At 35.6% G+C, this 72,089-nt stretch overlaps 2 protein-coding genes across 3 annotated transcripts in view; one reads left to right on the top strand and one right to left on the bottom strand.

Annotated features, from left to right (window-relative positions):
- Window positions 1–14,854, bottom strand: part of RECQL4 (ATP-dependent DNA helicase Q4) — a 17,004-nt gene extending 2,150 nt beyond the window's left edge. The window contains exons 1-8 of the mRNA XM_051207953.1: window positions 14,724–14,854; window positions 12,582–13,901; window positions 12,384–12,535; window positions 7,792–7,994; window positions 2,967–3,295; window positions 2,317–2,523; window positions 1,349–1,711; window positions 1–197 (exon numbers count right to left, since the gene is read on the bottom strand). The exon at window positions 1–197 is cut by the window's left edge and continues 484 nt beyond it. Of these exons, the coding sequence (XP_051068677.1) occupies window positions 1–197; window positions 1,349–1,711; window positions 2,317–2,523; window positions 2,967–3,295; window positions 7,792–7,994; window positions 12,384–12,535; window positions 12,582–13,817 (2,687 nt within the window). The 5' untranslated portion in view covers window positions 13,818–13,901; window positions 14,724–14,854. The remainder of the gene's footprint in view (window positions 198–1,348; window positions 1,712–2,316; window positions 2,524–2,966; window positions 3,296–7,791; window positions 7,995–12,383; window positions 12,536–12,581; window positions 13,902–14,723) is intronic.
- A 9,419-nt stretch (window positions 14,855–24,273) lies between these two features.
- On the top strand, window positions 24,274–71,764 carry MS3_00004794 (uncharacterized protein; the record flags this gene model as incomplete). 2 transcript variants are annotated; one of them, XM_051212762.1, is made up of 6 exons in its annotated part: window positions 24,274–28,951; window positions 36,523–37,485; window positions 44,412–44,907; window positions 54,299–54,792; window positions 59,165–59,896; window positions 63,264–71,764. In XM_051212762.1, exons 3-6 carry the CDS (start codon window positions 44,847–44,849, stop codon window positions 63,528–63,530), a joined length of 1,554 nt encoding a protein of 517 aa, XP_051068675.1. In that variant the 5' UTR covers window positions 24,274–28,951; window positions 36,523–37,485; window positions 44,412–44,846. The 2 variants fall into 2 exon arrangements, with proteins under 2 accessions (XP_051068675.1, XP_051068676.1); XM_051212763.1 differs by lacking the exon at window positions 24,274–28,951 and adding an exon at window positions 34,511–36,305 and having other exon boundaries at window positions 63,264–63,530.
- Window positions 71,765–72,089: the final 325 nt, after the last annotated feature.

Raw genomic sequence — 72,089 nt, 5'->3', positions numbered from 1 at the left:
ACCACATTTGGCTTCCAACCCCAACGATTAAACAGTTGTGGTAAATTTAATTTCAACTGCCTAGGATATTCGTCTCTGGTTTGTGAATCCTTCGTTTGTTCACTTTTCCATAAACTAAGAGCACCTGAAACAGCTAAACAACGTTGGGAAGCATAAGCCATCTCATATTGACCTCCATAGCAGTGAACAGTAGCCATCTGAAAAGTAAGATATAAGCAATTATAACAACCTAATTAACAAAACGTGTAGAATATTCAACTAAGAATACAGATAAGCAGTAATTGCTGAAGGTGACACAATAATGAAGTATTAACAAACTTAGTATTAAGTGCATGAAGCTTAACTGAATGACTGTGGCTTTCAGTTTTGTTTGAGCAATGAAAATATTTACAGAACAATTACTATTTTGACCCACTAAGAGAACAGTTGAGAAGTATACGAAAGCATCGAGAAATATGGATTAGTGAGTTATGTCGAAAACATTGCTATCATGTTGCATGATGAGGTCCATAATCAATAATTAAAAGAAAAAAGAAGTGAGTAAATACCTTTAAATTGAAAGGATTCTCGAAGCTGTATAACCATGACTATATGCGACATTTTTACAAGCATCTTTAGTGTGTAGTTGACAATAATTTGTCGAACATTGGATAAGAGAACGAAATTCGAATTTTTTTAAACAATGAACACATAACGGCAACAATCAGATTTATTTATTTTATTTTATTTCAACACATAGATATTAGTACAAAGAGGCACCAACTACATATGCGCCACACAAATCTCATTTGATATGTGTGAGGGCTGTGATACTGCCCGGGTGCCCAAACCGAAGCAGGTGGTTTTCTTAGGGGGCCACACCCCGAGCCTTCGACCTGAGGGTCTGATCCACAAGGCAGTGGAGCATCGTAAGGAGATGCAGTCCCATGGAAGCCGGTGACCAACAATTGGTTCGTACACCATTTGTTCCCTCAGGATACTGGGGCCCATGTGCACCACTGATTTGGTTTGGGATCCGGTTAAAGCACCGGACATTCACTTTTCGTCCTCTCATTTTGTAAACAACACCCCTACTACGAGAAGGTAGTGAGTAGAACTTCCCTGGCAGAGGCTGTATACGCGTGGCCGTGTGAGAGTATTTCGAGAGGGAGTGCGGGTCCACCCCACTCTCGGCCATACCAGGGCATTTGGGGGCAACAATCAGATTCATGTAGAGTTTCCATTTACTGAATCTACATATATAATATGAACTTACAAATGGTATCCGAGTTATAGTCTTTACTTAGATTTGAATATTCACTGATTATTTATTGTAGATAAAAGTATAAGAATAAAAATATACACTTACAGCATAACCAGAATGCAGTAACGAGATTATTGGATTGTTGGATTCTAATTCTATGTAGGCTAATATCGTAGCTAAGCTTTCAGGTTTTATATCGATTTGTTCACTGATGACTTGTAGATCGATTGCATGTACATGACCTTGACATGACATTGGATTTTCTTTGTGATTTTCAATAAACCGACATGTACAATGAAAATCTTTAAATATTAATCCAAGTAAACGTTTCAATAATACAGCATCAATATGATTAGCAAAAATATGTCGTCTTATATGATTCGCTTCATGTGGATCATTCATTAAAGAGGAGGGTAGAAATGCATGACAATATGAGGCCTGTTGTTTACGTCCTACACGACCTATTTCCTGGAAATACAAAGAGCATAAGAATATATAACTAATGGATTAAATTTTTTAAAAAACAACGGATTAAGCGATATCCTATGAGTACTAAGTTTATTGTTGAAGTACAGGATACAACTAATGGCTCGAAAATGAAATAAACAGAAAATCAAAAGTTGATAGCTGACAACCATCTTTACATCACTAAGCACAACAACAGTAAATGGATCAAAATAATCGTATTTTTGCCTGAATCAAAGTCTGCTTATAGTTCAACTGCTTGCAACCAAAAATGAGCAGGAATTGTATAAGCGGTTCTATGTTGTAATATTTAATAGTCTTCTATGTATAGTTCTGAAACCCAGTCATTGATCATAAGATATTAGTAAACTACAGGCTTGTGACAATGAATACTGATGACTCCTTGTTTCATGTGATGACAATGCTGTTTTGACAGTATTGTTGTTGTAGCAATTCGAACAAGCATATCTAAATTCCACACAATTGGGTATCTGCATTTATGCGTTCTCATGCTCATTGTCATAAGAAGCTTATGATACTTTGTAGTTTCTAAAATATTCAACAGTAAACAAGAAAAAGGTTTATGTTAAATTAAGTTTCTGGCTTACTTGCACATAATTTTCAAATGATTTCGTAAGTGAAAAATGAATTACAGCTTGTAAATCAGGTTTATTCAATCCCATCCCAAAGGCACATGTGGCAATTAGAACGCGTATTTTACCACTCATAAATTTCTTTTGTATACGGGATCTTTCACTTGTCGTTTGACCAGCATGATATGCAGCTGTTGTCCAACTCATACGCCTACGGCCAACCTGAAACAAAAGGAATAAACAAAATGATTCCAAATTAATTTCTTAGCACTTCGTGTATTCAAATGCTCTATAAAACTAGTTATAAAAATGAGTAGGGTTAACATAAACATACATGGGTGATAAGTCAAATAATTGGTGTCTTTCAATCATGTATTTCATAAGACAATAATAATCTTGGATGTATAACTTTGGGCCCCACTATGTAACTAGTTTGCTGCACATATTTTTTACGCCTGATAAAAAAGGTTGTCACAAATGAGCTACACGAAATAAGTATTTGGAGATGGCTATCGACCTTTCAGAGACCCATTAGATAGATCATTCATTTCCAGCTTAATTCCTTTGTTCTTTAATAATAAATATGCTAAGTAGTCATGACAAGGAATAAAAGGCGACAGTCAGTAGTATGCATAGTATATGGTAGAAAAGCGAGAGTAAATCACCTGATCCACTTTATCCTGCAAAGCTGTACGAATGTATGATGCTAAATGCTCTGTTTCTTCTCTAGTTGCACAATATATTAATATCCCTCCAGTTAGTTGATTAAATGGTCTCCTTGTTAGTAACTTCAAAAGTGCTTCATCCTTTTTTTCATCCATTGATGCTGATATTGTCAAGTGTGACGGCAGAGGAGTTAACACTGGTTGAACATAACCAGGTTGATGCAAAGTTGTTTCGTTAATTGTATCACCAACAAACCTTGTTGGATTATGAATTCGCAAATTATTACAAATATTCGTGATAACATCTGGGGTACAAGTTGCAGAAAGACCTGGAATAAACAAAAAAACACAAGTAAACTAGATAACTCACATTTATCGAAGAAACACTGTAACTGAGATGTGATTATTTGACAAGCACTTGGTAGCTCGACTCAAATCAAAACACTAACGAAATTTCAGTGAATTAAGGCAACCAAAGTTTTTTATAATATTGTCTAAAAGAAATTCGCCAAACTTTAGCAATTTTTTAGGAGTCACATTTTATGTATGTGAAGTGAATTAAAACTGCCGTGCTACTTAACAGTTGGGAATGTTGTTGCCGAAATCCTTGATATACAAAAAGGTACCATAAAAAACCGAGTTACTGACATCATAACCATGATAAGTGAAGTTTTAAGTCGAAATGATACAAGGAATCAAACACAGGGAAACATGTTAAAACTGGAGGAAAGGACAACAAGTGTTGCCAGTAAACAGGATCTATCATAAAAAGAATTAAACTCGATACTATATCGTTTGCTATGAAAAATTTCTCGACAGCTGAAAATTCACCTTTCCTACATATTAAACTGAAGACTGTTAATTGTAAAATTCAACTATGACCGACACGTTTACTGAGAGATTAGAACGACATCATCACACTAACATGTATCTGTAACTGATATTTAACTAAATTACAGTCAGACTAGCTAAAAAGTTTGTGATATGCTCAAGATCGATTGGCGAACCAAAGTGTTTATTGGGACCGGAGTAATATAGTTTTTTAATACCTTTAATTTTATTTCACGAACCATTTGTATGCGATAGTTCATGAAAACTAAGTGTACATTCTGATAACATTAGTAAACCTCCGCTAATTAATCGCTTTTAGTCGATCAAAGTTGTCAGTGAACACGGTACCTGTTGGCCTCCAGTACATACGGTGCTTATTCGTCTGTCGAAATGAAGATCCAAGCCATGACTTACGGCCAGAACAAAGCATGATCCACTACTTATGAGTATTTTGCATAATCTGCTCCATATTATAACAGATAACACTGTACACACAGCTGGTAGATTAATTTCCTATCTTTGTCACATTTATCATGATAGACCTTCAGAATGATATGACAGTGTTGTATTTCCAACTAATGACAACTGATTCGACTTTGCGTATATAGTCGTTTCTCGAAAATTGGAAACAGAACTTGTCACGTTAATTAATTTAGTGGTAAGATATTTTTGAATTCAATAAATGCCCATTTGACGTACTTAAGAGATTGATTTAAACTTCAGTATTTGAAATAGTGGTAATGAGGGGAACTCAAAACATTACACATTATTTTCATTGGGATTTCTTTGAAGATAAGACACTAACTATCAACCATTATCATTATTTCTTCCACGATTTCGGTGAACGTGTAAAGAAGATCAACTACCCTACTTACCTAAGTTTACTTGCGATATGTCCGGTTACCCATTTAGGTGTTTTTGTGCCAGTAATAACATGTACATACGAGAGTAATGAAATAAAATTCTTCAGTTTTATTCTCGCAATATTCCATTAACTGTGAATGGTATAACGGTATTTTGAAGTACTGTACTCCGTGATAATTGCAAAATGCAGTAAACTAACAAAATTAATTGGTCCTCACTATCTCAAATAAAAAACTTAGGCGCATCAAATATATGAAAAGCAGAAAAATATACGCCGTTGAAGGATGTCAGGTAGTCTTCCGTATAAGTAAACAACTATGCGGAAGTACTGACCAACGATTGGTTCAAAATGTACACGTTATTAGGGACTACTTGTTACTAACTGTGACTAAATCTAAACTTCCTGAGTTGTTCTTCATCTTTAATACACAAACGTTATCTAGGCTTAAATCATACTACCGTATTTTCAGAACTATATGCACATACATTAAAACAGATGATCTCTACACAACTCGTATGAAATTGAAAGAACAGAAAATTGAGAGGATGACAAAATATTTATCAAAAACAAATAGCTACCATCAGTGCTTGAAGTCACTAAATTCTGGTCTAAGCCATGTTGGTAAATGAAGACTACTTGGTTCGGGTCCGCGTGACTATCGTAACCAATAGTTGGAGACTCTAGGTCACATGACTCAGAATCGATCACAATGACGTCGATGTATACACTCTTTGACTTCTCTTAAACCAAGAGATTAAAATCGCTTTGTTTCTTTCTCTATACCAACTAATTCTTCCTGCCTGTACTATGTCCTTATAGGCAATCTTTCTTTTGTATATTACCACCACTGAATTAACTACTTCTATGAATCCGGTGTTCATCTTGTTGTGTTAATGAGGTATGGCAACTTGGACCGATGCATATATGTGCCTGGTCCTACGTTGTGGCGGACTGACTGAACATAAATGAACAAGGACTCAAGTTAAAAAAGAACTGGGAGAACTTTAGACAAGATAGGTCGTTTCTTTTGACATTCGTTAACAGATTCCATAATAAACTTATATGATTCGGTGTATATTTCTGTTTAACGTTAATAACGTCTTAACTGTATTAAACAACACTTGCAATGATGCAAAGGAATTTACCCTTTTTCTTTCTTCATATCCTGAATTCCGCAATCACCTTATTCTTTTTATTCGGCAGACTCATTCATATTCTTCAATTCGTCTTCTATATTTCTAATCTCTTTTGTTATTCCTAATGCTACAAATACTTCACTATTGTTGATAATTTCATTTGTGAGCCGATATCCCATAAAAACTTGGACTGATTCACATTTGTATAACGTCCTACATTGCTGGTGACTGAAGCACTAACTTTCAGATTAATGTGAAATCAAGAACCAAGTGTCATTCCTATTAAGGAGTGTCGATTGAACATAGGCTCTGGCAATCAATATGCTAGGTGAATGTTAATTGATGGATTTAAGGTTTATAACGCATGCAAATTGTAATTTACTCAGTTTGCTGAGTGAAATGTGGTCTCTATTCGTAAAGTGAAAAGAATTTGAAGTAAAACGTTCCGTGTTTTGTGGCATTTTAGTACAGAAAATTTCTATCGGATTATGTCATAGACATTATGTCTGGGTTTCGTGAAATTGGGTCCATGATCATTTTAATATTAGTAACATGAATGTGGGGTCGTTATCATAGTTTGGCTATCTGAACTGATGACTTTCGTGGAATTTGCAAAATGTTTAGCGACAAATGCTATATTGCTTTGTAAGGTAAACATTACAAAATCGATTTTACGGAGCGAAATGCGTCATCATGTAAGGATTAATGATTCCACAAAGGAAAAAACAACTCCCAACATACGGAATGACTAGAATCCAGACAATTAATAAAGAAACGGCAATTATCTACACCTAAAAGTTTTGATTACAATTTGATCTATTTGAGAACACACTTGAGATGCAGATGAAGTATATCAGGTAACACAGCGGCGAATATTTAAGAATTTATTCCTGGTCTTAAATTATTACCATTTAAAATGAACCTGCGGAAAACAATCTCCATTATAAGACCTCCAATTCAGAAGTGAGGACTGACTGCCTATACTTTTCTTTGTGCCAATATATCTAGTCTGTACCCCAATTAGCAATACGATGTCGACCACGCTCGTCCAAAAGTGACAGTAGAAATCATTGATGAACTGAACTACAACGGCAATCCATTAAGCCGGAGGACATATAGAGACATCATTGCTCTTGTGAATACCTTAAAATTTTAGTGAACCTTCAAATACATAAACGATTTTCAAAGCGAATTTAGTCAAAAATTGACACTTTGACTTGAAGCGAAACGTCAAAACCAGTGACTGTATAGAGTGTTGGAGATTTCCTGCACAATATACTGTAGAAATCGAGACCATAGAACTTGCAGGACCTCATTAGAATATCGGATACTCGTCCATGATATATAATAGGCCTAAATGTTTGAACTCCTCATGCATACACAGATTACCATCGAATATATATGTTTACGGTGGATAATCAGTCGATTCAACTTAGAAACGCTATTGACACTTCAGATAGCCTATATTAAATATGCATCCATAGTATTTTTTCAAGAATTATACCCAGGTACAGAGCCACACACTCGCTGACGAACCGGTAGTATTGGTTATATACTCAAAAGAACGGTACATTTCTGTTGAAGTATTATTTCCAGCTTTATGATCTTCCCTCTTCTGTTTCTCTCGCTTTTATTTGCATGGCACACAGGTAAGTGACAACAATGTAAAAAGCAGTTTTATGCTCCTGAACAAAATTTTCCAGATAATAAGTGCAGTTTTCCCAGGATTACTATTTGTTAAGAATTTTATCAGCTATATTCTACTAAGTAATCATTATAAGTGAAAGTATTATTCCAGAAATGAACCGAAATTATGTTTAGACTTTCAATAAAAAATATGCAGAATTGTTATTCCTATGTGTACTGTATGTGTAAGGGAGACTCAATTTATTGTTGTCACACTGAAAATCAGGATCGGATACAGTCTGTTTAAATGTACGATAGATTAAAAAGTCAGTTTACAGACTAACAAGATATATATACGTATACATACCCAAAAAACAATTAACTCCCATATATTTCCGAAGTAGATTACATACGCGAAGATAAGAAGGTCGAAAATGATTGGACCAATCGGCTAGACAATGTGCTTCGTCGATACAAACAAAACTTATCGGAGGAAGGCGTCCGGACTGAAGCATCCAATCAGAGTCCACTATTGCTTCAGGTGAAAGCATAAGAAAAGAATATTTCCCCCTATCAAAGAATAGGTATAAAGTACTTGACAACCGCGAAAAATTCATATATTCGTCCAAATCAACAAGTAACTAGGGGGTCCAATGAAGGAAATAAATATTATTACGCAAAACAAATTGCCGAGATTTTCATTCTTTACATTTAAAAGTCCCTTAGATGATTGTTTGTATTAACGAAACTACTGTGTGAATTAATTTCTTTGAATGATGGCTTGAATATCTCGGTAACCTGCGACTCTAAGGTTAAACTAACGACGTCAAAGCTATGGAAAGCACATGTCACTTTCATCAAGTACCATAATATGCAGGTATGTTCTCTTTATTGAAGAGAATGTTACTTGATGTATCAAGAACATTCGGCATAGACATTTCGATTTGAGAAGAATAAATTCGTGGGATAAAAAAAGTATGAGATAATTTTACAACGTAAGATCTAAAGGAAGATGCACAATTGCCAAATAAGACTGGCATCTAGGTATTTCAAGTCAACAAGTGAGTCTCCTGATAATATGTCAATTCTTAAAAAGTCAGATAACTACAGCGTCATACTCAAGTTAGACATATACTTGTTTCCTGTAAGCATGTTTCGGAGGCAGTATACATCGATGGTACGAGGTTCTGAAGCCCTAGGGAAGTAAATCTGTTGTTTGATTTGCCGTACATTTTGAGCAATCTAAGCTCCAATAAGTAGTTTAGAACATAGTTTCAGGTTAAAAATAACATTTCGTGAACTGTTGTCACATGGTTATAAATTCATAAAAGGGTCAATAGTGGAGATAGAAGGAATAATTTTTTCTTACCTGCCTTTCATTGAGAGAAGGAGGCATCGCTGCAAATGTCAGTTGTCTAGAGGAAACACCTTACTGACGTCACACCTCCGTGCAGTCAGTCACCATCTAGAACATGCATGTATATATATTGATTCAAGTTCCCACACCCCATTAGCACAGGAAAATGAAGTTTTCAGGCCAAATCCACGAATAGTAGAGGTAGTAATAGTATTAATTATAGTAGGAAAGATCGGCACTGAAGACACAACTCAAAAAAATAAATTAGTGAAAGGACAAATAGAAGTTATGAAGAATTTAGTCTTAGAGTTTGATGGAAGACGAAGAATGGATACACCTGAGCCATTACAAACGATTTTGAGCCATGTCATTCAAATACCCTATTCAAAACCCAGACATTGCCTACTTCGTGGTCCTAAATCACACGAGCAATGATTGTAAGACAACTAGGATCGAATTGCAGTAACTTAAAAATATCCTCTACTCTTAATGGCCATGTTTCACATCCATAAAGTAGAATGGAGCGGACAGCTGCGTAGTAAACTGGCTGTTTAGTTGGAATACGGATATCGCACTTATGCCACAAGTGATGCAGGTTGGCAAAAGCCGACTGAGGCTTCTGAATCCGTGCTGAAACTTCGTCAGACACCGGAGCATCAGTACTGATGAAACCCTAAGATAAGTGAGGCGGTCGATACGCCCAACAACTTCAATCCTTATCACTAATCCGGGCGGAAATGCAAGTCAATCCTAAAGTTACATTTTACATTTGAAAGGAGTGATCCGCATCCCAAACATGCCCGCATTGTTGCTTAAGGTGGTCAGAAGACTGAGTTTTGTCAGCATCTTCATCACATAGAACTATATCATCTGCATATATCCAATTCAAACGAGTGAATCTCCTGGTAGAAGATCAACTTCCGAAAAATCAGACGATGAAAGTGTTATGTCTAAGAGCATGTCTATGACAAAGTTAAATACAAATGGAGAAAGTGAACAACCCTGAAGAACACCACCTGAAGTCTTCGAGTAGAGATTGTACAGGTTTAATGTACTTCTTTGGGATGCCTTTCAATGACAGACACTGCCACAGAAACTCACGATCATTATAGTCGAACGCTACCTTAAGGTCAAGAATTACAACTTTAATCGGCCGTCAGATGTGTGTTTCGGGATTTGCCGAATGGTGAATGTTTGGTTTATACATATACGTTGAGGTCAGAAATCAGCCTGGTCTTCCTTAGTTTGCTCTTCACGAGTTCTAGTTAGATGTCGAAACATTGAGGCTAATATTTTAGACACTATATTAATTAAGCTTATTGCTCTATGATTATTACAAGAGAACCTTTGTCCTTTCTTATGGACTGGAATGATCAGCAATCGAGTTCACGCAGATGGAATTACGTCCAGTTCCCAGATTTAGGATAAGATCTCAGTAAATATAACTGTTAAAACTGGCCCACCACACTGAAGAATTTCAGGGATTAGTCCATCAGGCCCTGGCGCTCCCTCGCTTTAGATTAATTATAGCCCTTTCAACCTCACTAAGAGCTGAAGGACATACATCAGTTTGATTGGAGATAGGGGGTAACTGAAGTGTAGGTGAAGGCCAGTTGAGCTGTTCCCTAAAGTGTTTTGTCTATTGGTTCAATCTCCTAGATTAAGAGTGAATAATATAGTTTCACTAACAGCCTCATTTTTAATACTCGTTTCCTAAATAATTCTGAACAGTTGATTACTGTTACCTATCACCGCTGCCTTTTTCATCTAAGGATTTTTTTTCTATGTGGCTTTCCTACGTTCAGTAAGATGCAGACAAATACGTGCTGGAACTAGAGCATGATCTGAGTATAAACATGCGCTACAGAATGAGCGGCAGTCTTCAATCGAACTCCTCCAACGATGGCTAATAGCAATGCGATCTATTTGAGTCCATTGATGAGTTGGTTGTGGAGGTCGCCACGCCAGATAACGTTTTGCCCTGTACTTAAAGTTGGAGTATGCTAGAAATGGACGGTTATCTGAGCATAGTAGCAACAGACGATCGCCATTGTCCGTTCGCTGAGCCCTAACACCGTAAGATCCGCTCAAGTCGCTTTTCGGTTTGGTTTGGTTTACTTACCTGAGTATTAAAATCACATGCCACTATTACTACACCAGAGCGTTCAGTTTTTCGAAGAAGGCTGAATAGCCTCCTATAAAATTCATCTTTAACTTAGTTCGAGCTGCAATGATTGGGAGCGTTGGCAGAGACAATAAAAAGGCAATAGCTTGTGTCCCTGTATTTTCGGCTTCCAACTGCCCCGTTTAGTTGAACAGCATAAAAGCGACTGCCTATTGGGATCCAGTCTAACAAAACCTCTTCTGCTTTAGAACTTAATGCTATGCCTACATCAGAGAGGCCATGCGAGGTAGCAACGGGGTCTCCAGATACTCGGAGGGTGAATCATCCCGATTTTCTATATTGATAAGGTGAAGTCAAATGAAGGACCGTATATGGATCCTGTATGTGTGTTTCAAAGACGCGGCACACATCAGCGGCGTGAGATTCTAGAGTCTTGGTTAAAGAACCCTGTTTTTTTATCTGATACAAGATTTCAACATTAAAATCTCTAACGTGTAGTTTAGAGCATGGTTTCATGAGACCAGGAATAACATTCTGTGAACTCAAATCGTTATCACTGGTATTAGCATTGATGACACGTCTTGGTAAAGATAAACGAGGGTTAGTCATGGGGATAGAATTGTTTAGAGGTGAAGAAGGGATTCGATCGTCAACAAGATGACCTCGGGTGCTGGTAGAGATATGAGGGCGAATGTCATCGCCCAGTTGCCCACACCGTGAAAGGATATTTCTTCTTGAGGGACCTGAAAAATAAGTTGGATTATCGGTGGTCTTCGCGACCTAGGAGCGTGACCGTAGAGCCTAAGGAACTGCTTGAGGCCAGTCACACACGGCATTTCTATGGGAAGCTTATATGTCGGGTTTGCACTTCCTAAGGCCGTACCGCCGTCGACGGAAATCTGTGGGATAAGGTGGGGAATGACATTTTTACTGTTGGTCATTTCTAACCCCTTCCCTTCGTTGTGATAGTGCAGCATCTCTGAATATGTTAGTTATCTGAGGGAAAGAAATCACTCCTGTCACACTCCTGTTCAGTTGGCAGAACGACTCAGCCCTCAGATCTTAGAATTCAGCTTTTAGTTTTACCGTTTTTCAATCGACCTGCCTGGTATGGGAGTACCTAAAGGATTGAGTTTCAGTTAACATAGCTAGCTGAGCCATCACGATAAATAAACCCAAACACCACATCAAGGTGGTCGCTACGGCCGGAATAGTTAACCATGAAACTTATTTTTACATTTAATAAAGAAACTTAATACCAAACTGCAGTACGAAAAAATATGTTTCCAGTATTCGAACAGGAATATTGCAATAATATGAAAGACCGCACTTGATGATAATTGTGTAGCTAATTATTTTATTCAGCATAATTCATTAGGAACTTTCAAAATGAAAATGAACTAAACAACAAAATGTAACATATAGTGAAGCAGCATCCTAAATGCTTATATCTTTATGAGAAACCTATAATACTCACCTATGAGCTTCTTCTAATATTTCTTTTTTGCGATCGACAGACTGACTTGAGTTCAGGAAAGTGCCATGTAATCCCGATATAGGTTGTATGACCTGGTCTTCCATCAACGAAATAAGGGGTGAGATGACCAAGGCGACTGTTTTATAAACTTGCTCGATGATAATAATGTAAAGTGATTAAAATGATAATTTAGCTTACCTGGTGTATTACTGCAGGTATTTGGTAGCAAAGTGACTTCCCAAAAGCAGTTGGCATTACAGCCAATGTTGAAATGCCCAGTAGTGTACGCAAAATAACTAACTCTTGACCGGGACGGAATGACTCAAAACCCAACTCCTGTAGACAGCATTGCACACGACGAGACAGTTTATCAATAGGAGATTGTTTCGAAGGATTACTTATAAAATCGATCGGCAAAACATCATTAATATGAGCTGGAAAGTATCGATTATCCAGTTCAACAAGACTGGGTATTTTACACGTGTTATCACACTGTTGCCAATCGAGTAAATTGTTTTCGATGGAGGGTTGGGGTTTCATGATGGTGTGTGGACACTTATTAGCCCAGTGGCCTGTAACCCCGCAAATAAAGCAGGGGTTTGTCTTATGATTACCGTTTTTGAGCTTCTTTCTGAGCTTGTTGAAATAAACTTTTCTCCTTAACGTCTGTTGTCTTGACGATCCTTTACGACAAAACTGTTTCTTCTTCAAGTTAAGTTTGATATAATTATGTACAGGTAAACAACTCCGACTGGACCTCACACGATTCGACACACACATATCTAATGTCTCTTCTACAGGACGTTTAGTTATAATATGTCCCGCATCGACCTCACGCATGTCATCTACACATTGAACGTCAGGATTTTCGAGACTGTTGATTTTATTCGTATTTGTAGAATCATAGTTTATTACAGAAGGATTTGGCATTATGTCTGGTGTGTTTACTTCATTGGTTAGAGAACGACCAAGTAAAGAGCCACACTTAGTGAGTTTTGGCTTTATTATGTTAGATTGAATACTAGTAGAACCAGTAACAGAGTGGCAAAATGATTCTTCTTTAAATGTATTACATTGTAAACGACTATTTTGACAGGACGCCCTTAAACTAGGGACTCTTAATGAATCAAGAGGAAAATTATCTACATCTTTCAAGATGTGGTCACTTTTCGACCGTACAAGTAGACATTCCTCTCTTATATGAAAGGCCTGATTACTTTGCAACTTATTAGTATCGTTTTTTTTCCCGCTTGTCGTTGAAGTAACCTTCGGTGGATTCTTTGTGCTGAACGTCTCTTTGTGCGACAGATGTCCACTAAGATTTTGTTTCAGTTTTTTGGAGACGTGCGATTGTAAGGGGGGAGCACATTCGGAAGTAGGTTTTTCAATCTTGGGACGTAAATCCCATGGATTAGCACAACACTCCTTTTCCATTTTACTTTGAATTGATGAGGTTGAAAGTATCAAAAATGACTTGAATGAGATTGGGTACTAGATATGGGTGAAAAGTGAAGCACCCTAGAAAAAAACAAATAGGAGTTAACGATATTCTTCCCGAACAATCTTGCTAAGAAGCATTCTGAAACCACAAAAAACAAAGGAGGTATACAAAATGCCGAAAAGTTTGTCTGTCAAGTATATATAGAAGCAACAAATTCCCGTGAATGCTGCGTCCACAAGTATCCTAATTAAAAACAACTGTTACCTTTAAACAATAGGTAGAGTTAACTCATTACATAGAAATGGAGATGATGAGGCGAGGTAGTGATAAGTTAGTGATGTCTATTAACGGTAATAGTAAGGTTATGGAATACGCATTAAGCACGGCCAGTTCACAAGAGCGAGATGATAGTCCATGAGTGAACACGTGCTTTGACAAGTCTCCTCTCGAAGCTACGCACTGAAGAGACTGCGGACACTCTTGCTGCCAGCCTATTACAAATGAAGGCGACTCATTAAGGCATAAAGTTAGGTAGCGCCTGGACTTTCGTTCTTTTACGCCCACTTGTTATGGGGTTGCTCAAGGAGAGTGACTGATCTTCCGATATGGCGTTCGAGTCGAGGTTACATGGTATGCCATATATCCCTACAGATTACCTGAAATTTTCTCAGACCTCAGCGTATATAAACACAAAAGATATTCTTTCAGGAGAATTAACCACGATTCAGATTTACGCAGTAAGGACAGAAGCCCTACGGCCTATGTTATTCCTCTTCTAGTATGCTTCTATGATATAGCTAAACGCGCGTTTAGCTAGCTCTGGCTCAAAACACTAACACCTACGACCAAGTTCTAACCCTTAAACTACTAAAGCCTAACTCACAACCCCATATACTGACCTTAGTGGCTCATTCCATAGGAAAACCAAGTGCTTTCGAAATACGAATTATAATGAAAATCATGAGCAACAGCAACAAGCTATCCTTAACAGCGTTCTAAACTCGCGCATCTGCCAGCCTAATTATGATTTGTCGCTCAAGGCCGTCAGTCCGACCAACAAATGGTATATCGTGAGTGTTTGTCAAATCTCCTCTTGACATTATTCACTGGGGGAGTAACTGCTGCTTTGAGGGTTTACAACGAAAGTCGGAAGAATCAGTAGTCCCGAAATAGTTCTTTATAAGAGTTCTAACATTGACGTCCCTCAACTCGCGAGTGCTTTGTGTATCTTGGACAGTGAAATGCGTCTTCGCGACTTTCACTATGAAAAGTGAGTGTCGTTACGTGTTAAAAGCTTACATGGTGTCTGTGGATATAAAATAGACCAGTATCGTTCGGTCCCAACTGTTACTCAGATTCTCCGTTCTATAAGAAGATTGGACACGCAGAACTTTTCGTTCCTAAAACTACTTAAGGCTTCGTGGTGGACATTGTTTTCGTCCATCCATTCCCTTGTTCAATCATTAACCAGTTTCTTCAATAGTATTGAGAGTAATGTGACTGATCTACAGCAAGCTGCTACTTTCCTATCTCTTGCTTTGAGGATTTCAGAGACAGTAGACTGTTTCTAATACGTTGCTGTGACTCTAGCGAGTGCCTGAACTGTTCGCATACTGATGAACTGATTGCTTTCGTGCACTGTTCCAGAATTTCAGGGAGAATTTTGTCATATCCTGATGATTTTGATGAGCTCAGGCACTTTAGTTTTGCAAGTGCTTACCTGGGAGTTGGATGGAAATTCCTTAGAGCACCAATTCTCACCACAGTTGGGGAGTGTTCCTATTTTGTGTGATTCTGATTGAAGTGATTGGTGAGGTTGAGAGTTAAGATTTCAGCCATCTCTAGGTTGGTAAGATCTATGTAGTTTGTGCTACTTATATTGACATTAGTAGTTGTTGATGTTAGTCGTGAACAGAATATCTGACAACAGAGAGACAGGATCATCGAGCAGTAAAGAATGGAAACAGAATTTAATTTGCATGCAAACGCAAGAACAATGAATTCTGAGTCACTACGTGTCAAGTGATGGACCAATTACGTATATTCCATTTGGTTGTTAGATTTTACTAACAAGTCCTTTAATTTTCTGACAATTTCAATTTTCCCCGCCCGTCTTCTTGTTCACTACACCCTCATCGTTAGGCACTACGAGGGAACCAACCCCTCGGTTTGACAGGCCATCTCAGACATGAATTTGAATATTATGACTACCTGATCACTTCTCCTTAGAGATAGAAGGAAAGTCATTTGACCGACATCATCTCCATGTTACGCTGTGTGTCAGCAGTAAGGTTTCAATTGTAGTCTGCCGTCAAACTATCACTTGGGACGTTGGTTGATTGCAATGAGAAAATAATGAAGTGATCGTTTGTGTAATAATTGAACGACGATTGTTTGAAGAACTCACTTAATAAATAAAATAATTAGTAAAGCAGACAGTTTGATAGGATCAGAGAGTGTGAATATAAGGAAGACAGAAATGTTTGTAAGAGAGGTAGATGTAATTATGTGATATGGATTAACGATGACAATTAGTAAGTTTAGAGACGTGCACCAGACAAAGCCAAACTAATCAGAGAATGGTAATCCATGACTAACTAATTGTCAAGTCTCTTCTTGTTAGCAATGTTCTGGTGGGATGTTTGTGTTGAAGCGAATTTGCGAACTTAGTATGTTGTGTGTAATTACTAGATAACCTCTTATCTTCTTATAGCTGAGTGTGAATAATCGCAAATCTTCGAGTCCAATTTGTCTTCGTATAGAGTGAACAGATAGACTTGCATTGCCTCAATCTCAAATTGATTTAAGCTAGCTTGGTTACTAGTGAGAGATCGCGCTTTGAGTAGACAGTCGAGAGAGGAGACTCATGCGGAGTGTAAGTGCTTTGTATCGACTGGAGTAAGCAGGTTGTTTGAATCGATTGGGGAAGACTGTTCACGACATGGAGTTTTCATGGTTTATGCTTTAATCTGCGTGCTGTAAAATAATTATTAGGCTCATTTAGTCTTCTATATGCCTCTATATATTTGTGTCCTCATATGTGTGTACCATTGAGCTAATTCTACTTAGAAATTTAATAGAAAATAGGATGATCAATGAACCTAATATGGTAGAGCATTTGAAATTTTCTGTTTGTGTTAGACTCTCCTTTACACCCATATCAAGCGTCCTGAGCCTCACTTAAGCCAGGATCTTCACTTTTCTTGTGTTCGCTCGGCTTGAGATGCGTTGATTACGTCAGATTTCCGAATAGTATCCCTTCCTGTTTCGTAGTGGTCATCCACTTTTAGTCCTAACACTCGTGGTTGTTGAGTGTTTTTTGGGGTTGCTATTTCTCTGCTGTAGACTGGAGTTTCGCCGTTCTACGTCAATGTTCGCAATGCTGTTCCATCACTACTTATCTTATTCTGACTGATAATCAACTAGTGTTGAAGTTAGTTCGTTCAGTTTAATGCGATTATATAATGATTATCAAGTAGAATATAAGTTTTAACGAAGGGGAATAAAACTCCCAACCCATGTTTATGATAGTGGTTTGAACCGTAGTCGGCGTTAGGATAAATTCGACAGTGAGGTTTCCATTTTGCAGGAGATTCGCTCGACTGCTTATATTGATGGTTTGCGCGCATGATTATGTCTCTAAACCTACAATTAGACTGACAAGGTTTTGAGATATTTACTGAATGAACAACTGGTAGAGAAATACACTGATGAAAAAAACGAGAAAACAACACCATCTAATGATAATTACACGACAATTTGTTGACCGGTTTTGCTAATAGTTTCGTCAGTTTTATTAATCACGTCACGTGATTTTCAAGTCATGAAAATGCTTTATAATGACATCCAGAATCCATTATGAATAACTAACTGTAGTGTTGACTGAGGATTAGCATGTGGGATACATTAAGTTTACATGGTTGCGTTGCGGATAAGATCACCCGGGAAATAAGTAGTGTTGTTTTAGGTGATTGTGAAATAGCAGAAGTTTATAGCGTTAACGAATCCGGGCTGTCTGATTATATTACAATTCACGATCCAGAAATATTCGTTCACTTAGTTTTAATTTTAATAGCAGACTCTGGAATTAATTTTGAATGCTTGTTTGACTAACTACGTGGTAGTTTGTTCTTTATGCCAGTGCAGCATGACAGTACATACGTTTGGTGACTTTATTATTTAGACTATGTTCGTCTTTTTAGGCAACTAATATGACAGACCACTTCAAAAACCCAAATCCGTATAGGAATAGCGACTATTATGGGTTTAGCGAAAAATGTTGAAGGCAGTTCAAATAACTGAAAAATTTATATGGCAGAGATGATACAATACAATGCATAAATAAGCTAGGTTAACATGTAGGTTGATGAGGGATGGAATACTTAAGAAAGAACCCAGCCAAAATAAAAAGTGTTTTAGGATTTGAGACGACTCATGGAAATTCAGTTAGGAATATGACGAGTTACAAACTTTTTATTAGAAGCTGCTATATTTATCCTAGCGATATTTTTAAATATGTGGCAAAGATAATTAGAACTAGGTGTCAAATAGTTTTCGAACGTAAAATGCTCCGCTTGTTGGCAATATACTTTTCCATAGTAGTATATTGTCGTATAAAGTTATTAAACGTGTGCCGAAAACATTTTGGTAGTGGCTTGTATGAAATATATATGGCTAGTCTAAGCAAATATATACATGTTAAGTACCAAAATAGGAAATCATTCAGAAGTATAGTAAACCTCACCTGAATTACTTTCAGAAATTAGATCACCCAACAGATTTGGCGTATATAAGACCAGTTGTGACAGTGGTGATCCAAGAGCAATCTGATTGAACACGCAGTATTCCAACAAGCTCCTTGGTGTGCGTGATGCTATTAAATTTGTCACTTGTTTGATCTAATAAGAATCCAAAAGTCTAGATGAATACTTGGCTTCCAATGTATTAACAATTTAAAATGAGATTATGATTGCAGAATATTTGTAGCTTAAACTCTCCGTAAGTTTCTAAAGTATTGTTTTCGTTGTTCGGCAACTCAAAAAATAGAAATTAGGCAAGCAGTGATCGAAAGAAAAGATATTACGGAATAGCTCACAGTTTGAAATAGAGTGGGATATTAAGTGGAAAAACAAGGTAAAGAATTAGATCTCGACAACAATTTATTCCGTGTTTATATTGCAAGCTAATGTGCACTTACGTCAATTGAAGGCCATGGTTGCTAGTGCTCGATGTTTTGAGGATTTTATTTCACTGAAACATGTAATTGCTACCAGCTAATACTTAATATAACTGATCAGCTATTAGTACTGATTAAGCCAGCAAGCTGGGTACTAATCAATATTAAATTCCGATAATACACGTAGGCATTATTGAAAGGACTAATAGAATAACAGCTTAACATATGTAAAAAGTCGATTGGCCAAGTTGAAGTGAGAATGAGGACATATAAAAAGGCCGTGTTTCTTTAATCGGGATTACCGACGTAGAATTATTGTCTAGGGTTGTTACTGGTACTGCTATAATAATTGACCTAATCTTTAAATTGTAGATTTGTTATGATGTGACCATCTAATCTATAAGACCCTACACGGACTTCACATCATTGTCTACAATAACTTATCGTATCGTGACAATTGATACTTATTACTTCTGAAGAACACATTTAGGATAAAGATAGAATAGTATATTTAATGTAAATAAAGACGGATTATACAGAATGATCACGTCTGCGAGGTTGAGCCATGCCATCCGATTGAATTCAATCTATTCTTTCCGCCCTTATCATTGTTGACCTTCTCTTCGTGTTAATTGAATATGCATTTTACCAGTTATCTCGTGTTCAGCTTTAAAGATTGTGTGGTTTGGGTCAATGCCACCACATGTTAACGTCAATGATATATCAATGTCTGTACATGAACGAAATCCAAACCTTAAGCTCCAACCAGTGATAACAAGGGACGATATCTTCAGTATGAGTCTTTCCCCACAGCGCAAATATGCATTTGTGTAGGTTTTGTTTATTACCTCATTTTTCATGGTATCCGGTCGTCCCTAGTGTTTATATATAGTGAGGCCGTGATGTCGTATCTGGTGTTGCACAAGCTGCCCTTTTCTTTATGGTAGAAATAATATTCGCCCACTTACGAAAGCAAAATATTATTATTTTTAATGAATTCAGTTGATCCGTCCCCATGAAAGCTATACAATTTAAACAAGCTAAAGCATATAGGACAACATTTACGTGTTTTTCATGACTTACTGGAAATGAAGTTGCGCCGTACATCTTGGTTTTCTTCACGAATGGAACTAATAACTGACATTTGAGTACGTACACTAAGTATAAACCTTGAAGGAATTAGATTTTCCACAGTTATGAGGATCAGTTTGGCTGAAAATGATAATTTCCTTAATAGTTCGAAGTTTTTTAGTACGACTTCTGCTGGTAATAATCCTTTTGTGTATTGGGGTGATTTTCCTACTGGAACAGACACTGAACATACGAGTAAACAGTTCCAGACTAGCAGGACTGATACTACCATCTACTAAAATACAGTGGTATCCAAGGAAAAATTCTGGGGGACAAACACCCAGACAGGTATTGGTCAATTACTTCGGAATTATACTAGCTCGCATGCAAACTACATAAAATGTTCAGTGTTGACTCATAGAAGGGTAGATGAATTTGTGTATGATAAACCTTCTCATGATATAATTTGAAATATGCTGTGCCTATGGATAGAACCGATCAGCTCACAACACACTCGGTAGAATGCAAACGATGGTTCGAAAGCAAAAGATACCCCTATCATACATGGGACCGTACCTTACTTATCCCCCTCCCCAAAGGCTTGTGAAATCTTACCTCCAGTGATAAGTAACAGAAATAATTTATGCTATATTGAAAAATGTGGTCATTAATTTGGTTTGGTAGCGTACTTTAAAGGTTTCTTATAGCTTTAGGTTCATTGAATAATTCATTTCTTCATGCCATTATGGGATTCCTTGAAACTAATTTTCGTGGATTTTACGCCAGAGTGACTACATTACCTTCAACATATTTTCCATCCCCATAACGGATTTGCGACATGGGTGTGTAGTGACTCATATTTATCACGAGAACACGACTGGTTTAATAAAAACAATTATTATTATGACCAACTGTACCAGTGTTTGTTTTAATGTGCTTTTGTTTGACTGTGCCAATGACAGCTATTTTGTGCTTCCATTCTTTTACTTACACTTTTGATTGTGACTTCGCGCGAATTCGGTTACGTTCTGTAACCAAGCTTGTATCCTGGCACGATCTCGGTATCCTTTCGATGCCACGAGATCGCCAGCGAATATATCTCGATTTGGTCCATTAACTGCCTTCTGATATTTGGCTTCCCGGGGATCTTATGGATTTCTTTGGTTACGTTCGACCTTCGTCTTCTGATCTACTTGGCACGTGTTTCTTTGTAGCGGTGTTCATAGTCAACCGCGACTCGACGCCATGCTACAGGTGTATCCATATCCACTGTAGTACCTGGGCAGTTCTAAGGTTTCATTTTGGCTCACACCTGCCCGTGATCCTGGCACTTATGCGAGCAGTGTATAAAAAGTACACCATCAGGACCAACAAAAGGCAACGCAATACCCCATTCAAAACAACATTGGCAGTCCCCACTAGTAAAGGCGAAATTATACGCAATATTATGGTAGTTACTACTCGAGATCATACACCAATGAAATTACCTACTGTTGCATATACCCCAGTTAGTGTTAACAGTAAGGAGTAATATGTACGTGTTCTTAAGGAAAATGGTAACAGCATAGCTTCCAGTGTTAAAAATCGAAAACGAAGAAGTCAGGCAAAACTCTAATTTTGTTTCATGTTCCAGTATCAGGAGGTAGATTCCCGGAACGTGAGGGCAGTCTCTGATACAGAGTAGTGGGACAAGTACTGTGCAGTGCTTGGAATGAGAGCCATTCCCGTACAACTGTGCCTTCAGTATAGGGGCCAACATGCACAAGAAGGTAAACCCTCTCCAGTAAGCCTAGTCTTAAATTCAGCTCATGTTACGGAAGAAATCTTATCGGTGTCTGAGAAACTATAGGGCAATAAGATTTCTCGAATCCGAGTTTGACACTGAGTAGGCCATGGGCCTTAAGAGATGTCGCATGGAATGGTGGGTTGCAGTCAGGACTAAGCTATTGAACACGACACGCAGCACTGGGGTTGGTAATGACTTACTACAAGCCTTCACATCACCATAGCAGTTGGCGTGTTCCGGTTTCTTCAACCGCTGAACCTCACGACCGTTGAGTCTCCACACCTGATGGATGCGAACTTTTGAAATCCAGAGGACTTAACGGATGCTCTCCAGAGATGGTACGGCACGGTGAATGACCTCTTTAGCCTCATTAGTTGTTGTATGGACCTAACTAGATCGGCAAGACAATGGTAGAATATAACAGATTGAATATAAATTGATGTCTGCTGGCCTAGATCAGGAACATACGACACAGTTCCCATAGGATTGACAAACTTGCTTTAAATAAAAATATTTTCAGAACTCTGAAAACAGATGTCGACATGAATGATCCTAAGGCGATGAGACAAACCGTGGACTACCGCTATAGTAACGTAAAGTTACTTAGGGGTAAATTATTAAAGAACAAGGACATGAACTTCCGGTTGAATCTCTATCGGATGTTGGCTAAAAGAAAACTCACAAACCGATGTGTTGGTCCCCTCGAAGTGCCTAACGGTGAAGATCTTACCAACACAGAAATGGCTGAAATCTTAACTCTCAACCTCACCAATCACTTCAATCAGAATCACACAAAGTGGGACACTCCCCAACTCTGATGAGAGTTGGTGCTCTAAGGAATTTCCATCCAACTCCCAGGTAAGCACTTGCAAAACTAAAGTGCCTGAGCTCATCAAAATCATCAGGATATGACAAAATTCTCCCTGAAATTCTGGAACAGTGCACGAAAGCAATCAGTTCATCAGTATGCGAACAGTTCAGGCACTCGCTAGAGTCACAGCAACGTCCATATAATCACTAACCTCAAACCGTGTTGAAACAAAAGAGAATCGAGTGCAAGGAACTCAAACAATTTGTAGAAACTCGTTCTAATGTTAATGGTTATATTGGTTATTGCATATTAAAAGCTTCTTACTTTGTGTTTGGGCGTCGATTATTATTATCATCATAAATTTGCCATTATAATGAAAGCTCAAAAAAAGCGAAAATGACACGGTATGTTACTGACATGTCCGTGGATGGTGCTGACAGTCCTCACTTCAGCTTTACCACGGTCCAAGATTAAAGTTTTTGCACGAAACGCAACTTACATAATGTCACTAAGGTTATCTGATATCCATCTCAAGCTGTCGGTTAACTATTTTCAGAATAACCACGACAACAACTATCAGTAAATGCTGGCAGGAACAGAGAATATCTACTGGAATAGTCATGAAGTAGCTGTTTTCCCTTTCCTTATTTGTATTTCGCTTAAAATTAACAGATACAAGTTCAGGATATTTTTTATGCAGTTCCATCTCCCATTGAATCAAAATAGGTATCTGTCAGCATAGTAAATACATCGCTTCAAGTGAAACCGGCTTGCAAATATTTACTTCCACAGTTACTTTTAGTGAGCCTAGACTTCAGGTTGTTTGAGTTATCGTATGTGATTTTTTGTGGAATGTGTCCTTATCATATTCTTCAATCTATAATTTTGCTACAGTGTTAGATCTAAGTCCTCCTCTGAAGACAATTTTCTAAATAATGGATCAAACAGTGAGGCTCACAGAACACTCATGGATGTGAATCATTCTCAGCGACCTTTTCACATACTCTCCATTATGTAAGTCAACTCGAATTCTTGATTGACAACCACGATACTTGAGCCCACTTGGTTACATAGAAGTTAACATTCCTGCGGCTTTGTAACAAAGCGAATACTGACTTTCTACGGATGCCGAAAGTACATCTATTGGCAGCAAACGTACACATGTACTGTGATCTTCTCTACTTCGTAGATGATTGTGGCGAGTACATCTAATCCGTGCTTACTAAATTTAAGGTACACTTACTCAGTGAAACTCGGTAAAGGTATGTTCAAATTCTTCACAACGGTAGAACCTTTAATAAAGCAGCCTCTGTTAATAAAGAACACCCAACTCAGTAGAGATTGAATTCAAAGTACATGATGCACAAATAATATTGACCATGAGTAGAAAACACCAAAACCAACTGAAGAATTTTATCTGACTGTAAAATATATAACAATACATGATAATGGTTGTGATTCATCAATAGGAATGTGTTTTCCAAAATATCCAGCACGTTCGGATTCACATATATTAGAAAAGCAAGACAGACCAGTAACAAGCAAACCACCTCTAGCTATTCAAATACACGGTCTCCTCTTTCACCTCAGTCACTCAAGGTCGTACCAACATAAGAGGTAATTTTAACGAGGTAGTGGTTCGTTTATTTGATTTACATAATCACTGCCCAAAAACTTAGGTATATTTCAAACAGTTAAAATTTATGTTTATATGAACGTACATCTGTGTTATTAGACTTTTCCAGAATTAGCAACTGTCGGTGTTGTTCGACAATCGTTTAAATAGTTATATATAATCACAGTATTGAACTCTAGATGTCTAGATCTGGTTTCGTCGATGTAAACGTAGGGTTGTCCACCATTCTTTTAGTGCCGAATTCGCTAACGATAAATATTCGTGCTGTCAAATATGATCGGTTTTAAAAATGGAGCGATTTGTGGATTACTTGTAATCGTGGTTTTAATTTACTGACCATAAGGTTTTAAAAGTAATTGAAAGCTACCACCTCATGATCACAGCTAAATTCACAACAGTAAATACTAAATACTCACTGGTCTTATGGTCGATTTGTTAAGCTTTTGTGAAGCTGGATAAGCTAATCATTTTCTGATGACGTAGAACTTGACTTAAGTGTGCTTCTACTCAAATAGTTATATCACATTGATAAAGCTGGGTGTAGTTATTAGGGCGAATATAAAATTAGTCGGAGTGGTATCACAATTGATGGTATGAGAAAAAGCCGTGGGAAAGACGGCTAGAAAAGAAAGCAGGAATTAATGTTATTACACAGATTTTAGATAGGGATAAGTAAATGGCGTAATTGCGATTTTGCAACCGATTTTATCATGTGAGTAGATACCACTTTCAGATTCTACACACGATTTCAGTTCGCACAATATAGTAGTCAAGAGGCAAGTTTACACTTCATATATAAAAAAATATGTATGATAGGTGAAGGGTGGAACTAGAGATACAAAATACATCTCTAACATTATCTTTGAGAAGGTGGACGAGTGATATACATTCGACTACGTCATCTTTCACTAGCGACAGCAGTTGGTTTATTTTGCCATCTTATTAACCGTGGGTAAACTATTTAGTGAGGAGACACTGATAGTGTTTAACAATGACTAGTTTTAGGCTCCAATGTTACACTCGGCGTCAGTATTTCTGTAACGTTCTAAACCGATTCAGACCATTCACACAATGTGTCCTTGGTCGTTCATCAGTGGAATGTCAGTTGAAATCGTATGATATCTTGGATTTTGACACTCCTCTTATTTTGAACAATGGTTTTATTGACAATGTATTTTTTCCATTATATGAGCACCTTTTGTTTTAAAACTGTATCGACTATCACGTTCCAACTGCTTGCCAGTATACACCCAAAACGTTGAATGATATAAACGTCGCGAGTCCATTAACATCAAATGTGTTAGATTCGATTTGTAATTGAGTTTCATTCATCTGGAAATTCTCATTTTTTAATTATTGTTTCAAAGTAACCCGTTGTCTAGAGATAAAGAGTGGACTCAGGTGTCTGGACTACTAACTATGAATTACCTAACTGTAACTGTAGAATGATTGTAATCATGTAATACCTTGGATTATAACCTTCGCCGTGCTTCTAGTTATGATTTGGTCAATCGTATTTTTTTGTTGCTTACGATCACCCGATAGAATATTCTCAGGAAGTTTAGAAACCCAACTCAAACTACTTGCCTCTGGACATTTGTTTTCCATGAGTCGTATGCATTTAAAGTTCCTTATTATAACTTAAAGTACCATCACATTTTATTAGCGGTTTCTAAGATATGTAGCTGTTGATTGTAAGAATAGAACAGCTAGTCTTTCCATACTACCGGATTTAAGTTGTTCCGTCTTTAGCTTTGGTTAACTGTCTATCTTGTTGATATCTATTTGTGTATGAGACAACTGATCTCTGGTCGTTTTGAATAGACATTATATGAAAGCGAGCTAAAACAATGGATAGTTGTTTGGGGGATGCTGTCATACTGTGTTACTAAGTTTGTTTGCATTTCAGCAACTGAAGAAGTTACTTTAAATATTTCATTGGAAAGCCGATTTTATTATTTGACTATTGACGAAATAAAATCATACCTCCAGTGCAACTGCTTCCACTTCACTGGTGTTATCCTTTACATTGATCTTATGAATAAGATTAAAAATAAAACAGACTAAGGATACAGATTACTACAACTTAGTAACATATCGGTTCATTAGTCTGGTGGTTTTTATTACTTCAATTAGATGAACTCACTGACATGAAACCTAAACCTAACACAAATATGTAGACATCCCTGGTGACCCAATAGAATTACAGACAGATAATAAAGTGGATATTTTCCGATATATGTGCAAATTTTGACGCGCTTGCATCCGATCTTTCATGAAATTCTAAACTGTTCCTTACTCATCATATACTTTCGGTCATCGTTTTAACACCTTTACAACTTTTTCAATGATTTTTCCGTTGATGAAAAATAAGACAAAGTGAATCAGTTAATTATATAGGAGTTTATTTATAATATTTTTCTTTTCGAACTAGTTAATAATTTTGTTTACTACCTGCATAGTAAAATTAATTTCCAGTACCCTCAAACAAATAATTCGCATGGGTTGCGGGACCTTAATGTGGAAAGTACATGTCTATGGACATCATTCGGTGCTAATAAAGTGAAACCTGCCCTGCAAACTAGGCAGTTCGCTGTAACTATGTTATACTCCTAAGCTAATCAAAATAAAAATAAAACTTTTTTCATCCATAATTCGAAAGGCAGTGGAGTAGTACCATTCACCTTATGAATAGCTCCGATCTATAATTAGTAAGAAAATGTTTCTTATCATCGTATAGTATTACGCAGTTTAAAGACGAATTTACATGAAAAACTCCTCATACAGAATCAGTAAGAAACGCAGTTTGTTATAGGTTCGTTCTTTGTTAATTTATGTGGTGTAATCTCTTAACTAAATCATCTCTACTGACTGAATTGTTGGTAGTTTCATGCTATTAAAATCTCCAAAATAGGTCGAGCTTCACTTAAGTAGCTCTCGTAATGTTGTTTCGTCGAAGTTGAGGGAAGTTTGCAAAACATTGTTGTGAAAACTATCAGGGATTGTTTATAAATGTATTTTTGACTTAATGAGTAGTCAGTCAGTCACAACTTAGAACCTGGTACGTACTTAATGAATTGGGTGTGGCGCGCTATTATACCAATATTTGTGTTCAAATAAATAAATAATAACTTAATGAATTTCTCAACTTTATACTGTTCTGTTAAACAAATGGGGTTTTGTAGCGAAAATAATCGACTTCAAGATGATGAAGATCAATTACAAACATTGTCAAACCATTAATCACGTTGAAGTCCCGCTGCTTTTAACAACAGATTCTTGACGATCTGTGTGCGTTAGCTTATGAGTTAAACATCCAACTTCGGAAATATAGTACGGATTTACCGGTATTCCCGTAAAACTATTTGTTTTCACTTCATTATCTGGGATTTGTTGTTTTCTGATTCATGAATATATGAATATAACACACCATAAATTACTTCCGTTGTGTAAAACTTAAATAAAACAATAATAGCATTTATAATTTAGCTCGAATCATAATGCATGCTTTGCATTTCGAAATATATGCTACTAGTTTTATTTAAGTAGCTAAATTCCTAAGTAGTTACGTTAATCTAGGTAACATGAACAGTGAAATGAATTTCGAGAACTCATTCACTTAAGAAATAAGCAATGCTAGTTTATTTCATTTACCATATACTCGATACTTATTATTTCTTATTGTCATTGCTACTACATAATTGCGATCGCTTTTGCTGTTCTTGTTATTACCGTCTCGTGCGAATATGCTACGGCAACTTCGACCAACGCACGTCCATGTGAAGCCCTACGTGAATGACGACTGACTGACTTACTGGCTGTTTCCATTTGCCTTAGGAGTTGATGTTTTTTGTTAATTTTTAGATCTTTCAGTATCAATAGTGTAAATAAAACTTTTTTACTAACAACAATTACACGATTCAAAGTTAACCGAGGGATATTTCTATATGGTGATAAATACAGCATACGAAAAAAAGTCAATTTTGATTTCGCATTATCGACTTCAAATGATTTTCACTCAGTCAGCTTCAATGGATCGTCATGAATCCTACCAACTAACTTTCGTTGTAATTCAGATGTATTTAATTGTTCGACTCTCAGTGTACTGATTTGTAATGACTATCTCACTATCATTTTGTATCCAACGACAACCAGTCAGGGAATAAAACTTTAATTAATAACCACAAAATCGACATACTACTGAATTAGCTTGGATGCAAATTGAGTCTTTGTTTTCGTCCAATAAATCTTAACAATGTTAGTCTTTTGGGTAAGCCATTGGGCTAGGAGCAAGCAGAACTGCTGTGTATGATATAGCGGTTGTTGTTAGAGTTACCGCTGCATATTCCACTCCTTAAAAGTTTACTTAGTGCATGAAAACAGCTAGAAAGAAATACTGAAATCAGACCCTAGATACTAGGCAAATTAGACAAGATTATAACTAAGTTTAAGTTCCTTATGCTTTGAATTCAGGGTTATTAATTTGATTAGTGTATTGACTGGCTTCAGTTCTCTCTAATCTTCTATGTTGTCTAATTTTCCATATTCATTCAAGTTCACCACATATGCTGATAAAAAACTTTCTTCCTCTGGTTTTCCGAGGACTGATCTCTCATCGGAGAACGTTCATATATTTACAGCATAAAGGTAAAATTTGCTTAATGAGCGCTATAAGTAACAACTGCTAGTTTTTCAAGTTTTGGTTCCGAAACTAGGTACAAAGTATTTCCTCAGTAATAGCCTGGTTGTTTCCCATTCTATCAATAGAGCGTGACATAATTAGGCAGGTTGCCTATTGTTGATTGCGACAGTTTGGTGGCTGACAATGTTTTTATATACATACAAATAGCCTATTTCTTATTAGTTCTGAAAATTAAAAACCTAGTGACTGTACTCTTTTTTATCTTATATTTTAGTTAATAAGTGTTTCGAAATTCAGTCTGTATGGATCCATTCAATGTCTTTCTTTAAGTTCTAAGTAGCATTATCCTGTTCTTTTTACTAGCTTCTGGATTTTACTTCTCTTAGTTTTTAAAATTCGTTACACCGTTAGTGTTATAATTTGGATTTTTGTCCCACTTTTCTTTTTGAATTAGTCTTTCTATACGACTATGAAGTACGACAGCTCGCGACGATATGCATGTATGTTAGAGCATCGTTTATCTATTACTAACAAAATTAATTGATCGATACAGTATATTGGCAAAATATGTATTACGTTGAGAAATATAGGGTTGGGAAAAAATGAAACATAAAATAAACAAAAATACACGTAGAGTAATTATCTCACGAAGTTAGGAAATAGACTATCCCGTTTATCATAAAAGCAGAATAAAACTAATGTTTGCTAGTGTGGGGAAGTATGTGGTATTGAAACCTATGTAACGAAATCAGAAATCAATGATAAATTCTCTAAAGGCTGTGTTTCGAGATGGAAATTCTTATTGACTCATGATATCCATTACGCTCAAACCCACGTTCCCAGACCTCAACACTACTTGTAGGATGTTTCCTCCGAAAATGGTCAAGGACGACTAAACATACAGTGTCTTCAAATATCCTTAGCTAAGGTAGTCAAATTCTCATGAGCGTGGAGTAGAGCTGCTTTCATTCAAAACTCTAGACATCTTTACTGATCGCTAATTAATGTGCCATCAATATCGCAGGTTACTTCATGGGCACATCATTTTGCTAGCTGTGGATCTGAGAAGTTACTACTTTTTCCTCGTAATTAATGTATTCACGTCCTAAAGTTCCTGCGAAATTTTCCACATTGAGACGGTAGAAAAATCGTCCTTAAAATCCACAGGAATATAAATAACTAGTATGCAGAGGTTCTAAGATGTCAGCTGGAACTTACTGTTAATAAGCGAGGCGTTTCTTGAAACGCCAAGCGTATTTGTTCTCCATTCTCGTAGCATATTTTGAGTGCAAATGATGCTCACCTCTACATTCTGGTAGAGTTCCAGCTAGTCTTAAATGTTACTCGATTCGGTATTTTCATGTAATGTCGGATGTAACCGATTCTTGTATATCAGTTGGTTCTAAAGGATCAATTCTATAATTGTTCGAAAGTGGTTAGAGCTCAATCAACTGCTTCGGAACGATTGACGTTGATTTCGATGGCGAACCATCTCCTACATCAACTGGCTATGTGGACTGACGTAGGAATAGGTTTTAATATAGCTAGCGGCGGCCAAATCAGAACCTGGTTTCAGCCTATGGAGTCACTGACTGTCGAACTGAGCCATGTTGGTAGGCTCCGGTCGGAGACGTTTCCCAACTCGGCATTTGTTTCGGCCACGGAGACACACGTATTGTTTGCATTCCTTTAGATTCTGGGTCTCGAAATTACCAACATATACACCAGGTTCTACTTTACGTATGACCGACTAACAACATTTCATGCTAATGGTCTTATCTATTATAGAGTGAAGCAGTTAGATATATTCCTATATTACCGGTGACCAATTCGTGTCCTTAACTCCACTCATACTTTCAGGATCTTGTAATACGTATGCACCAAGGACTCAATATTAAGTCTTTCAGTTCACTGTAAAGTAATGGACTGATAGTTAGACAATCCGTCAAAACTATGAGCCATTTCGGGAGTATCACTAACCCTGATAGGCTGCTTAGGGCGCCTTTCTTCACTTATCGGCGCGAACTGGTCTTCATCAACGTCTTAACTAGTGTTATAGAGTAAAATATTGAAATGCGTTGACCAATCCACTTACCTTGAACGTCTTATCAACCTTGATGGTTTGATATCTCAGTTTGTATTCAAAAAGGTTGGTTGGTTTTTGCTACATTTATCACTTGTGAGGTTATTTTATAAAATCATAGACTTGCTTTAAGGTGTGGTAGTAGTTGCGGACTTCTAACCACAACGATCAGTAGGTAGAAATGTCGAGTGGCATGGTTCGAGACCAGTCTTAGTGGCTCAAATGTGGAGGGCCTCCTTTCGAAGTTATGTCTGGGAGAAGTATTCGAACCATGTTCAACTCTATGTAACCATCTAGGACAGTGCATTGGTGCATACAAAAGCAGGCATCCGGAGTCTTAATGTGAGTGATAAAGTGGTTGTCAAGTTACACCCTGGGAAAAGTTGGTGGGAACCTAGTTATTAAAAAGAGAATGGGGAATGTTTTGTAAAAAGTGCGTGGGACTTTCGGAACGTCAGTCGGACACACCAATCAAATCCATAGAGGGAAAAGGACAATTAACACGGTAGATAAGCAAGGGAGTCTTCCACTGGAGATGATCACAGGTACTCCAATGACAGGAACTTTTAAAGACAATGGAGAACGATAGGATGAAAGTTTGGAGTCGGAGGACACTATGAAAGACAAAACGCTGTCGCAAACCACTTGGCAATTTACTCGTACACCTCAGCAGCAAATATTGTTCCTGGGAGGTGTTGTGACGGCTTCGAAAAGCACGGCGAAGCCTCCTGATTCCCTAAAGGAGCTGAAGAGATTCCATTCAGTCAGAACATGATCGGTCCTTCTAGAATATCAACGTGTCATGCTACGATTGTATAATTGCATAACTTTTCTCTCTACATATTGGCTGAATAATGATGTTATAGCCAATACTAATAACTTTAAATACTCACGTTTTTCTGTGCATTTCTGATTCTTATCCAATAATCACTTCCCCTGTTTCTTCCGTCTTCTGATTTGCGACTGTATGGTTCTATACGTTCGAGTACCGTTAAATGTATATCGTATTCTACTGTAATCAAATCGACAACGTAACAATTTAGTTTCCACATAAAATTTTACCAAGCAGTTTGTAGTGAAAATAAGCGAATATTTATGAGTTTGTTCGATCTAATAATGCTTGTAAATTATTCAATACCTCTCCATCTTAATAAGTGCTTGTCATAAAACATCTACAAAATTGTATTTAATGGTCTAGTGATGGACTAACTAATCTTACTTAGTTTTGTATTTAACAAGAATATGTCAAAGGTTCAAGTACTGGAATCAGCAGCTTTATTCTGATTCTGATTAAATGCCCTGGTACGGCCGAGAGCGGGGTGAGTCAGCTCTCCCTCTTGAAATGCTCTCACATGGCCACGTACATACAGCCACTGAAAGGGAAGTCCTATTCACTGCCTTCTCCCGGCGGGGGTGTTCTTTACGGAATTCAGAGGGCAAAAAGTGAATGTCCAGCGCTTTAACCGGGCTGATAGATATGGAGGATCCACTTAGAAAAGTTGGAAAATTCTGATTCCAAATCAATGGTGTACATGGGCTCTAGTATCCTAAGGGAACAAATGGTGTATCAACCTGTTGTTCACCTACTATCATGAGACGGAACCTCCTAACGTCACTCCATTACCTTGTGGATTAGACCTTTAAGTGAAAGGCCCCTCAAGTAAACCATCTGCTTCGGTTTGGGCACCTGGGCAGTATCTCAGCCCTCACACAAATCGTATGATTTATGACATATATCTGTTTGCTGCCCCCTTGTATCAATGTTTATGTGTTTCTAAATAAATAAAACAAGTACCTAAATCAGCATCTATATTCCTTTTATTCCACTTTCTCAAGATCAACCACTGTAGCGATCATAACCTTAATTCTATACATTTAATATAATTATTGTGAATTAATTTATACACTATATTTTTACTATTCTTTGGTTATTGTCGTACTAACAATGATTCATTCTTAGAAGTATCTTAAGTCTGAATTCAGTTTGTATTGTTTACTCGAATCTTCTCATTGTTGTTAAGGACTGCAATTGATCAGTCTCTTATTGGCATATGTGCATACTGTGCTTATTGCCTCGATATAGGCTTAATTCACAAGCATTATAAACAAAGATGAATAGTCTGTTTATTCAATACAAGTCAATATTACTGCTAGTAATGTTGCTTTCTAACAATGTGTTCTTTTTATAAAAGTCATGTGTTTGATTCATATCAAATGGTTGTTAAAATATCTTTTTCTAATTTGTTAAACATTCTATTATAATTTGTTATAAGTTCATGACTTCTGATAGCCTCGTTTGTATACTGATCTATCTGTCTATATAAGTTAACATCTATTTCAATAAATAACATATTTTAATATCAGAAGGGGTTTTTGTGGATATTATAGTAACTTCAGTAGTTGAGATCATAAATCAAGTGAAGCTAGATCACCATGGAAAATCTGGATGACCGTTTCGACCTATTGTGGGACTTCTTAGCAATGCGCATCCATGACCCCGCCTCGCGAGTTTCGAACCTAGGACCTTCGGTCTTAAGAGCAAACGCTTAACCTCTAGACCAATGAGTTAGAAACAGATACAACGTGTAAATATGTCAAATCTGCCTCACAACCACGACATTCAGCAGTGATCAGTGGAGTTCTGTTGTGAGATAGTCACTCGTTGAAGACAATGGTGGATGTGTTGCTCATTTTCGTAGATTAGTTGAAGTTAGACATTAACACCGTTGGATGCTGGCTCAATGGTCTAGATGTTAAGCGTTCGCGTGCGAGACTGATCGGTCCATGGGTTCGAATTTCGCGAGGCGAGATCATGAATGTGCACTGCTGAAGAGTTTTACAATAGGACGAAACAGCCATCCAATGCTTCCAGATTTTCCATGGTGATCTATCCTCAATTGATTCATGATCTCAATTATTGAAATTAACATATTTTAAAATGATTATACGGGAGAATTCATATTGAATTGTTTATTTTTCATAAAATTTCGGATCATTCGCTTTTTTTTGTTTTATTACTTCGATCTATTTATTGGTTCTTTGCGCACATCTTATTGTTCTCATTTCTAGAAACAGAAAAAAAATATTAAAATGATGAACGTGATTAACTATTTCATGTTGTGCTTGTGTGCATTTTGATGTTCATTTGTTATAATAAATAAGCACTATTAAACGTTAGGGTGGCCGCTGATTTTTTTTTCTAATGGACAAGTAACACAATACATTGTGTATTGTGTGTGTGTGTGGGTGGGTGTGCGTATGAGCACTCATGTTATTGTGTATCTGAATGCGTGCATTCATATAAATGTGTACACAATTATACACCCAAGCAAAATAATGATTGCTCAATAATGCTTCAATGATAATATTCAATAATAATATGTTTGGATAGACACACACAACTAAGCTTGCTCATATCTTATAGTTTGTTGAATGACATTTATATTTTATGCTTATGGATCATATATTGACAATTGGGCATCATATATACTATTTTAATTAGATAATATAATCGAATTGATGAGATATATTGTATAATTACCATGACTTCTATAATTTAAATTATATTCCATTGTTGCTAAGTCAAGGATATTTTAAGGATAAAATATATTTATAATTGAACAGGGAGATTAAACAATTGAAAAGATTCTCATGTGTATATACCGGTATTATGTTATACAAAAGTGTTTATCCATCTTAATTTTGGTTAATTTCATTCAATTACAATATATAATCTAATGACTCAACCAAAGACTTCAGATACAAACTGTGATAATCCAATTAATTCAGTCAATCAAAATCTTACTAACGATTTTAGTATTAATGATAGTTTATTTTTATCAACATCTGAAGAACAAGGAAAGTGTGATTATCCATCACCTCATTTTTTTGAGCATGATTCAAGATCCCAATTAATATCCACTCAAGAATTATCTATTACATCTCCATCATCATCATCTCCTCCTATACTTGAACGTCAATTAAGTAAGGAGTGTGTAAAAGAACAAAAATCAGAAACAGATAATAAAAATTCATTATCACCTATTACCTTCGGACTATCATTCAGTTCATCAACGTCGATTAACAATCAGTTACATTGTATTCCTACAAATGTTTGTTCAACAGCTGTTACAAGTGTTACAACTGTTACTTCTGTCCGACGCCCACGTCATAAACCTGCAGAACGACGGGAATTATTAGAGTTAGCCGTAAATGATGTGTTAGGTTCTCAGATATCAATGAGACGTGCTGCACAAAAGTATAACTTAGCGAAATCATCACTATGTGATTATGTTCGTAAAAATGGAATTATATTACCTAATTTACGTTTTAAATCTTATCAAACTATTCCAAGATCAACAGCCACTGATTTGACTGTATCAAGTAAAAAAGTTACCTTATCAGGAAATACAAATCGTCAAACTTCGGCATCGTGTAAACGTAGCGGTTCACCAATGTCTGGTGATACTTGTATATCATCTATGAGTCATTTGCCAGCAAAATTATCATGTGGTATAACTCGTAAAGTGAATATTACTCGAACTAAGAATATAGATAATAATAATAATAATAATAATAATAATAATAATAATAATAATAATAAGCAACACTCGAAAATATCTGCAAGACCAGTTATTCAAATGGACAACTTATCCCTCGGAGTAGATAATGACAGAACTGTTTCATTGGCTAGTAATTGTGACTTAAATTGTATTCGTTCACTTATATCATCTGAAAAGACTAATATTGATTCTTGTCCAAGTGAATATTGTTTATCAAATCAACATCATACAAATAATCAAAATAATCTATTTAGTGTATCTAACATATCTAAGTGTTTTACAAATGTTATCTCTTGTAAATCATCAAGTGTTGAAAGTCCATGGTATAATGCTGCTGGACTTCCTACTCAAGTACCTATGCGTTCATGGACAAGTACTAATACATTAAGTGGTTCATTACAAAATATAAATCAACAAGAACAACCAACAATAAATATAAAAAATACATCATCTTTTATTCCATCTAATAATAGTCTATTTAATAATCATCTACATTCTAATGTAGAAGATTCATTAAATAATAATTTATACCTTAGTAAATTAAAACTAAATCATTCCAATGATTCAATAACAGATTGTTTACATGTTGCTAATTATTTATTATCTAATGAAACGAAATCACTTAGTGATGAAGTAAATAATCGACAAAATGATTGTTGTTGTCCAATTAATTCAAATAGTATTAATATAACTACAAATTTTCCTGTTGATTCTGTAAGTATATTTTGACAATTCAGGTCTCCCCTTTCACAGTATGTATCTATGTATGTGTGTGTGTGTATGTATGTATGACTTTTCAATGGTCAAAATAACAAACACCCTCTAGAACTTTTACGTAGTGATTACATTTCATTGCAATTTACCAATGATCATTTGTTTATTCAATGTATATGTATTTCTGTGTTGTTTTTTTTAAATATACTTTGGTTAGCCTATTTCCCAATTATCATCGGAATATGATCGACGAATATTTTTAAATGAAGAATCGGCCAAATCTTGGATTTTTAACAATTCAAATAGAACTATTAACGGATTATCAGATTCGGAACAATCAAGATCAATTTTAGATAGTACACAATCTCTTCGTAGTACAAACGAATCATCATCTACAGGAGTTTCATATTCACCTCCTACTAGTACTGTTAATTTAGATTCATCAACTAATTCAAGATTTTTAACTACTCCACTTAGTTTATCATCATCTAGTTGTCAGATTTATTCAGACGAAACTACAAAACTTCCTTTTAAAACTACTCATTCTAGTTCAGATAACACGGATCATATTGGTATACAATCTGAATCTGCGATTAGTAATAACACTGTTACTGATCGTTTTTTATCAAATTCTACTACAGCATCTGCATTGTGTTCATTACTTGGTCTTAATTCTATTAATCATATAAATTCTCATTTTTGTCAACCTTCAGCTTCAATTTTTCAATCTAATTTATTACCTATTAATCAAGCGGCTATAGCTGCATTATTATTGCAATATTCACGAACTGCAGTTACTGCTTCAACTGTTTCAGCTAATTCAATAAATTCTACTACATCAAATTATACAAATTGTCCTATTGTTACTTCACCTCTTAATTCTTCACAATTTCATAATCCAATTGATATTGTACAAAATCCATTAGATCATTCAAATCAAATTAATAAATCATTTAATCAAATAACACAGTCAATTCCTTCTATACATTTACCTTTCATTACAAAAAATCATTATACAAATTCGGAACTTATTAATTCATTGAATTTTTGTGATCCACAAATTAATTTATTGAAACAATTTCCAAAGTTTTTAATTGAATCTAATACTGGGACAGTGTCATCACCAACTGAATTAATTATTCCATCACATTTAACTAATCAATCTGCTGCTCATTCATTGGTATGTTAGTTGTATTGATTCAATTCCATTTATTAATTTGTATTTTATTTCCTAATGAAAAGGTTATACTACTTATATTCTGGTTTACGTTCCTATACTAGTTATCTTACTGTTAATATGATGAATATAGAAATTCTTCTACATAACTTAAGATGATTGCAGTGTCACCCAACTCTATTTAGATTTAGTAGTTAATGAATCACATGAAAGTTTGTAGACAATTCTTGTCAGTAGGTGTATAGTATACTTGTTGAATATGTTGAACAGTTTGGTTTATAGTGAAAAAATTCCAGAGATATATTGGCTAAACAATGCAAATACAAAAACATTTGTTTATGTAAATACATAGACATTGGTACGAGGAGGCACCGAATAGATACACGCCACACAAGTTACTTGATTTGTGTGTGGACTGTGATACTACCCGGGTGCCTAAAAACCCAAGCATATGGTTTTCTTAGGGGGCCACTCCCCGAGCCTTCGACCTAAAGGTCTAATCCATAAGACGGTGAAGCAACGTTAGGAGATGCAATCCCATGGTAGCCGGTGACGAATAATAAGTTCATACGCCATTTGTTCCGTCAGTGAATCCTTAAACCCATGTATACCGTTAGTTTGGAATTATGGTTTTCCAACTCCTCTACGTGAGTCCTCAATATTCACGAACCCAGTGCCGGACATTCGCTTTTCATTCTCAATTTCGTAAACAACACCCCCACCGGGAGAATATAGTGAGTAGGACTTCCCTGATAGTGGCTGTATACACGTGGCCATATGAGAGCATTTGAAGAGGGAGAGCTGGCTCTCCCAGCCTTCGGCTGTACTAAGACATTTAGGTTTGCAGAAAAATCTAAAAGGAAAATTGTCTTGTGTTTTATTCATATATTTATTTCATTTTGATCGTTTATATTAAGTAATATTTCTTCACTAGAAACAGTATTATTATCACTACATTCAATAGACTGATTGAGTTTAGGTAGTATGAGACATTTCTCTATATGTTAGAGGATTATGTGAATGAAACTATGAGGTGACCTATTATGGAAAACAGTTCCTAGGAGATATTATATGAAGTTTAATGTTAGTTGTCTCATATTATCTAATGCATTTTAATTGTTAATCACATTACATACGACGGTTAAGGTTAAGTTTTTTAAGACCTACTGCTTCGGTTTGGGCATCTGTGCAGTATTCCAGCCCTCACACACCTTTAATTTCTTAGATATGTCATGTTAGTTAAATAACTGCCAAATTATATATATACACTTATTTACGTATAATTATATTTGAAATAATTTCAGCGACTGAATCTTAAATAATCCCAGCATTTCGTCTTATAAATTTGTTTAAACTTCTTCAGGATAATAATCAAAATCAAATTGTATAGAACATATACCTTCTGAAATGAAATAAGTATTTACATTATGTTATACATTTATAATTCCAATAGTTGAAATCATGAGTCAATTGAAGCTAGACCACCATGGAAAATCTGGAAGCACTGGACGGCCGTTTCGTCCTAGTACGGGACTCCCCAGCAGTGTGCATCCGCGATCCCGCCACCCCTGCGAGATTCAAACCCAAGACTTATCAGTCTTGCACACGAGCGCTTAAGCATTAGCCAACTGATCTGGCCGGCATCCAACAGTGTTAATGTCCAACATCCAGGTTTTCCATGGTGGTCTAGCTTCAATTGACTCATGATTTCAACTATTGAAATTATTAAAATCTCCACAAAACCCCTTTTGATTATACATTTATTTTGTTGTTGTTATTTTCTCATTATATTCAAAATGCTTAACAAATTCAGAAGTAACACTAGTAATGTGATTTCAATGATGAATATTTGTATTGAAGTTCTTATCAAGTTAGAATAACTTCATGTCTCATTCACGCATTTACATGTACTCATTGATCTGTACAAATACATAAACAATGTTTTGCAATTGTAATTTTATGTGAAACATGTAAAACAAAAGAAACAATTGATTTAGTTCACTATTGAAAAAGATAATTATAAATACTTTCCATATTGATGCAGATTTAATAGATAGATGAACGGGTTAAATGAGAGAGATAGAACGAGAGATCATGATGTGATCGGATATAGGAAAAATGTGCAGATTGTTATGATTACGGTAGTATTATTATTATTTATTTAAACATATAAACATTGGTACAAGGATATACGCCACATAAATCATTCGATCTATATGAACGTTGGAATACTGCCCGGGTGCTCAAACCGAAGCAGGTGGTTTTCTTAGGGGGCTACACCCCGAGCCTTTGACCCAAAGGTTTGATCCACAAGGCAGTGGACCATCGTGAGGAGATGCAGTCCCATGGTAGCCGGTGACCAACGATTGGTTCATACGCCATTTGTTCCCTCAGGATACTGGGGCCCATGCCCACCATTGGTTCTGAAACATGGTTTTCCAACTTGTGTAGGTGGACTCACCGTGTCCACCAACCCGGTTAAAGCGCTGGACGTTCGCTTTTCGTCCTCTGAATTTCGTAAACAACAGTAATGCCACGAGAAGGCAGTGAGTATGACTTCCCTGTCAGTGGTTGTATGAACGAGACCATGCGAGGGAATTTGGAGAAGGAGAGCTTACTCTCCCCACTGATTACGGTAGACAATGTGATGGTGATAGAAATTACCAAAAAATAGTTGTGAATCAATCATATTACTTGAGATGAATAAAACACTGGTAATTAATAATAATATTTGGAGAGGGTGTGAGAAGATGGAAATATTTAGGTATCTAGGCTGATAGTTTATAATATATTTTACTGAACAATGTTTAAATAATACGACTAGCTATGATAACTGTAGATTATAAGTGAACAATAAAAATGTGATCAAATAAAGATTAGGGCAAGTAAACAAAGTAGGGGAAATAAAGGAGGCGAAGTACAGCAATAAATCGGTCACCATGGCAGGAGCATGTGAAACACAATTTCTTTTTGGATACACATAAGCTTGGTTTTAGACGATAAACACCTACTGCTTCTGAGTAACTTCAAAGTGTACCATCATCCTATCAATTTATTATTCGAAAGGCAGTGTCAGGATCTAGATTAAATTCTTTGGGATGTATTCATAGATCCTTTTAGGTAGTATCCTTTCTGTTCTTTCAATACATGTGATAGTGCATGTACGAGTAAGTATATGGATACATTTGTAAGTCCCTAGAGGTGACCTGTTATCCAAGTTATATCTTCTGAATAGTCTTTTATGTTCCATACATGATTATTAAGTCTGTGGCAGAAAAGGCAATGAAGTAATTGCTCTTAGTGGACGCCTATTCTGGGGACAGTGGGTTGTCGTTACGTGTAATTTATTGACCTAAAGTTTTTTATTTATGAACTTTGTGGATACTCAGCCCCGGTTAATTAACTTTAAAGAGTTTGTAATTCGTTATCGACGGATTCTTCAAAACATAGTTAGTTTATCCTTAAGAACAGAGTTCTCACAAGACTTCTTTTTTATATGATTGGATGGAAGCTATTAAATTGTTCATGAAGTCTTACGGTATATGGAACGTGAAATGGAACAGTCTTCGTTTTTTGTTGTCGTTAAATTTAAGAAACTCCACTAATTTCATACTGCATCCTCTCACGTGAATTTTAGATCTACATAAGCTGTATTGAAACAGGTAATATTGATCAACATGATCTCTTTTACCATACATGATGAAAGTATCATCGATATATCTCAAATAGAGTGAATTCGTTTACTCATATGCTTCAGTTTGGTGTTTTCTAGTTCCAGAAAAATATCAGCGAATGAAGGGTTTAGTTAGCTGCTTATTGCAAGACCTTTTTGGTCGGTAGTACTTTTCGTTGAATTAAAACTGCATAACAGTTATGCTTAACAGTAATTACTCTTTCAGTCTCTTCTTTGGAAAATCAGTCATGTCATCACGACTGAATATGGTGTTAGTAGTCTTTTTTTAGTGGGGATTTAGTTAATAAGCTCTCCACGTTGAAACAAACCGCATACTTTCTGTCCAAGTTAATGCCGTCAGTTTTGTTAATAAAGTTGAAACTGTCTTTCAGACTGTATACAGACATTTTTCCATTATGGGTTCAGTCATTTGGGTAAGCCACCGAGCAGCATTATGATACGTTGGATTATTCATTACTGGGATCGGTTGTAGAGAGATATCAGTTTTTTAAGTCTTGGGTAAACTATACAACTTCAGTATGTAAGAACCTTTTGCATTTGTTGGTTCGAGAACTGAGGTTAATAAGCGCCTCCAAAATCGATGATCTAATGCTAAACTCTCAGTTTAATTGATCGAATCAATAAACAGCTATTCTGAGCAATATTTTAGACCCTGTCCGACTACATCATAGTCGTCGTGTACTTCGGTACAATCTCATTTATATGTTAACACCAGCATTTTAATTATGACCTCTTCAAAGTAAGCTAAAACTGAAAAACGGCAATGTGCTAAATTAAATACCCCTGAACATCTTTGAATATGTTGTAAAGCTATTTTTGAGATTTCTTCTTGAAATTGAATCTTTATTAGAGACTGTCATACATTTAATCGATTCCGGAGAAGTAATTAGTGTTAAAGTGTTTTGTGCAAGCAACTATTTATCATTAACCGTTAAATTAGAAAACAGTTATTCTCATTAGTTCAACTCTATAATAAAGGTCTTCTTAAATTAATAAAGATTTTACCTTCTTACGGTAAATCACTTGTAATTTGTACCTTTTATAAATTTAAACCAAACGAAAATGGGAATATTTGCTCTCAAATCCCCTGATACAGCCAAAGGGGGGGGAGAGTTCACTCTCCCTCTCCAAATGCTCTCACATGGCTACGCGTATACAGCCACTACCAGAGAAGTCCTAATCATTGCCTTCTCGCGGCATTATTGTTTACGAAATTCAGAGGACGAAAAGTAAACGTCTAGCACTTTAATCGTGTTGGTAGATGTGGAGGATCCACATAAAGGAGTTGGAAAACCATGATTCCAAACTAATGGTATACATGGGTTTACGGAGTCACTGATGGGACAAATGGCGTATGAACCTATTATTCGTCACCGGCTACCATGGGATTGCATCTCCTAACGTTGCTTCACCGTCTTATGGATTAGACCTTTAGGTCGAAGGCTCCGAGAGTGGCACCCTAAGAAAAAACCACATGGTTCGGTTTGGACACCCGTGTAGTATCACAGTCCACACACAAATCAAGTGACTTATGTGGCGCACATGTATTCGTCGCCCTTTTGTACCAATATTTATGTGTTCAAATAAATAAATAAATGAAGCAAAATACAATGTATTCATTTTATTTTGTTGCTTTCTCTTCAGCTACCTGCATACAAGCTAGTTTTTGTAATTATTTTCACTTAATAACATAATTTATTAACAAATAAATTGTTGTATAATTCCGTAATCCTTTTATGATGTATGAGTAGGTTGGAAGAAAGGTAGTGGCGGTCAGACCAAAACATGGTACAAGTCCATGAAGTCACTAACAAGTAGGTTTAGACTCCCTAGTTGGGATCTGCGATACGATAGCAACCGATGTCAATATCTCGAAAGAATTAAATATATTAGCTTGTATATAGCTGAAGAGAAAGCAAAAAAAACAACTAATTTCACTGTATTCTCTAAATATTATCGCCTTTTTTGGCGACCTGCTTGAATATCTAGGCTACCTGTTCCGGTTATTTAGATATTTCATCAAGCGATCTTCTTTTATGTTTGTTCTAACAGATCATTATGTCAGTTAATTGCATCAGTTATTCATGTTCGTTTCTAAAAAATGTACAACCTTTCATTGTACAAGTTACAAAATAGTACAATCAGAGACATCGTGGTTGCTGGCAGGCAATACGCATTAAAAACAATGTACATTATTCAAATGTTGATTGTTGAACTGTTAACATCTAACTGGCGATCACTAAACTATTTACCATTAGGATCGATCAAGATATAAGAAACAGAAACTTGTTGAAATACTTTGTGCTGAGAATTCTATATTGTACTCAAAATATAATATTGAATAATGCTAATAATAATGAGAAATTTAATTGTGTTACGTAACTCAAACTGAGTTTCTATCAACTAATCGTTACTATTTTGTTTCTACGAAAAAGGTTGATTACATGATGATGATGATTTATGTAATCATTTAACACATTGACAACTACTTATAAATTTTATTCTTAGTAATAACTAATGTAAGCATTTTATTTTATTTTTAACACATAGATATTGGTACAAATACATATGCGCCACACAAATCTCATTCGATATGTGTGAGAGCTGCGATACTGCCCGGGTGCCCAAACCGAAGCAGATGGTTTTATTAGGGTGCCACTCCCCGAGCCTTCAACCTGAAGGTCTACAAGGCCCACAAGGCAGTGGAGCATCGTAAGGAGATGCAGTCCCATGGTAGCCGGTGACGAATAATGGGTTCATACGCCATTTTTTCCCTCAGGATACTGGAGTACATGTACACCATTGGTTTGGAATCCGGTTTAATCGCCGGACATTCGCTTTTCGTCCTCTTATTTTCGTAAACAACACCCCCGCTACGAGAAGACAGTGAGTAGGACTTCCCTGGCAGAGGCTATATACGTGTGGCCATGTGAGAGCATTTTGAGAGGGAGAGTAGACTATCCTCACTCTCGGCCATACCAGGGCATTTGAGGGCAATGTAGACATTAATTATACAGTTTAGTTAATTGGACTGAAGTTCAATGAATTTCGATTCCTAGTGTAGTGCTTTATCAGTTTGACACGTAGACATTTAACACAATTCTTTGGTATATACAAGTAGATAAATAAATAGTGTTACATTTCTGCTTCATGTTATTTTGTGCATTATATATATATATATCAGGTTTTCAATTTATTTCCTCAAATATTTCCTTTATACATGTTTTTTATATAGAGGCAATTGGCAAACACTTTATTTTGGAGTTCACTTGGTTCTAAAGCTATAGATTTACTTTCAACATTTGGACCGAGCATATTACAACCATCATCATCATCATCATCAGCAGCAGCAGCAGCAGCAGCATCACAAGAACAACGGATTAATTCAGTAAATTTATCAAATTCTTCATCAATTCATACTAGCACAACAACTATAACTCCAACATCTATAGCTGTAACAAAAAGTGGAATAAAAGATTTTCCTATAAATCTATTGAATAATAATAATAATATTATTGACAATCAAGTTAATTGTTGTAGAAATATCGAATCTGTCAAAGTTCATCAACCGATTACATCAATATCAACAACAAATAATCCATCTACTTTATTATTGAATAGTGATTTATTAAGAAATCAATTATTTTTACTTCATTCCACTAATTCTAACATGTCACATCATGTACAAGGTCTTATTAATTTTATAAATAAATCACCAACACCATTTCATGGTAAGTAAAATAGTGTATTATATCTTGTTTACATATTATAGTTGATCTGATTATTTTAATGAATATTATCATTTAATATATTCTTTTCGAATATAAGCCCCCAAATGCCCCGGTATGGCCGAGAGTGGGGTAAGCCCGCCCTCCTCGAAATGCTCTCACACGGCCACGCGTATATAGCCTCTGCCAGAGAAGTCCTACTCACTGCCTTCTCGTGGCGGGGGTGTTGTTTACGAAAATGAGAGGACGAAAAGCGAATGTCCGGCGCCTTAACCGGATCCCAAATCAGTGGTGCACATGGGCTCTAGTATCCTGCGGGAACAAATGGCGTATGAACCAATTTTTGGTCACTGACTACCATGGGACTGCATCTTCTCACGATGCTCCATTGCCTTGTGGGTTAGACCTTTAGGTCAGAGGCTTGGGGTGTGGCCCCCTAAGAAAACCACCTGCTTCGGTTTAGGCACCCGGGCAGTATCACAGCCCTCACACAAAAGTGTGGCGCATATATATTTGGTGCCCTCTTGTACCAATATTTATGTGTTCAAATAAATAAATACATAAATACTTCGAATATCAAAAAGTTCCCATTTGATGGTTGGGCCTAGAATTGGCATATCATGCATCCTGTGCGGATTTTCTCGATATTGTCAGTAAACATATATGCATTTTAGGCAGAGATAAATCCAAGATGTGTGTTTTGTCCTATTTATCACTTGTCAGCTCAATTCACCTGTACAACAATGTTAATTTTTCAATTCCACTGCATAAATGAGTTGAACTGTGTTGTTGACTTAAATTGTATTAGTAGTATTAGTATGAATAAACTAGTTTAAACAAAGTAATATTGAAATACCCTGAATACATTTAGAACAATTTTACACTTTACATGAAATAGTAATAAAATTGTTACAGAATTAATAACTCCGACCGTTGTTGCTACCTTGACGTGGTGGTCAGGCTTGCCTATTGTGATGAACCAATTGAGCTATACTGGCTGGGACAATCGTTCCTCAAGGTCCTACCATGCCAGATAGGTTGGTTGAAGAGCGGTACGACTAAAAGCAGCAAACCGAAGGTCCGAAAACGAAGTCGTACTGCTGGCCGTACAGAGGTGTGACGGCAGTATTGGTGTTCCCTGCAGACAAGCAGAATAACAGCGATGCTGCCTTCTCACAAAAACGGGTGGGATTAGAAAAGGTCGAACCTAAAAATGCACACCTTGCCTTACCCACAGATATCCGTCTCCGGCGGTAAGATCTCAACGATTATGGAGCTGACACGAAAACTATTCACAAAATGGTCGTGTGTGACTGACCTCAAGCAGTTGTCCCTTGGGCACTTCAGTCATGCTCTCAGGTCACTAAGACCACCTTCAATCCAATTTTCTTTTCAGGTACCTCCAGAAACACCCTTCCATGATGTGGGCAACCGGGAAGTGATAACCGCCCTCATACCTCTAGCAGCACTCAGAATTAATAACCATAGTTACCTTTTTTTCTTCTAGTTATAACTGTATTATAATGTAGCATATAACTACTTAATTTCAAATGATCACATTTATTTATTTCAGTGTATATTATAATGTGTAACAGGGTTATCAAACTTATTCTTTTCTTTCTTTTCTCTCTCGCTCTCGCTCTCTCTCTTATCTTGAAAATGATATCTAGAATTTAGTACATCTTAATAATTTTCGAATGATTTGTATCCAAGTTAGAGATTGTCCATTAAATCAGTAATTTCATTGCAATTCATAAATTTCGTTAATGTTTCGTTTTTTTTCTTTTCTCTTTTTTTCTCTCTCTCTCTTTCTCTTTATTCTTTTTTCTTTACGTTCTTATGTGTTTTATTGTAAGTGCACATTTAGTTCTAAGCTTTATATATATATACTGAACTCTACTACTACTACTACTACTACTACTACTACTACTACTACTACTTCTACTGCTACCAACTACTACTCAATTCTTGGTCAACTTAGTGTATGGTATATTTTATCTACTTATTATTATTGACTAAGGTTCTGTAGAAAATCATACTGTTTACTGTTTATTCTTGACTAAATTTACGACTATATTTATTTGTTGTGGTATATATATATATATATATATATATATATATATATATATATATATATATGTATCTATACACTTAACAATACTCTCATACTGTACATAAATTTTTACATTAGAATGTTCTCATTTACTACTACTGAACTGATCATAAATTATGTAATAAAAGAAATAGAGGACAATTGTAGTTGAAATTTTGATATGTTTCTTTCTAAACTATCTATCTATCTATCATCTTTCTTTTTCTTTTTCTTCTTTTTTTCTCTATACTTTCATTACAACATGATTTTTCTTTTCTTTTCGTTTCTTTTCTTTTTTCAGAGTAACTTGATGTTTATATACAAACATATTCGTTTGTTTTCTTTACAATAATAAACAACAACAGGTTTAAACCTGTTTATATATATATAGAAGAAAAAACAACAACATTATAAGCCGTAATTATGTTTTGCATTTTGTGAAAATGACAGTAATCATGATAGAGAATAAATAACATTGATTTCACTGTTGAGTTATTAAATGAGATCAGTTTATTTTACTACTTAATGTTTTAGAAAGTAGTCTCACGCACACACACATACACGCAAACTTCACTCTTGGAAAAATGAGCTAGTTGATAACATGTATAGAGTACTCCTAGTAGTACTAGTAGTAGTATAAGAACTCAGGTATAGCAAACTAATTTATTGTCTTATGCAATATTACAAAGTGCCTTCGTGAAATATGAAAATTATACATTAAATATATTATTTATATATCTTCCATCATTTATCCTTGATATACTTCATGATTCTTTTAATTCTGTTGTTATTCCAATTGTTCTCTGTTTCCATTCTTGTTCTATTTAATTCAATCTTCTTGTGGCAGACATTTCACTTCTAATTACTGCTACATACTACTTATATCTGTCAGGATATATATTGCATACACTACAGTATTAGTAGTAATAGTAGTAACGTGAACGTGAACACAGGCGGGGATAAACAAATATATTTTAATGGTTTAGTTTATGAGTCAATTGTAGCTAGACCACCATGGAAAGCCTGGAAGCACTGGACAGCCGTTTCATCCTAGTATGGGACTCCTCGGCCGTGCACACCCTGTCCCTCATGCGGGGTCGTGGATACACACTATTGATGAGTGCATTACTAGGACAAAAAGGCCGTCCAGTTCTTCTAGGTTTTCCATGGTGGTCTAACTTCAATCGACTCATGAATTTAAATATTAAATTATTAAAATCTTCACAAAACCCCCTTTTTGATAAAAATGTATTTTAATACGAAAATGTGAAAACCATACGTTCAATACTACCTTTGCAAATACTCCATCAATTGTCGTAAACGTCACCGTTTCTTCATTACCATAACAATTATTCTCTGTTCCCGTTCCCTTCGACTCGATCTTCCCAACTTTCTGTTACTAAGCATTCCACTTCGGACATAAGTAACACATACAACAGTAGTTTACATTTAATTACATTTCTGCTTCAATTGTTGCCATTATTTTCATTGAATATGATTTCTGTGATAATGAAAATTATAAATTCGATTTGTGTAAACTTTTTATCAGTTTGTTCTTTATTTGGTTCATATCAGAATGGGTTTTGTGGATATTGTAGTAATTTCAAAGGTTGAGATCATGAGTCTAGCTTCAATTGACTCATGATCTCAATCATTCAAATTACTACATTATCCACTAAACTCCTTCTGATATGAATCAACATATGCTCACTAGTGACTGGCTTCAATAGGTATTTCTCGGAGTTCTAGTGAGAAGCAGTGACTACTTGAGTTCAATCAGGTCTGTTGTGAGATAGTAACTCACTGATGACTACAGCGGATGTGTCAATCAATTTCATGGATTGATTGAAGTTAGATATTAACACCGTTGGATGCCGGCCAACTCAATGGTCTAGAATTTAGGCGCTCGTGCGCGAGACTGATTGGCCCATGGGTTCGAATCTCGTGAGACGAGATCATGAATGTGCACTACTGAGGAGTTCAACAATAGGACGAAACAGTCATTTCGACCATTGAAATATTCTTTATTTGTTAATTTTTTTCTTTCATAAAGTATTTCTAATCTAACCGTGATATACTTATACCTTGTGTAAGTTGTAAGATTAAAATATCAGTTTTTGTGTTTCATTAAAAGTGTTCTTCAATTTCACGATCTGAAAGAGATGGAGTTTTTTGTTATTAAAGAATTCTAGCAATGATTAGAGGAAGATTTTAACGATAGAAAAAAATTTAAGTACACCATTTAAAACTAAGTGTACTTATGGTGTTTACATCACTTAGAAAAAAAAACGATACTATACAAACTCTATATACTAATCATTAAATACAACTGTTGTGATACACTACACCATTTTAGAGATCAAGCGTTGAAAATTATTATCAGAAAGGAGGGGGGGTTTTGTGGATATTACTAAGTAATTTAATAGTTGAGATCATAAGTCCATTGAAGCTTTCAGTGTTTCCAGGTTTTTGCATGATGGTCTAACTTCAATTGACTCATGATCTCAATTAATAAATTTAAAATTATCATTACAAAAATCTGAAAAAAAACCCCAGGTGAAATTCATAAAAGTAACTATTTGTTACCAGTTTTATGGTCGTCACTTGTACAATATTTTTTAAATTTTATTTTAGTCTTTATCAGTATAGGGTTGTGGAGATTATTAAGTTTTTGATTTAGATTATAAACTGATTGGTGCTATACCAGCATTGAAAACTGGGAAGTACTGGACGGCCGTTTCGTCCTATTATAAGACTTCTCAGTAGTGTACATCCACCATCCCGCCTCTCGGGATTCGAACCCAGGTCCTTCAGTTTCGCACACGAACGCTTAACTTGTAGACCATTGAACTGGCCGGCATCCAATGGCGTTAATGTCTAACCTCAAACAATTCATGAAGTTGCGCGACCATATTCTATTGTATTGAAGTAGATACCTATCTCTACCCGATACGGATTAGCTCCACTAGTCACTGCTTCTCTCACGAAGGTAGCCACTAGTGCTCACATGCTAATTATCAATGTGAGGTTGTGGAGATTATTAAGTTTTTGATTGTTCTTCAAATATATCAATTATTCAAGATAAGATTTATAAAAGTTTATATCATCTGATATAGTAGAAAAAATGTCATGTTTCCAATTTATTAATTCTTCCAACTCGTTATTTATCCACTGTTTATCATTTGAATATTATGATACATGGTTTACGTATATATTTACTTTCATTTATATTTTTCTATTTGTTGTTGTTGTTGTTATTTGAAATGGCATATCATGAAAGAAACCCTTAGGCTGCTCTATCAGTGTTGTTGTTGTTTGAAATGGCATATCATGAAAGAAACCCTTAGGCTGCTCTATCAGTGTTGTTGTTGTTGTTGTTCGAAATGGCATATCATGAAAGAAACCTTTAGGCTGCTCTATCAGTGTTATTGTTGTTGTTTGAAATGGCATATTATGAAAGAAACATTTAGTCTGCTCTATCAGTGTTGTTGTTGCTTGAAATGTCATATTATGAAAGAAACCCTTAGTCTGCTCTATCAGTGTTATTGTTGTTGTTGTTTGAAATGGCATATTATGAAAGAAACATTTAGTCTGCTCTATCAGTGTTGTTGTTGTTGTTGTTGTTTGAAATGTCATATTATGAAAGAAACCCTTAGTCTGCTCTATCGGTGTTATTGTTGTTGTTTGAAATGGCATATTATGAAAGAAACATTTAGTCTGCTCTATCAGTGTTGTTGTTGTTGTTGCTTGAAATGTCATATTATGAAAGAAACCCTTAGTCTGCTCTATCAGTGTTGTTGTTGTTGTTTGAAATGGCATATCATGAAAGAAACATTTAGTCTGCTCTATTAGTGTTGTTGTTGTTTTCTTCTTTTGTATTAATAATGAATATAGAACATTTAATTCCATTCGCCTTAATATATATATATATATATATATATATATATATATATCTTAATGATCACATTTCACTATTCACAATGGATATTCAATTTCTTTGAATGTATTCAATTTGATAAAAGATGAAATTCTTCATTATAGTGAACATTTCTACTTTCAATCTTGATTTGTTTTTTCTTATTATTATTATTAAAACAATCTGACACAATTAATGTATTTGGAAGATGCATAGATACGTAGATGGATGGATAGATGGATAGATAAATGTACCGTTTTTTGTTTATTTTATGTAAGTATGCATAAACAGTTTTACTTGCCAAATAAAAGTTAATATACAAAACAAATTTAACACTTTGATATATTACATTAGAAATAATAAATAAAAAAATACATGGTTATGTTAATGTTTGTCTAATGTGTAATAATGGTAGATGTATATCTATATTCTCATTTATAGTTTATGATTGTCTAGTCAACATAGTATTGATTACTGTGTTTAGTTTGCTTTCACAACTGATCAGTATGGTTATTGTGTAAAGAATATATATAAACTATACAATCAGTTTGTATGGTACATTCAATAATTGCTGTTGTTGTTGTTGTTTTTGTTTTACTTCTCCTTCTTCTTCTTCTTCTTCTTCTCCCTGGAAAACAATTTACTTCAGCGATAAATAATGATTTTTCCTGATTGTTAATGTTTAGGAAACAATGTATGTTTATGTAATAGAAATAAATGTTTAATAATGATTTCATAAGCATGTTTTATATATATATATATATATATATATATATATATATATATATATATATATATATATATATATATATATATATCACTACTTACTCTTACTTACTTACGCCTGTTACTCTTCGTGAAGGAGCATAGGCCACTCACCAGCATTTTCCATCCAACCCTGTCCTGGGCAATCCTTTCCAGTTGTTATTCATCCTTTTCATATTTGCTTCCATTTTCCAACGTAGTGTGTGCTTTGGCCTTCCTCTTTTCTGCTTCCCTTCAGGATTATATATATAATAATTGAATTCATGAGTGAATTGAAGCTAGACCATCATGAAAAAACATGGAAGCACTGGACGGCCGTTTTGTCTTAATATAGGACTTCTCAGCAGTGCGTATCCACGATCTCACACTAAAGGAATTCGAACCTATCACCTAACTGTATATATATATATATATATATATATATATATATATATATATATATAACTTGTCACTATTGTCGACGCTAATAGTATCAGTGATACTGAAATCTGTCATAAATTCGTAAATTGAATTATCAAGTATCTTTGATGGCGAGACTATAATTTATGAGTGACCATTGAGCAATATTAAAGTGATCTTAAAAATGTCCACCTATTTATTAAACTCAAATGTACGTTATAAATCTGTGGAAAAAAGGATCATGGTTTACAGTTGATGGTTAGGGTTAGGAATTAGATTTATGGATTTTATCACGAATTGACCTCATCTATAATACCAAAACACTAGCTAAATGGATGAATGTATTTCGCGCCAAAATTTAAGACCTGTTATCCGAAATATGATTAGTTTGTTCATAAATTATAGTATCGCCTCTTCGACTAGTATTGCTAGGTATTCATACTAAATTTGTTGGCTCTGTCTCGTTCCTGTCTAAATTACCATTAATTACACAGATTATTTCGGTATACTTAAAATATCTGGAGACGTTGTGGTACATAATAGTTGACTAGTAATCACAACAAATTATATGTAAAGATGGATAGTGGCTAGCAATGGGATCCATGACGCGCGTTTCGTCCTGTTTGGGACTCGTCAACTGGATGTACCTGCAACTCAGAGTTGATGTTCACTCTAGAAAGGGTCATAAATTATAACAGGATGCACATATCCCAGTAAGAGACTGATCAACTGCAGTCCTAAACATCAATCGGAAGATTCAAGTAAACAACATCAAGTGAATTTAAAACTTCTTCACCATACACAAGCAGGTGGCTATCAGGACTCAGTAGCTAAGTGGATAACGCGATGGTGTTTGAAGCGAACTGTACTGGGTTTGTGTCCCAAAGTGAACATCAACTCTGAGATGCAGGCACAAACATCTGACGAGTCCCAAATAGGACGGAACGCGCATCCTGGATCCCACTACTAGTCACTATCCATCTTTGCTTAGAATGCTTGTGACTTCAGGCGATATCAAGGTAGTCCGCACAGTATGCACATACGCCAACAAGAGACTGCTAAATCGCAGTCCTAAATAACATTGGAAAGGTACAAGTAAACAACACCAAGTCAATTTAAATTCTATGCAATAATTGAACAGTGTTACAAATCCGCATATAAGATGTAAATCAAAAGTATATTAATAAGTCTATGAATAGTAAATAAGGAAAATGTTAAAAATAGACGTCCAAATATACTTTTATTCAACATGGTAGGTCATTAGCTTCTTGGCATAAATTGTTAAATTCATCAGGGTCATTGCATTATATTTTGATTTACATCGTGTGAGGTTTTCAATTTCATCAGTCATACTTTTTTATGATTTTTGAAATGATCTACTCACCATTTAATCCTCTATAATAGAGTATTAAAACATTCAGTCTTCTAGATATTTTCATTTATTCGTTTCTTTATAAATTCGCTTCACAGCGATCCATATCTATATATCTATCTATATCTGTATCACGACTTTAAGTCATGTTCACGCTGAAATTTCGTCGATCGAATTCGGTCATTATTAAGGATTTGACAAGTGTGAAATCGGTTACTGTTCAGGAATTAATCAGTACAAAAGATCTCAGTTCTAAAGAAGGTTATTTGTGGCCCAGATAGCTCTATCATAACGTCTGTGATTAGGATACTGAGTGTTTGGGGTTCGTATTACACAAAGAGCATTAGATTCTAGAATATTCGAGATACTTCTTGATGACAAGTCGCGACTAGCAAGAAACCTAGTTTAAGGGCTTCTTAGTGCTATCGTAATGTGGTGGTTGGAATTACCTATTGTAATGATCTGATCAAGCTATATTAATTGGGACACCCATTCCTTCAAGATTTCTCATGAGCAGTAAGATTAAATCAACATTCTTTTATTTACCTGTGTCTCTTTACCATTGTTTCGTATTTAAAACTTAACTACAGTACGGTCGTGAGTGGGGAGAGTCAGCTCTCCCTCTCCAAATGCTCTCAAGGCTTTGGATGTGGCCACCTAAGAAAATCACCTACTTCGGTTTGGGCACCCGAGCAGTATCCGAGCCCTCACATAAATCGAATGATTTATGTGGCGTATATCTGTTTGATACCTCCCTGTACCAATGTTTATGTGTTTATATAAATAAATAAAGAGATCTAGAATTATATATATATATATATATATATTTTTTTTTTTTCAAATCTTCAAGTTATCCAATCAGTGAGGACATTTTTGGATAATCATGGTTTTCGTGAGTTATTCGAAGAAGAATCTTGGAGTTTACGTCCTTTGGATAAGGTTTATATAACGAAAAATGAATCAACTGTAATTGCAGCCGCTGTTGGTGGTCGATTCGAATCAGGCAATGGTTTTACTTTGCTTGGAGCACATACAGATAGTCCATGTTTACGTTTAAAACCGAATTCGGAACGATTAAAAGAAGGATATATTCAGTTAGGTGTTGAGACATATGGTGGTGGTCTTTGGTATACATGGTTTGATAGAGATTTAAAATTGGCTGGACGTGTAATTATTCGTAATGCCGAAGGACGTCTAGAACAACGCTTAGTGCATATTAATAACCCAATTGCTTGTGTTCCTAGTTTAGCAATACATTTAAATCAAGAAATTAAAGCTCAAGGTTTTCATCCAAATTCCGAACAACATTTATCTCCAATACTGTGTACTAGTTTGATGGAACAGGTTAGTTTATACCTTATTTAACAATAACGAAAATATTGTTATGTAGTACATTTATGTAACAGGGGTGTTTCTTTTGTATGACGTTAAAAAAAATCAGTGTGGGGATAGCGTGTGTGACGATCTCGAGAAAAGTCAACCACTTTTTAGGGTCAACAGAAGGTCATAGCTTGGTCATAAGGAAATAGGATTAGGATTCAGAGTTCAAAAATAGGGTTAGCATTTAAAGTTAGGTTTTTCATCATGTCAAAATGCTATTTTACCATATGGATGATTGAATTTCGTGTCGAATTCTAAGACTGTCTGTCTTAAATCTGACTAGTTCATCCATATATTATAATCTCATCTAATTATCTGTGTGGTACTATTCTTTAAATAATTACAACTGCTTAGTCAGTCATTCAGTCATCTACAACGTAAGACTGATCAGTTACTCCAATGGTAGAAATAAAAAAGATTGCATATAAGGATATAGTACGGGAAGAAAGAATTAGTTGGTAGAAAGAAAGGTATAAAGTAGTTTTATTCTCACAATGTAAGGGAAGACAAAGTGTATACACTAACACCATTGTGATCAATTCTGAACCATGTAACTCAGCCTCCAAGCACTGGTTACGATAGTCACGCGAACCCCAACCAAGTAGTCTGTATCTACCAACATGGCTAAGAGTAGAAGTTAATAACTTCAAGGACCAATGCCCTGCATCTAACCTCACTATTACTTACCCGGTGATCCTAGAAGACGCGAGCAATATTTCTAAGACATCTGTCATTAAATGCTAGTAACTAACGGGTATCCTCTGCCCTCGTACTTAGTGCTATGCCTACGCCGCCAATCCACGAGAACTTGTTGCCGGGTCGCCAGATAAACGGAGGGCGTGTTTCGTCGGCTCCTCGCTTTGGCTAGGTGAGGTCAAGTGAATGACCACACTAAGATCATGTATGCGTGTTTTGGAGACACAGCATACATCAATGGTATGAGATTCTAGGGTCTTAGCCAAGGAGACATTCTGGCTGATTTATCATAGGGTACGTACGTTGAAGGCTCCAATGTATAGTTTGGATAGAGGTTTCAGTAGACCTGGGACAGTGTTTCGCGCACTAGAATCGTTGACCATGGTGATACTTGATGAGAAAGTCAAAAGAGGATGTTTGGAGTTGATAGTCAAGGTAGGAGGAATAATAGGAATCGAAGAGGTAGATTGATTATGAATACAGTGATCTTGAGTGCTGTTAACGGTTTGAAGGCGGTTATCAATTCTCGGTTGCCCACACCGTAGAGGTGCCTGAAAATGAAATTGGGTTAGGGTTGGTCTTCGTGACCTGAGAGCGTAACCGTAGTGCCCAAGGGACAATTGTTTGAAGCCGGTCATACATAACCTTTTTGTGAGTAGTTTTCGTGTTGTAGAAATAATGTGTTCTCTCTGGTATTTAATAAACCTCCAGTTATTATAAGTGTTATTTAATTCAAAGAATATTCAAGCAAACTATCGTTTTCAATAACTTCATCTCTAGGGGTCTACAGTTATAAATCCATGAATATTACATTAAATTAGCTAATCTATTAGGGTATACAAATACCAGAACTACAACTGAATCGGTCAGCATTATTAATCATTAATAATTTTATCGTTAGCGTTTTTTAGCGAGTTAGTTTTCTACGGGATGGGGTCGCTAACCTCATGCCCAACCCTCCTCCTTTATCCGGGCCTGGGACCGGCAGTAGCCCTCGGAGGGACTCCAGGCGGAGTTATTAATCATTAATAGTAGATTTCATTTTGCTGAAGTATCAAATGCTTGTGGTGTGAGTTTCTAATAAAGTTAAAAGATCATATAAATCCTTTAAGTTAATATATTATGATCAGTAGAACAAATAATGAAATCACTTATATTAAGATAGACAAATGCTCAATAATTATTGTTATATAATGAGGCAGGGTATATATCTAAACGTAAATGTGCTTGAAGTCACTGACTTCTAGTCTTAACCATGTTGGTAGATACAAACTACTTGTTTGGCGTCCGCCTGACTATCGTAACCAATGGTTGGAGACTCCGGGTGACATGACTCAGAATCTATCACAATGGTGTTGGTGTATACACTCTGTCTTCCTTTAAACTATGAGATTAAAATCGCTTCATATATTTCTACGTACTAATTTTTTTCTTCCTGTACTATATCCTTTTATGCAATCCTTCTTTTTTGTATTGCCACCACTGAATTAACTACTTCTATGAATCCGGTGTTCATCTCTTTATGCTAATGAGGTATGGCAACTTGGATCGATGCGTATATGTGCCTGGTCTTACGTTGTAGCTGACTGACTAAACCTAAATGATGATTACGGGTTAGAAGTTTACAATATTAAGCTAACCATTTTGTAATTCATGGTAAATAAGATAGTTGAACAGATGTTTCCAGTTTCCTCAAGTTGATCCCAATTGTTCATATTATGTAACGAAAATATAGATTTATCATAATCAATGAATCTTTTTCTTGTGTATATTGTTACTTGAGAAAAGTGGTCATCAAGTCTGTAAGCACCATTTATCATTTAGAAAATAATGAACGAGATATCCTGTTTGGGAAGATCCAGAAAACTCCTCGAAAAACGCCAAAAAAGGTTCTGAAAACGCTGAGAAGCATCTTATCCAATGAGCATTCATTAGAAGTTTTGCCAGAAGAATCTAGAATGTGAAAAGTCACATGCCGGGTTTCTGATTGTATGATTACCTATACTGCTACTATGTTTAGTAGCGTCCCAGAATTTTCCGGAAACTCAAGGCCATCTGAAATATTATAAGCACTCTAGATTTTCTGTACATGAACGAACGTTTGGGGTAAAGTGTTTATTCCATATTTTGCACCTTTTCTCTCGTGTTCAAGTCGCTGTGTAGACTTAGCCTTGGAGTTACTAGAGAGCTTAGGAACCGAACCTAGCGTTCAACCAGAGGACTTATCACTCTTCACAATATATCTTTTTTTAGAATTGGAGGTTTTTGGAGATTGTACCGATTTTAACAGTTGAATTCATGAGTCGATGTAAGCTAGACCACCATTAAAAACCTGAAAGCACTGGACGGCCGTTTCGTCTCGCGTGTGTGGTCTTAGATGCGCTGTGCTCACCAGTCTCGTACTAGGACGACTCACGAATTCAACTGTTAATATTCTCTTTTATTGAACTTCTTTGTGTCTACTAATGCATATTTCCTGTTTAAAATGTCGCTTAATTTAGGAAGGAAGTTGTATTTGTAAAAAATATCAGTGATTAAAATGAAAACAAATCCAACGTTTTACTCTACAGTTTGATTCAAGCTTCTTCAGAGAGGAAATAACCAAACATTATAATTATCGAATATACTATATATATAGTTCACAATTTAACTGTATACTAAACAAATCGTTCAGTTATATTATGTATACTGAATGTGGACTCGATTTGTAGTGTAGATATAAAGACATTTTGTTTAAAATATGGAGAAATTGTGATAAGCTAAGAAATATATGCATTTGTATATGTAGATTTTAGAATTTAGGATTCAGGAAAAGAAAACTAATAACTTATGTTTCTTTAAGTTGGATTTCGAGTCAAATTATTTGAATAGTCAACTCGTGATTTTACTGACCATTTTATTCAAATCAATACCATACCATGTTGAAAGCACCGGTTCTCGTCCGATCACTGCAGGTAAGCAACGTTGGGCCCGGTCAGTACTTGTATACCTCTAAATGCCTTGATACGACCGAGAGTGGGGAGAGTCAACTCTCCCTATCCAAATGCTCTCACATGGCCACGCGTATATACTCACTATCAAAGAGGTCCTAATCACTACATTCTCGTGGCCAGGGTGTTGTTTACGAAATTCAGAGAACGAAAAGCCGGTGCTTTAACCGGGTTGATTGATGTGGAGGATCCACCTAGAGAAGTTGGAAAACCCTGATTTTAAACAGATGGTGTACATGGGCTCCAGTATCCTAAAGAAACAAATGGTGTGTGAAATTATTGTTGGTCACTGGCTACAATGGAACTGCATCCATCCACTACAAATTGATTATAAACTAGAAATTATTAAATAGTTGTTTCTTCTCAGTTTAGAACTTATAGTTAATGAGCATACTCAACCTTATTTTCTCCTGCATTACAATTCAGAGCAACATGGCATGACGCATAGGTTAGTATAATTTTACAATGATATTCATTGCCCTATTATATTTTCTAAGAACTTTATGCCTAACAACAACACTAAACAATTCAAATTACGAAAAATTAAAAAAAGATGATTATGATTAGGTCCTACTTGATAGTAGTTTGTACTTACAGTTCAGTTGATGAGTTAAAATAGATGGTTTTTCATATTGTTTTTTCTTGTACAGCTTCAAAATCCAACTGCTCAAACTGCCAATACTACTGAATGTGGAAATGATTCAACAAATACATGTTTTAACATATGTCCTATTTCATCATTATCTAATAGAAATCGTCATCCACCAGCTTTGTTACGTTTATTAAGTGAAGAAACAGGTGTTAGTGAACAACAAATTGTGGAGCTGGAACTTTGTTTTGCTGATGCACAGCCTGCTTGCGTTGGTGGCTTGTACAAAGAATTTATTCATGCGCCTCGTTTAGATAATTTGTTTAATTCTTATGCTGGTCTTCATGGTTTCATTGAATCTCTTCCAACTTTATCCTCTGAGTGTAATATACGTTTATTATGCTTATTTGATCATGAAGAAGTTGGATCTACATCAGCTCAAGGTGCAGATTCAGGCTATACTTTGTCTGTTATTCGTCGACTTAATAAAGCATTTGAAATGTGCAATTTATCTGAAACACTTACGCCAACTAACAATACAACTACATCACAATGTACAAAATGTAATTTAGATTTACATTTTGAAAAATCATTAGCTAAATCTTTTCTTGTATCAGCTGATCAAGCTCATGCAGTTCATCCATCATGGGGTGAACGACATGAATGTTATCATAAACCTCAATTTCACAGTGGTGTCGTATTAAAATACAATGTTTCACAGCGTTATGCTACGAATAGCCTTACTGCAGCGGTTGTTCGTGAAATCGCACATTTGTGTAATGTCCCAGTTCAGGTTTGTATTTTTTGAGTTTTTTGTTATTACGTAAATTAATAATCTATATTTTAAACGAAGATGAATGCTGGTTAGTAGTGAAATCTAGGATGTCCATTTCGTTCTGTTTGGGACTCACCAGCTGGATATACCTTCATCCCAGAGTGGATGTTCATTCTGGGACTATCCAGTACCATTCTCCTCAAACGCTACCACGTTAACCACTTAGCTACTGAGTTCAGATAGTCACTAGCTATTGCAATGGGGTGAATTTTAATTTTCATATACGTATTGACTGTTTGGATCTTCCCATTGATGTTTAGCATTCCGATTGATCAGTCTCTTCTTGGGATATGTGCATCCTGTGCGGATAACCTCGATATTGCCATCAAGTCACAACGTGCGTCGTGAATTCCACCGATAGCCATTATCCATCTCTTTTTGAAATAATTATGGCTTAATAGGAATATCGAGGCCATCTGCAAAACATGCAAATATCCTTAAGAAAGCTAAAGGTGGTCAAACAAAAACGTAGCATCAGTTCATGAAGTTATTAACAGCTTGATTGAATCAATCAATGTCATGGCTCTGGTGCGTTCATTCTTTGTCCTCGTGTAGATTCTGAGCTCTTGAATCCTTCATAACTTTGTTGTTGTTATTTCACGAATTTTTTTAAAAGAAAATCGTATTTCGATAACTAATCTTTTCTATCAGTACTCATACTGTTACTACCTCTAATATTCTGGGATTTAACGTGATAATTTCATCTCTGTGCTTATGGGTTATGGAGACTTGAATCGTTATACATATGTACCAGGTTCTACATTGTGACTACTACTACTACTGATGCCCAGAGGCACTGATAATTTCAGTCCTAAACATGAGTTAAAAGATTACAACAACCAAAGCAAATTTAATGATCTAGAATGTTGTGATTCGCTGACATATACAGATAAACGTAGTCGAATCTAACATTAATGAACTATGTAGTCTGTACCAAATCAAAGTAGGTACACCATTGTGATTGCCAATAATTTATTAGGTTCCTTATATCGAGTAAATTTGCATATCTAGTTTATAAGAATAAAAGATTATTATTTGTTTTAAGAAGCAATACGAAACATATTTATTTATTTAAACACATAAATATCAGCACACAGAGGCAACAAATAGATATACGCCACATAAATCATTGGATTTCTGCAAGGGCTCGGATACTGTCCGAGTTTTCAAACTGAAACAGGTGGTTTCCATAAAAGGCCACACCCAGAGCCTTTGACTTAAAGGTCTAATCCATAAGGCAATGGAGCAACGTTAGGAAATGCAGTTCCATGGTAGCCAGTGACCAACAATAATTTCACACACCATTTGTTTCTTTAGGATACTGGAGCCCATGTACACCATCGGTTTGGAATCGGGATTTTCCAACTTCTCTAGGTGGATCCTCCACATCAATCAACCCGGTTAAAGCACCGGCTTTTCGTTCTCTGAATTTCGTAAACAACACCCTGGTTACGAGAATGCACTGAGTAGGACGTCTTTGATAGTGAGTATATACGCGTGGCCATGTGAGAGCATTTGGATAGGGAGAGCTGACTCTCTTCACTCTCGTCCGTATCAGGGCATTTGAGGGCAATTGGTAACATAACTATTGTGTATTAGTGAAAAATTCATTAAACAACAGTTACACATTCCTATAAATGTGTTATATCATTAAATCATTTTTGTACAAGCTAATGGTCATCTGGTCTCACTGACTAAGTGAATAAACGCGATGGCGTTTAAAGCGAACGGTACTGGAGTTGTGTCTCGGAATAAACATCAACTCTGGGATGCAGGTGCATCCAACTGACGAGTCTGAAATAGAACGAAACGGTTGTCCGGAATTCCACTGTCCATCTCTGCCTATTATGCTAGTGTTACATCATTTCGTAATTACTAGCTAAATAAAAACTAAGATCAAATGAAGACTGAATGGATAAGTTGACGGTAAACATTCAATGTAAATTACAATTGATCTTTATATTGTCTGGTTATAGACTTAATACACACATTGTTTTTTGAGCTTTATCGAATCGGTTTACACTTGAACTGATCATTATCCAAGATCTTATTTTCATTTTAGTTCTAAAGTATTTTGTTGAATTTATTATTTTGTACATTGAAACATCCTTTGACTGTTAATATTCCGATCACATTATACTAGTTCATTTATCTGTTTTTCTTAAAATAGCTTAATATTGGAATATTTGTCCATCAGATTAAAGTACCAATGTTATATTACATGTAGTTATTTGATTACTGTTACTTCAATGTGGTACTGTTTAACTAGGTATTTTATCAGAAGTCGAAATTTTGATTTGCAATTCATTTCATGTATGAATCGACTTTATTGATTTAAATACATAAACATCAGTACAAAGGGGCATCAAAAATATTTATATACATCACACAAATAAGTGGATTTTTATATGGGCTGGGTTAATTCCATATTGCCGGAACCGGAGCAGGTAGTTTCCCTAGGGGGGGGAGCAATCCCGGAGCCTTTGACATACATGTCTAATACAGAAAGCAAACTGGTAACGTTAGGACATGCAGTCCCATCGTAGTCAGTGACCGACAGTAGGTTCATACACCATTTGTTCCCTCAAGATTCTGGGGTCTATATGCACTATCGGTTTGGGATGAAGGTTTTCCAACTCCATACCCTTCAACACGGTTAAAGCGTTGTATATTCGCTTTTCGTCATAAGAAGGAAAGGAATAGGACTTTCCTTGTAGTGATTGTATACGCATGGCTATTTGAGAGCACTTGGAGAAGGGAAGTGGACACCCCACTTTCGATTGTAACAAGGTATTTGAAGGCTCTTTCTCAACAATTCGCAAACCCAAATGTTTTGTTTTCGTTGTTAATAAATAGATAATTGTTCACAAAGTATACACTACATATAAATAGTTATACGTTACACGATTTACTTATCATTAAAACGTTATAAACTTCACCTTTATCTTATTAAAAACTATTATCCTAGGATTAGATAACTGTTATATAAAATTGTGAATATGCAGTACTGAAGAGTCCCATACTAGGATGGAACAGTCATTCAATACTTCCAGGTTTGTCTAATTTGATGATTTTAAGAAAAATAAAACTATATATACTTTATAGTTGAATTCATAAGTCAACTGAAACTAGACTACCATGGAAAACCTGAAAGCACTGAACAGTCGTTTCGTTCTAGTATGAGACTCCTCAATAGTGCACATCCACCATTTCACTTCACGAGATTTGAAATCAGGATCTATATATACTTATTTATAAAACATTGTCTACTTGTATTTCACTTTTATGAATTACCTATTTTTTTTTATCTATTCAATTTCATTAGGAATTTGTTTCCAAACAAGATATACATTGTGGTTCTACAATAGGACCATTATTATCATCACAATTAGGTATACCTACAGTGGATTTAGGATTTCCACAATTAGCTATGCATTCATGTAGAGAATTATGTTGTTCAACTAGTATTGAACAAGCAGTACGTTTTTTTTCATCATATTATCAACATTTATCAAAAATTTGGTGTAATCATCAATCATATCATAATAATAATAAACAATTAAATCAATCCTCTCATCATATTTATTTATAAAATTGAATTATTGAAGAGTAATTGTTTATTCACTAATCATTGGATTACAAATGGGGATGGGGTGAGGTAGGGTGTGACGGGTTGGATTGGGGTTTCAAATCGTATCGACGCACACAGATACACATACACACATAGAGACACACACACACATACATCTACAAATACATATTCAATCTCTTAAACACGTTTTTTTAAAAATTATGATCGAAAGGAAACTTCACTTATTTCTTGATACAAATCTTTTTTTATCCATTAAAGATTAAAAAAAATTGTTTGGTAGGTTGTTTATTCTTTCTATTTTTATTGTTTTCAAGCCATGTTTGTTTGTTTCTTCTTCTTCTTCCTCCTCCTCCTCCTTCTCTTCTTCTTTTTCCTCGGTGAAAGATACCGTTCTCTGTTTTGTTTTGTTTCAGTTTGTGGATATTTTCCAGTCTTCTTGTGTAATCCGCTTATATTCAATTCATTATTTTTCTTTTTAATGAACAAAGTTTTCACCTGTGAAAAAGGTTTTCCTTTCATCACAGTTATTCAAACTCTATGAAGGTGTTTGCTGGAGAAACTATCCTTCTTCTACTTATTATTATTATTATTTTCATACATTACTATAAAATTCTTTGTTAAATTATCTGTTATTTCTTTTATTTCATGCGCTAACACTTAACCTGTAGACTACTAGGCCAGCATTCAATAATCTTCATGTGTAACTTCAAATCAATTCACAAATTGCGCAACTATCTTTCATGGTCTTTGAAGGTTGTTTATTCTTTCTATTCTTATTATTGTCAAGTTATAATGTCTGTTTGTTTGTTTGTTTCTCCTTCTTCTTCTTTGTTGAAAGATACTGTTTTCTGTTTTGTTTTGTTTCGTTTCGGTCTGTGGAAATTTTTCAGTCTTCTTGTGTAGTCCGCTTGTATTCAGTTCCCTCTTTTTTTTTCTTTTTATTTTCATGTTTATCAAGTTCATCTGTTTTCCTTTCATCACAGTTATTCAAACTCTATGAAGGTATTTACTAGACAAACCTTTCTTCTTCTTCTTGTTTTCATACATTACCATAACATTCTTTGTTAACTTATCCGTTATTTCTTATGTTCACAGTTATATTTGTCAATAGTTAGTTTAACTTTGTTATTCATTCATTCATTTATTCATTATATGAAGTACCTGAAGTGAATATTTGATACATAAGAATACGAATTATTATATCATATTCTTTACTAATGAATTATCCCTATTCAACTGTTAATGAATAAAACGTCTTCAGATACTTATCTGTTCGTTTATTAACTATCCTCATTCATAAAATGTCTTCATGTATTCATATTGTATTTGTGTCAGGTTGGGTGTTTTTGTTTTTCTTTTTTTTGTGTACATGAATTACTATCTCTATCTCTCTTATTCTTAAACTATCTACACGGTTTGTTTTTCGATGTTGCTAACAAATCAAATTTTAAGAATTTCTATGTATATCTATTATTGAATAAAGTTTTTTTTTGTTGTTGTCGGTTATATTGACTCTTTTGTTGTTGTTGTTGTTGTGGTGGTGGTTGTTTGTTTGTTTGTTTGTTTTACCGTATTCATCAATACAGATAGTTTATTTCTTATTTGCTTATACTGAATGAGTTTAACTTTAGAATCTTTATAGAAAAATAGATCAAATGTGATTAGTAGTAAAATTCAAGACATGCATTTTATCCTATTTGGTCAGTCAATCAGTCCGTTACAACGTAGGACCAGGCACATATATGCATCGGTTTAAGTTGTCATACCTCATTAACACAACAAGATGAACACCGGATTCATAAAAGTAGTTAATTCAGTGGTGGCAATACATAAAAGAAGGATTGCATAAAAGGATATAGTACAGGAAGAAAAAAATTAGTACGTAGAAATATATGAAGCGATTTTAATCTCGTAGTTTAAAGGAAGACAGAGAGTGTATACACCGACGCCATTGTGATGGATTCTGAGTCACGTCACCGAGAGTCTCCAACCATTGGTTACGATAGTCAGGCGGACACCAATCAAGTAGTTTGCACCTACCAACATGGTTAAGACTAGAAGTTAGTGACTTCAATGACTGATTCTACGTGTTGGTTTGGCCGCCCCTAACCTTCTTCCATCCATCCTTTAAAGATTATTCAACATTGCGCGTCGTGGTAATTGGTGTTTGGGTATGCGTAATATGTGGCCTAACCATCTCAGTCGATGATGATTCACAACCTCAATAACTGTATTACCATCATTCCCTAATACCCTGTGTCTAACCTCACTATTACTTACCCGATGATCCCATCAGATGTTGGCAATATTTCTAAGGTATCTGTGGTCAAATACTAATAACTTACAAGTATCTTCTACTCCTAATGGTCACGTTTCTCAGCCGTAAAGTAGAACAGAATGAACTTCCGCGCAGTATACTTGTCCCTTAATCGATAAGCGGATATCTCGCCTTCGCCGTAGGTGGAACTTATTGACTGGATATGTAGTGAATGAGAATTTAAGTGGGGAAAACCAATTTGTAGTTTTATAAAAAATTACACAATGTCTTCGTAAAATGTGAAAATCATACATTAAATACATTATTTGTATATCTCCCTTCAGTTATCCTCGACATACTTCATGACTTAATTCTATTGTTATTCCAATTGTTCTCTGTTTCCATTCTTGTTCTTGTGGCAGACATTTCACTTCTGATTACTGCTACATACTACTTATATCTATCAGGATATATTGCATATACTACAAATGAACCTAGATTCGAATTGAATTCAGAGTGTTTGTGTCTTGAAAATGTAGAAAAGATTTGGATTAGTAATAATGAAACTTATCAAATGGTAAATAATTTGAAGAAATGATATATATACCAGTTTAATTTGACTAATGTGAATTTCACTTCTTCTTTCATCTACCTTAGTGGGATAATTTCCATTGTAAATATAGATAGGGTATATAATTTTAACTGTACAGAAAACTTTGTTTTGCAATCAAACTACTTCATGTTCACAGTTTTTGTTAGAGGTAAGTTATTGCACAAAGTAAGTAGGTCGTTTATGAAGGAATTTTTTCATTTTGAAGATATGTAACATCATTGATTTCTCATTATAAAACAACTTTAACTAGAGCCCGAATGTATACATTCGTTTAACTCGTAAAAGTTTTCAGGATTACTGTTTTGTCTACAAGTTCTCTGTTACTATATGTTCGACAATAGAATCTCAGAATTGGGTAAATTCCAAGTTAAGATCTAACAATTTCTCAAATTTAAAGTTTGTAATGTAGAATCTAGCACATATCTTCATTTGGCTTCAAGTTTACACAGCACATTTAATTATCAGAATAGTAGTAGTAATAGTTGAGATTAGGTATGGACGATATAATGAATTCATGGATTAAGAAAAATAGTACCGAGATGATTTTGAAACTCAAGATCTTATGAAAGACAAAAAGTTTAGCTACCTGAGCCTTTCGGACCGAACCATGAACGATGTCACCTAACGTCTTGAACTATCTGTTACGACCTTAGTTACGTAACGTGAACCTCCCTACATGGCTTCATCTGTAAGTGACTTCATGGATTAATACTACGTTTTCGTGTGGCTGTCCCTACTTTTCCTCTAACCCATTCCCATACTAGTAAATATCGAATGTCAAAGTAGACAACAGTTGGGAATATATAATACGTGTCCAAACTACCTCAGTTAGTGTAAATTTACTACCTCATTGACCAATACGGTCACTCGATGATCCTAACGTGCTTAAGTATATCCTTGAAGGGATATGTGATCGAATACTAGTGAAGTACCAATATCTTGTATTTTTTAAAGGTCACGTTTCACATATATAAAGTGCAATAAAGCGTACTGAACAGCATACACATCCTTTACATAGCAGATGGACACCTCGTGTATGCAATAGAAGTTGGCGAAAGCGTCAATATTTTGTTAAACATCAATGCACCAGGGCATTGTTTCTCAGAGTGACTTGAAGATTCGGCATTTTTCAGGGTCTTCATCAAACAAGGGTATATCGCCTGTGTTCTAAGTCAACAAGCGATTCTTCTAGTGAGACACCAATTCATAGAATACCATGCAATCAGAGGGTTATCTCCTATGGAATATCTATGGTATTGTTAGATAAAAATGAAAGCTGACAACCTAAATGGATATCACTTTATATCATCACTTTCAATGACAGCTCAATAGAGTCACATTAACTGTAACTTGGGAATATGAAGACCCAACATTATTTCGTGGGGAGGGCGGAAGGATAAAGTCCGAAAAATTGTTTTTCTCTTGACGCAGTCACAACGTAGAATCTGGTACGTATATACATCAGTTCAAATTCCAACAACCTATATGCACAGAGAGATGAAATTGTCAGGCTAAATTTCAAAATAGTAGAGATAGTAGCAGTATCAGTTGTGATAGGAAAGATTAAGTGATTCGATTCGCATAGTGAAAGCTGGTATTGGTGTTCTGGACTCAAGTAGACGGGCTAGGCGGACATAGGACCAATAAGGACGGTAGGCTGCTCATAACGGTCGAACGTTATTGGTTTGTGTTAGGATATTCGGAAAAATAATTATCATGTTAAGTCTAACGGTGTCCTTGAACTTTAAATGGACATTCCCCATTGGTCAATATTTATTTCACTTGTCAAATACTGTACAAATGTTGTTTTCTATTTTATGGTACGATGTAGTCTGCTTGATTGGTATATAAACAAAGTGTCTGAAACATAATGATTCATAACTCAGAGGCTGAGACATGTGTTCTGGACTCAACTGGCTGGGCTAGACAACGAAGCAGGGTCAATCGGGACTCTAGGTCGTTCGTACGTGTTTACGTGTCATTGATCCGATCGATAAATACGCTGCTATCTAGATCTGCAGTCACAAGATACAACAGTTTGGCATAGTGTTAAGATTGAATAAGTCGTATTTTAATTGGTGGATAAATCCCGTGATAAAAAGCCGGACATAAAGTCATAACAATAGTAGGAGGATCAGTTGTGATAGGAAAGATTAAGTGCATGAGAGGATCTATATGATTGTTATTTTTCATTTCAGATCACAAAAAAAGTTATCTGTAATCATTTAACAAAAAGAATACGACCAAGTCCACTTAATTCACTATAAAGAAAGCTATGGTTTTCAGCTGACAAACAAATGGTAAACACCAAATCAGTAACCAAGTGCATGAGAAATATTACTGATAAAATTTAGCACTTAGTTACTCCATTTTTCATATATTATAAATTATGTTTATAGCATCGTTCACAAGGTTCTCCAAACAACACTTGTAACTTCTATTCATGAATCATTCGTTTAAGAATACTTAGAACTTTTTTTCTTTTTAAATGATTGAAACCATTTGGCAAATTTCTTTGATCAAGTAATTTTCAAATTTAACATCTAACGAAAACTAAGTGGGTTCCATTGTCGTGATGTTAGTCTGGTTGTTACAAGTCGGATATACAACACATTGGTGAGAGCAGTTTTGCTCTATGCTTGTTAACCTTGACCTCTTCGAGTCGAGGATGTTGTCTCTGAAGGACTTCTGAGATCTAGTGGCAACATCGTGATAGTAATGGGTAGGTTCGGCAACATATATTCGGACACAATGATGATTATTCAGTTGGGGTCACCATCTTGAAACACCGCCTTTGGTGTCTTGAAAACATGCCATGAATGTCGTCACAGAGAACTCCACACTCCAAATTAGTTGCAGTCGCTGTGGCCGGTTAGAAAAAGCGGAGAAGTGATCAGTATATGATCTACTGTCATGGTAAGAAAGAAAGCTGTATAGGACTAGTATCTGTCGGTCTTTCACAATTCCCTGGATATGGTCCTAGAGATGGTGTATCACAGTGGTTTGAGATGTTATCAGACATGGTTTAGAATAGAAGCCAGTGACAGTCCTGCTGTGACGTTCTTTTACTTTCTTCTTGTAACTGAAAGAAACTTCTTAGGCTGAAAGAACCCCTTTTTGGTTGTGTTTCTCCTATTTTTTTTATTCTCCTACACTGATTCATTTTTCTCCTTTTTATTACTATACTAACCTTCCTTTCTCTATCTTTCCACAATCCCATTCTCATTGAATGGCGTATTTTTTAGTGCTTTTACGTACAAATTTTTACGTGCTTAAGTAAATAAATAAAAATAATTGGGTTCTACTATCAATTTGCTGACAAGTATCAGTCTGTGTATACGAAGACTTACGCCTGTTAACCCCAAATGGAGAATAAGCCGTCGACCAGCATTCTCTAATCCACTCTGTCCTATCCCTTCCTTTCTAGTGCTCTTCAATTGTTGTTTATTCTTATCATATCTATCTCAATTTCTCAGTGTAATGTGTTCTTTGGTATTCCTCTTCTCATTTGGCTTTTATAATTCCAAATGAGAACATTCCTTGTAAGTATGATGAGATAAAACGAAACTTTATGAGAGAGCTTTTATGCTTCAATTAAGAACAGTATTTTTATTTATTTATTTATTTATTTGAACACATAAATACTGCCACAAGGGGGCACCAGTTACATATGCACCGCGCAAATATCATTTGATATGTGTGAGGGCTGTGACACTGCCAGGGTCCCCAAACCGAAGCAGGTGGTTTTCTTAGGGGGCCACACCCGGAGCCTTCGACCCGAAGGTCTGATCCACAAGGCAGTGGAGCATCGTAGGGAGATACAGTCCCACGGTAGCTGGTGACCAACGATTGGTTCATACGCTCTTTGTTCCTTCAGGATACTGGAACCCATGTACACCATTGGTTTGGAATGAGGGTTTTCCAACTCCCCTAGGTGAACTCTCCATATCCACCAACCTGGTTAAAGTGCCGAACATTCGCTTTTCGTCCTCTGAATTTCGTAAACAACACCCGTGGTGCGAGAAGGCAGTGAGTAGGACTTCCCTGGCAGAGGCTATATACGCGTGACCATGTGAGAGCATTTCGAGAGGGAGAGCAGACTCTCGGCCATACCAGCGAATTCGGAGGCTGTATGACAAGCAAACATCACAGTATATTTAATGTTTGATAATATGTGCCTGTTCCTACGTTGTAACTGATTGACTGACTGATGGTTGATAAGATTAATGTATCATTTCTATGAATTTACCACATCATAATTATATTAAAGTGTCAAAGATTGATTTGACCGATTAATTGTCAACAGATGAATAGTAAAAAGTGATTAGTCATATGAAAGATTAATTCTGTGAAGAGTTCTGCCCTTTTCGGAGAATTCATTTTCAAAGCTGTACAATCACAAATATATATATACTTATTTTTACAGGGTGATAATAATACTTTAAAACAATTAGTCCCTTTGATAAATTACGATAATGCAATGAGAAGATGAAGTTTATCAGAATTATATGATGATATATTTGAGCAATACATTTCGAACAATCTGATCACACATCATCTACTTGTTAAGAACATTTATATATGAAAAATTAAAAGGTCAACTAGACAGGTTAAGGGTAAGTCATAACAACAAAGGAAAAAATATTAAGGTACACAAAAACAAATGTGATTACCACTCTGGACAGTAGATCAGTACTACCAGGGTAGGTTAAGTGTAAGTACAAATTGTTTTTGGTTAGGAAAAGGAGTCACCAAATCGATTAACAGCACCATTCTTTCTCACTTGGTAGATAGTGAACATCATATTAAAATAGAGGAAGCTTTCTCTGTTTTATATCAAGTTCCAAAATATCTACCTCAAGGAGCTAGATTACGACTGCTTTACACAGCCGAAGCCATCTGGATCAACTCCAGAAGACCTAACTTATGCATCCAGAAAAAATATATCCAGCCTCTATGTTTACCCTGGCCTACGACTAGATCACCAAATACCTAGACTGAATATTGTAAACCTCTTACCCCTTCCTTCCTTTATTTTTATTTATTTTCCTTATTATCATTATTTGTCATTATCTATATCTTAATCTTCATATACATCATTCCCAATTTGTTGACCGTAATTACCTTGATAACACCCCCCCCCTTTATTACATATTATATTCACACAACAATATTATTATTATCTCAGTTGACAAAATTATTTTCAATTTTGCAATAGTACTATTATATTATCTTATTGTGACTGAACAATTAACTGACCTTTATTGAATGACCTTTCTAATTTGCAAATATTACAATTTTTTGAAGTATATATATCTATATATCGTAACAGATGCAAACGCTCACCATTTTTTAACACATAACATTGTCAAACTCATTAATGCCATGCCTTATTTTTGGCCTTTGTAAAATATTATAATTATGGACTTATAACTGTAGAGCCTGATGATGAAGTTATTGAAAACAATTGTTCGCTCAAATATTCTTCGTTTTTGAACACATAAAGGGGGTTTCAATTTTCGTATAGCCAAGGCTTCAATAAACCTTAGTATACGTCCTTGAAGGCTTTTGTACAACACAACAAATGCTGATTTGATATCAACCTTATGACCCGTCTCAATCAAATGTTTCGCAATGGATGATGATGTCTGTCTATCCTGTGGTCTTATTTCACCATTGGAATTCATCT

This window comes from Schistosoma haematobium, chromosome 3 (assembly GCF_000699445.3).
Source record: "Schistosoma haematobium chromosome 3, whole genome shotgun sequence".
Classification (NCBI taxonomy): Eukaryota; Metazoa; Platyhelminthes; class Trematoda; order Strigeidida; family Schistosomatidae; genus Schistosoma; species Schistosoma haematobium.
The sequence above is the reverse complement of the archived record's forward strand: the minus strand, read 5'-3'. Positions and strand labels throughout refer to the sequence as shown.